The 72089-nt window shown below is 41.6% G+C and overlaps 2 protein-coding genes across 4 annotated transcripts in view; both read right to left on the bottom strand.

Annotated features, from left to right (window-relative positions):
- Positions 1–15154, bottom strand: part of LOC138946238 (uncharacterized) — a 27099-nt gene extending 11945 nt beyond the window's left edge. For all 3 annotated transcript variants that reach the window (XM_070317768.1, XM_070317769.1, XM_070317770.1), the window contains exons 1-7: positions 15040–15154; positions 13358–13566; positions 9838–9990; positions 8841–8932; positions 7944–7994; positions 6357–6497; positions 99–247 (exon numbers count right to left, since the gene is read on the bottom strand). In XM_070317768.1, coding sequence (XP_070173869.1) covers positions 99–247; positions 6357–6497; positions 7944–7994; positions 8841–8932; positions 9838–9990; positions 13358–13566; positions 15040–15145 — 901 coding nt within the window. In that variant the 5' untranslated portion in view covers positions 15146–15154. The remainder of the gene's footprint in view (positions 1–98; positions 248–6356; positions 6498–7943; positions 7995–8840; positions 8933–9837; positions 9991–13357; positions 13567–15039) is intronic.
- Positions 15155–17872: 2718 nt separating this feature from the next.
- On the bottom strand, positions 17873–64660 carry LOC138946234 (transcriptional coactivator YAP1-like). Its single transcript, XM_070317761.1, has 7 exons — positions 64052–64660; positions 36324–36562; positions 33095–33357; positions 28874–29027; positions 28333–28413; positions 26193–26302; positions 17873–24995 (listed from the first exon to the last, which is right to left on the bottom strand). Exons 1-7 carry the CDS (start codon positions 64459–64461, stop codon positions 24912–24914), a joined length of 1341 nt encoding a protein of 446 aa, XP_070173862.1. The 5' UTR covers positions 64462–64660; the 3' UTR covers positions 17873–24911.
- Positions 64661–72089: the final 7429 nt, after the last annotated feature.

Below are 72089 nucleotides of genomic sequence, written 5' to 3'. Positions count from 1 at the left end.
TTTAAGACTCCCTCACTTTTAAGACATGATTTTCTCAGATTTGTTGCGGTTTCACTGTATGCCCCGATATTCTCAGTGGTCCTTCCAACACAACCCACCTTCCTGGGCCTTGAGAGCCTTTTCCTCAGCCTTGAGTCTGACATCCTCTGCTCGCTGGAACGCTTCGTACTCCGCTTGGTCCACGAGCAGCTTGATCAGCTCCATCGCCCCTTCACTCTCCAGGTTGTTGCCATCCAGAAACACCTCTCTGCAAATTGTGTTCAAGGTGTGATACTATTTATTTGCATGTGTGATACAGGGACAATGTGATATCTGTAGGCCTAGGCCTATACTAGTGATTACTGTGTGTGATACATGAAATGTGATATGAATGCTGTTTTTATATGTTATACTCTTACTTTCTGCCTATGTCTTAATCCCAAGCGCAAGACAAATTCTTCTATGTGAAAATTGAAGCCAATAAAATTTGAGTTGAGTTGAGTTGAGTTGAGTTGAGTTGAGTTGAGTTGAGTTGAGTTGAGTCTAAATTGAGCCATATGTTGACTTTGCAAAGTGTTTTTACCAATAACTCAGTGCTAAAGCTTTGAGCAGCCAGCTTTGCAAAGTGTTTTTACCAATAACTCAGTGCTAAAGCTTTGAGCAGCCAGCTTTGCAAAGTGTTTTTACCAATAACTCAGTGCTAAAGCTTTGAGCAGCCAGCTTTGCAAAGTGTTTTTACCAATAACTCAGTGCTAAAGCTTTGAGCAGCCAGCTTTGCAAAGTGTTTTTACCAATAACTCAGTGCTAAAGCTTTGAGCAGCCAGCTTTGCAAAGTGTTTTTACCAATAACTCAGTGCTAAAGCTTTGTGCAGCCAGCTTCACGTAGTTCGACTTTGCCCTGTTAAAGACAGGCTTCACTCTTGATTCAAACATTATTGTATCGTAGACCCCCCCCCTCCCATCCACTTGTATTTGGAGGTGTGGAGGGAAGGAAAGGGTGGTGTCCTGTGGTGTTCTGTACAGTGGAACCCCCCTTAAGACCTTGCATTCACTCATTTCCTGCGTATTAACTCACTGTCTCCCAGGTACGGATATATCCCACTCATATGGCTCTATTTGACTTAGTACGGATATATCCGTACACACAGTCACTTCAGTTGCCTCCTGTAATGTCGATCTAATGCCTGCATTCCAGCGTGTTGATACACAGTTACTACACAGTTACTACAATTCTGAGTGACCTGCTGCAGCACAGCTGGTCTCGGCACAAAAAAACTTGGTCAACATAGGTGGGGTAGAAAGTGTTAACTTGGTCAATTTAGCACCATTGTAAGACCTCATTTTCACAGATTTGTTTCAAGTCTTCAAAGAAAGGTACCACTGCATTTATATTCAAATTGATCACAAAACAGCATATATGGTCATGGCTCAGAAAAGGTGTCCAATTTGTGGGACACTTGAGTCACAAATACAAACTCTTGGATTACTTTCCATTTTGGGGTCCAGCAAAACTGTTTATGTGTTTAGTTGTGTCTGGGCAGTAACAATGTATTTTCATCAATTACTGCGGAATGAATTGCATTTTAAATTTTAACTGGAGTGTGTTACATAACACCGTGTCACACATTGTTTTCTAATATACAGTTAACAGTAAACCTATTACACAATAAAAGTTAACTGCATTAGTTAGTATCTACCTTGATCTTCATTTGTGAAAAGTGGCATTCCCCGACAGCAATAATCTGCATATCTAGGTACCCTAGGAATGTGTGTATGTTACATGAACACCAATAAACAAAACAACGATCAAACAAGTACTCAAAGAACTGAAAAGATTACTGTTTCAGCAGTCAATCAATTCTTAGTTCCACACACTTCATACGGACAGTCTGCAAAAAAAATCAAATCAGAACAAGATGTGAAAATGTATTCAAACAAAAATCAACTTTCTGTGTCTCACAACACAGACATTCAAAACTGCTAAATTCCTATTTATTTTACACACACAACCTTAGAAATACATGTAATGGGAAGAGAAACAAGTACATAATAGTAAAGAGTTGAAATGCATCAATGATACCGGACCCGTTATTCCCATTATCAGTTATCTGTCAAGTCATTCCTAAAAGTTTCCAATGAGTGTGTTACATTTCACCAAAAAAATCAAACTTTAGGACACTGTCAAGATATTCACATGAAAAATGCATGCAAAAGAATGAAAAATGAAAGAGCAAAACCATAACAACCTAACAATGATGTCTTATGACTTCTACCATGCTCCAATTCACAATACAGAGAAGATTTTCTCACTTTTAACACTGAGTGTGTTACATTTCACCAAAAAAGTCTTACTTCACATTATTTTGTAAGGTATAAAGCATATATCCATCCACTTGGTAATGAAAACAATACACTGTGCAAAAAAACTTGATAAACCCAACAAAAAAATCTTAGGTTGAAGGCGGATTTTGAAGTTATCAAGGAAAATGCTGTTTATTCGCCAATGAGTGTGTTACAAAACACTGTCATAACATGAACAAAACGTTGTTCATATTCAGTGCATTCAGTTAATTGTGAAATTAATTATAAGAATGACACCATGGTTGCTACACAACTATTGAAACTATTGTTGACACATTCCGACAGCAATAATCTGCATATCTCGGTACCCTAGGCAAGTGTGTGTGTGTTACATGAACACCAATAAACAAAACAACGATCAAACAAGTACTCAAAGAACTGAAAATTACCAATCCTTCAAAGTAAATTGTAGCAAGAAGGGCAAAGCCCATACGACTCACATGCTTGACCTTGACCTTTACATGACCTTGACCTTCATGGTCAAGGTCAAATAACTAAACCTAGCAATGACATCATACACTAAGAACTGCTTTACACATTTTTCCTACCAAAATACATGTGACCTTGACTCAAGGTCAAGGTCATCCAAGGTCATGCAACACAAAGCTGTTAATTCAAGACATAGGAAGTACAATGGTGCTTATTGGCTCTTTCTACCATGAGATATGGTCACTTTTAGTGGTTCACTGCCTTATTTTGGTCACATTTCATAAGGGTCAAAGTGACCTTGACCTTGATCATATGTGACCAAATGTGTCTCATGAGGAAAGCATAACATGTGCTTTTAAGTTTGAAACAGTTATCTTCCATAGTTCAGGGTCAAGGTCACTTCAAAATATGTATACAATCCAACTTTGAAGAGCTCCTGTGACCTTGACCTTGAAGCAAGGTAAACCAAACTGGTATCAAAAGATGGGGTTTACTTTGCCCTATATATCATATATAGGTGAGGTATTCAATCTCAAAAACTTCAGAGAAAATGGGAAAAATGTGAAAAATAGCTGTTTTTTAGACAACATTTATGGCCCCTGCGACCTTGACCTTGACGCAAGGTCAAGATGCTATGTATGTTTTTTGGGGCCTTGTCATCATACACCATCTTGCCAAATTTGGTACTGATAGACTGAATAGTGTCCAAGAAATATCCAACGTTAAAGTTTTCCGGACGGACGGACGACTCGGGTGAGTACATACTCACTTTTGCTTCGCATGTGAGTCAAAAAAACACTCTAATTCAAAACAATAAACGCAGACATCCTTTTCTGTTTACTTGATTCATTCCTTACTTTGTTCCAGCAAGATTTAAATAATTTTCAAGATAACTGTACAAACTATTGGAGTGTGTTACCTCTCACGATGTGCGAGTGGTGTGAGTAACACACTCAACACTGTTCCTAAAAAAACCCACTCTAATTCAAAACAATAAACGCAGACATCATTTTCTGTTTACTTGATTCATTCCTTACTTTGTTCCAGCAAGATTTAATTAATTTTCAAGATAACTCTACAAACGATTGGAGTGTGTTACCTCTCACGATGTGCGAGTGGTGTGAGTAACACACACAACACTGTTCCAAAAAAAACCCCTCTAATTCAAAACAATAAACGCAGACATCATTTTCTGTTTACTTGATTCATTCCTTACTTTGTTCCAGCAAGATTTAAATAATTTTCAAGATAACTCTACAAACGATTGGAGTGTGTTACCTCTCACGATGTGCGAGTGGTGTGAGTAACACACTCAACACTGTTCCAAAAAAAAACCCTCTAATTCAAAACAATAAACGCAGACATCATTTTCTGTTTACTTGATTCATTCCTTACTTTGTTCCAGCAAGATTTAAATAATTTTCAAGATAACTGTACAAACTATTGGAGTGTGTTACCTCTCACGAAGTGCGAGTGGTGTGAGTAACACACTCAACACTGTTCCTAAAAAAACCCCTCTAATTCAAACAATAAACGCAGACATCATTTTCTGTTTACTTGATTCATTCCTTACTTTGTTCCAGCAAGATTTAAATAATTTTCAAGATAACTCTACAAACGATTGGAGTGTGTTACCTCTCACGATGTGCGAGTGGTGTGAGTAACACACTCAACACTGTTCCTAAAAAAACCCACTCTAATTCAAAACAATAAACGCAGACATCATTTTCTGTTTACTTGATTCATTCCTTACTTTGTTCCAGCAAGATTTAAATAATTTTCAAGATAACTCTACAAACGATTGGAGTGTGTTACCTCTCACGATGTGCGAGTGGTGTGAGTAACGCACTCAATGTAAAAAAACATATATTTCTTTTTCCTGTAATTTATTTCATTAAATTGGCATGAAAACAAAGCACAAGGTGAACTGTATGGAAAGACTATAGAAAAGGCCAGAAAAAACACATGCAATGACATGAACGCTGAATAACTTGGGAAATTGGTTGAATCGTCTCAAACATATGTCTTTAAAAATCAAAATAAAGAAAAATCTTTGTCCTAAAAAATGCAAATTTTATCAAAACAAATCACAATAACACTTCTAACTTTCAGATGAAAAAAAAAGGAAGTAAGTTGTTATTTAGTGAAAATAACAGTGTTTCAAACTGCAGGTGAGTACGTTACATACAACGAAAAACCAGTGGTTTTTATCTTGGCCGTTTACGTCCATCTCCTCCATGCCACACTGAGTTCTGAGTTCGAGACAGTCAATGCAACTTTGTAGCAGACGATAGAACAGTTGTTTCCATCGTTGGAAGTCAGGAACATGTCGATAAACAACTTTGATTTACGTTGTTACTTTTCGCGGTAACACGAAAGTACACAACAACGAACTTAAGACTTATTTTCATTGCTTTGTCTTCTGTGTTTGTGCATATTTTTTGTTTTAAGTAGTAGATTGTTCTTTCTTGTCCAAGTTTATCGCTTAGTTCAACGTCTGTCATCATTATTAAAAGCGCGGCAAAAGCTAAAACTGCCTACGTGACTCCAAACACGAAAAGTAACATACTCACCGTTGGATCTAAACTTGATCTCAGCCGACTGTTGGGGTGAGGTACAGGTTATCGTGCAGTATGTAAACAATAACTAACACCTTCTCTTTCCCTCTCCATCAAGTTCTTATCCAAGCAGTGTGTGTAGTACGCACAAATACGACGTTTCAATACCAAGTAAAAAAGTGTCCCAACTTCCGGCCCAAAAATCGACGTAAATTCACTCTACTATTGCGCCTTGCTCGAAAACAAAGTCATCAAACCTTTCGGTTTCTACCAGAATAGTAACTGTATTCATATCTGCACCCCGTGTCAGTACTTTCAAAGGTAGAATAAACCACAACTGAGCGTGTGGGGCGTTTAAATGGGGTAAGGGTGGAGTTCGACGCCATTTCTGAGCCGTGACCATATACCCAAGACAAACACGTTAAAATCTGTAAAAAAAATAATAAGTGCTCAAATAGTCTTCCATAAATCTGCTGCCTCTGTAACCCTTTTTACCCTGCTTCCTATTCATTTACAAGATGTTTACAGCCTTACAAATTCTACCATTTCCCCTGGAAAGGAACGGCAACAGCAACGGCAACTCATTTCACATAATCCCAGAACAAATTTCTCCTTGGTGCACCACATTTTGCGTAATCCGACATGAATTTGCACCCAAAAAAACCACAAAGCACAAAATGGTGCCAGAGATCCAGACTGGAACCCAGTTTTGAAGAAACAATGTCAGACTTGCGATATCATCATTAGGTTAAAGCGTGTCATTTCAATGCGTCATTGCCGGCCAACCAATCAGAGTCTCCTGTGTGGGACACACCCTTCTACAGCTACAAGCAAAACCTGCACAGTAAAATTCACTGCATACAGCTGCGCACAGCAGTTTTTGACACAGCAGCATATATTAAGAAGAGACTTTACCATTTGTACCAGGGTCAAGACCCCTGACCCCTGTGTCTTTAGACTTACTCCCCCTCCCCCCACAAAAACAACAACCAAACAACAACAACATGACATGGAGAAAATGGTTGTCACCTGACGGCGGTGGTGGACACAACGCGGCCCACGTGCTGACCGCTGGCCACGCCCAGGTCACAGTAACACAGGCTGAGGGACAGCAGCGTCACGTTGTCCGTCAGGCCGGCACTCAGGTGCTTGGCGCCCTCGTCACCAAACCTGCACAGTCACACAGAAAGAAAAGCTCAACATGTTAACAATAATACAGTGGAACCCCCTCTCTTTAGACCTCCACAAATCTGAGAAAATCAGTTCTTAAAACGGAGTGAGTCTTAAAATAGGGGTAAATCTACAGAGGTCATGAACAGAAAATCTGAAAAAACAAGGTCTTAAGAGGATTTCCACTATATCTCAGAATGGGGAGAAATCTACATGACTTGTGAATACAGTGTTTGTGATCGACAAGAAGAAGTCATATGGACTGGGTGGCCGAGTGGTAACGACTGGGTGGCCGAGTGGTAACGACTGGGTGGCCGAGTGGTAACGACTGGGTGGCCGAGTGGTAACGACTGGGTGGCCGAGTGGTAACGACTGGGTGGCCGAGTGGTAACGACTGGGTGGCCGAGTGGTAACGACTGGGTGGCCGAGTGGTAACGACTGGGTGGCCGAGTGGTAACGACTGGGTGGCCGAGTGGTAACGACTGGGTGGCCGAGTGGTAACGACTGGGTGGCCGAGTGGTAACGACTGGGTGGCCGAGTGGTAACGACTGGGTGGCCGAGTGGTAACGACTGGGTGGCCGAGTGGTAACGACTGGGTGGCCGAGTGGTAACGACTGGGTGGCCGAGTGGTAACGCACTGGGTGGCCGAGTGGTAACGACTGGGTGGCCGAGTGGTAACGACTGGGTGGCCGAGTGGTAACGCACTGGGTGGCCGAGTGGTAACGACTGGGTGGCCGAGTGGTAACGACTGGGTGGCCGAGTGGTAACGCACTTGCGCTCGGAAGCGAGAGGTTGCAAGTTCGACCCTGGGTCAGGGCGTCAGCAATTTTCTTCCCCCTTTCCTAACCTAGGTGGTGGGTTCAAGTGCTAGTCTTTCGGATGAGACGAAAAACTGAGGTCCCTTCGTGTACACTACATTGGGGTATGCACGTTAAAGATCCCACGATTGACAAAAGGGTCTTTCCTGGCAAAATTGTATAGGCATAGATAAAAAAATGTCCACCAAAATACCCGTGTGACTTGGAATAATAGGCCGTGAAAAGTATGATATGCGCCGAAATGGCTGCGATCTGCTGGTCGATGTGAATGCGTGATGTATTGTGTAAAAAATTCCATCTCACACGGCATAAATAGATCCCTGCGCCTTGAGTCCGAGTCTGGAGATACGCGCGCGATATAAGACTTCATATAATAATAATAAGAAGAAGAAGAAGAAGAAGAAGAAGAAGAAGAAGAAGAAGAAGAAGAAGAAGAAGAAGAAGAAGAAGAAGAAGAAGAAGAAGAATACAGTATTTAGTCTAAGAGAGCAGGGTTTAAAAAAAAGAAGAGTCTTAATTCGGGTGTCTTGAAATGTTACTACAGGAATACTCTTGAGTTCTAGGATAGCTTTTGAAGAAAGAAAAAACCCACTAAAAATCATTTAATGTTTATTTTGTTTTCACTTACTCATTGTAGTCCAAGTTGAGTATGGTCATGTGGTCACAGCAGACGAGGGCCCTGCAAAAATAAACAAAAAGACTGTGATCAGTATCTGTTGTTAGTGTGTGTTTTTTTGGTATATGCTGCTACATCTGTGAATCAGCAGTGAAGCTTGCTCCTTTATACTTTCAACTAACCAGTTCTGTCAAAATATAAAACTCATGGGTGTTGTTTTTTTTTACCCTTGTGGAGGTTGGAACATTAATTTTGTTTTAAGAATTATCATTTTCATTGGACCATGTGAGGTGTGAAAACACTGCAAGACAATGTTTGAAAGTACCAACACCATGGAATGATTTGTATTCTTCATCCTTTGTTTTTCATTCAGCAGAGATTGTCAGAATTAGGGCTCCAGTCTTTAGCTGCATGAACACATACATTTCATCACATTCACATTTCATGAAATCATCTCTCTTTCCTCTCCATTCTCCCATCCCCAATGCCACACATGTGTAAATACAATGTACACATGCACACACACACACACACAAACATGCACACACACAATCACACGCATGCACAATCATCACACACACACACTCACACAATCACAGACACATGCACACACACACACACACACACACAAACATGCACACACACAATCACATGCATGCACAATCATCACACACACACTCACACACAATCACAGACACATGCACACACACACAAGCACAAACACATGAACACATACAATCACAAACACACAACCACACACACACACACACACACACACACACACACACACACAGACAGACAGACAGACAGACAGACAAACAGACAGACAGACACACACACACACACACACACATATACAATCACAGACAGACAGACAGACAGAGACACACACACACACAATCAACTGACTTTGAGAGTCGCCTGATGGACAGAGGTTCCAGCAAACAATCCATGAACTCTATCGTTCTCAGCTTATAGAAATCTTTCTCCAAAAACAGGCCCTGCAAAACATGATTTCAACAGAGCTTCAACTTACATCATCAACCCACAAATATATGTAAAACCTTTACCCACAAAAAGCTTATTGCAAAACATTCAAAGAATCAGGCAGTGAACTGGACCAACCAGACCAGGTTCAATGTTTGGACATACATGTCGGCAGCACTGTTACTCTGTCAAATATTCAACAGACACTTTTTTTTGTTTGTTTGTTTGTTTGCTTAACGCCCAGCCGACCACGAAGGGCCATATCAGGGCGGTGCTGCTTTGACATATAACGTGCGCCACACACAAGACAGAAGTCGCAGCACAGGCTTCATGTCTCACCCAGTCACATTATTCTGACACCGGACCAACCAGTCCTAGCACTAACCCCATAATGCCAGACGCCAGGCGGAGCAGCCACTAGATTGCCAATTTTAACGTCTTAGGTATGACCCGGCCGGGGTTCGAACCCACGACCTCCCGATCACGGGGCGGACGCCTTACCACTAGGCCAACCGTGCCGGTCTCAACAGACACTACTTTTCAGCTTATACAAGCAAAAACTACTGACATGAAAGAAATACTTGGCTTTAACTTGACACTCCTTTTATTTATCTTTGATTTCAGCTGACACATGGATATGTCTTGAAAGGGAAGGGGTCATTAAATGGAATATGGTATTAAAACGGGAGGTCTTAAAGGGCGTTTCCACTTAAAAAAGCAGGGGTTAAAAAGGAGGGAGTCTTAAAAGGGAGGTAACTTTACAGACAGTGTAAACTGAAAAGCTGAAAAACCAAGGTCTTAAAGAGGAGCAAGTCTTAAATTGGGGGGGCGTGTCTTAAATTGGGGGCATGTCTTAAATTGGGGGGCGTGTCTTAAATTGGGGGGGGGTGTCTTAAAAAGGGCGTTCCATTGTACTGACAAAGCTGGCCATGTTCTCATAGTTGACAGGATAGTCCCACACGTGGAGGTCTCTAATGTAGTGGTAGCGTTCCTGGCGGAGACTCGCGATGAACGGTTCAAACAGCACTGGCAGGTCGCCTTCCTTTTCTGTCACCAGCGGCTCCAAGATAAACTGAAATCATAAGTTTGATAGATTAGATAAAAATACTTTAACCCTTTCGCTGCCAATCAAAACTTGCGTATGTGCATTCCTGACTGCCAGGGAATATTGGAGTTCGGGGTGTAATAGTTCACAAAAAATTCTAGCTCCAAACTGGCAGTAGGTAGGTAAGTAAAACCTATGTTATTTTTAAAGGAAATTGAACCAAGAATCTGTTTTTAGTGTCTAATCATGGAAATAATAATTAGTTTGGCTTATAATGATGTTTAAATATGAACTTTTGAAAAATCAGTCCGGCGCATCTTCCGGTGCCTGTGGATCAAACACAGGTGGCTGTTTTGCTTGCTCCAAGAAAGGATTATAATCACTGTCATCTACCTGTTTCCAACGAATCGTCCAAAAGAAGATCTCCCCCTTCCCCTGTCAGTATCCATAATCATTTGCATCGCATGTAGCGTCAGTCCGGCTTTGTTTTTCCCTACTAGGGCCCGGTCGACTGTCACCGTTAGCCATTTTGACGAGTCGAGATTTCTCTCCCCTACCCTGTCGCCAAGGCCGAAAATAGCCTTCAGACGCAAAACCGCGTCACCATTTATGTTTATTCATGAGAATGAGGTATCCTTCCAAGCCATTGGCTGCTATTTGTGTGTCAGCAGTGACGTAGCATTTCTGGAAAATCCCGGAACGGAGAAGACGGGTAAACCCGTCCTAAGGCGCTGCGGCTGCACAAGCGCATGACGGGTATACCCGTCCTAAGGCAGTCAAGGGGTTAAGGCCATGCTCAACAACATCACACACCTTAAGGCAGTCAAGGGGTTAATGTCCATTTTCATTGTATATGAACATGGAAATTTGTCTTTTGGCTCCACATACATATTTTGTTCAAGCCTGTCCTTAACTCCGCAAAGTGGACTGCTCCAAAATAAACTGAAATCATCAATTTTATACATGTACATATTTTGTTCAAGCCTGTCCTTAACTCCGCAAAGTCGACTGCTCCAAAATAAACTGAAATCATCAATTTTATACATGTACATATTTTGTTCAAGCCTGTCCTTAACTCCGCAAAGTGGACTGCTCCAAAATAAACTGAAATCATCAATTTTATACATGTACATATTTTGTTCAAGCCTGTCCTTAACTCCGCAAAGTCGACTGCTCCAAAATAAACTGAAATCATCAATTTTATACATGTACATATTTTGTTCAAGCCTGTCCTTAACTTCGCAAAGTGGACTGCTCCAAAATAAACTGAAATCATCAATTTTATACATGTACATATTTTGTTCAAGCCTGTCCTTAACTCCGCAAAGTGGACTGCTCCAAAATAAACTGAAATCATCAATTTTATACATGTACATATTTTGTTCAAGCCTGTCCTTAACTTCCGCAAAGTCGACTGCTCCAAAATAAACTGAAATCATCAATTTTATACATGTACATATTTTGTTCAAGCCTGTCCTTAACTCCGCAAAGTGGACTGCTCCAAAATAAACTGAAATCATCAATTTTATACATGTACATATTTTGTTCAAGCCTGTCCTTAACTCCGCAAAGTGGACTGCTCCAAAATAAACTGAAATCATCAATTTTATACATGTACATATTTTGTTCAAGCCTGTCCTTAACTCCGCAAAGTCGACTGCTCCAAAATAAACTGAAATCATCAATTTTATACATGTACATATTTTGTTCAAGCCTGTCCTTAACTCCGCAAAGTCGACTGCTCCAAAATAAACTGAAATCATCAATTTTATACATGTACATATTTTGTTCAAGCCTGTCCTTAACTCCGCAAAGTCGACTGCTCCAAAATAAACTGAAATCATCAATTTTATACATGTACATATTTTGTTCAAGCCTGTCCTTAACTCCGCAAAGTCGACTGCTCCAAAATAAACTGAAATCATCAATTTTATACATGTACATATTTTGTTCAAGCCTGTCCTTAACTCCGCAAAGTGGACTGCTCCAAAATAAACTGAAATCATCAATTTTATACATGTACATATTTTGTTCTAGCCTGTCCTTAACTCCGCAAAGTGGACTGCTCCAAAATAAACTGAAATCATCAATTTTATACATGTACATATTTTGTTCAAGCCTGTCCTTAACTCCGCAAAGTGGACTGCTCCAAAATAAACTGAAATCATCAATTTTATACATGTACATATTTTGTTCAAGCCTGTCCTTAACTCCGCAAAGTCGACTGCTCCAAAATAAACTGAAATCATCAATTTTATACATGTACATATTTTGTTCAAGCCTGTCCTTAACTCCGCAAAGTCGACTGCTCCAAAATAAACTGAAATCATCAATTTTATACATGTACATATTTTGTTCAAGCCTGTCCTTAACTCCGCAAAGTCGACTGCTCCAAAATAAACTGAAATCATCAATTTTATACATGTACATATTTTGTTCTAGCCTGTCCTTAACTCCGCAAAGTGGACTGCTCCAAAATAAACTGAAATCATCAATTTTATACATGTACATATTTTGTTCTAGCCTGTCCTTAACTCCGCAAAGTCGACTGCTCCAAAATAAACTGAAATCATCAATTTTATACATGTACATATTTTGTTCTAGCCTGTCCTTAACTCCGCAAAGTCGACTGCTCCAAAATAAACTGAAATCATCAATTTTATACATGTACATATTTTGTTCAAGCCTGTCCTTAACTCCGCAAAGTCGACTGCTCCAAAATAAACTGAAATCATCAATTTTATACATGTACATATTTTGTTCAAGCCTGTCCTTAACTCCGCAAAGTCGACTGCTCCAAAATAAACTGAAATCATCAATTTTATACATGTACATATTTTGTTTCAAGCCTGTCCTTAACTGGGCAAAGTCGACTGCGTGAAGTATACTTTGCAAAACTGGCTGGCTGGAGATTAAGCACTGAGTTTTCGGTAAATAGACTTTTGTGAAGTCTTCAAGCAGTCGACTAAGGGCTCAATTATATAAGGACCCCCGGCAAAGTGGTTACATTTCTGTCTTAGTGTTTGATACAATGAGATCTGTATCTTGTCTATCGTAAACAAATCAGAATGACATAAAATTATTGAACTGTATATTTGAAAGTAATTGATGTTGGCAAAGTCACAAACACACACACACACACACACACACACACACACACACACACACACACACACACACACACACACACACTGATTGAGGCATACAAAGGGAAGGATGAGCACTACTGCAAGAGTATATAAACCTTTAAGTAGGGAAGACTGGAAATAATAAAATATACATGTATCTTTAGCTCCTTGTTCATGAGCTGGAGTCAGAAAATGTATTGAAAAACGCAACAGTCAAAAGTTTCAGCAGTCAGTAGTTTCAGCAGTCAATATAGTTTCAGCCTTACCTTTGTGAGAACTTTTTCATCCTCAATGGCAGTCTGCATGGCTTTGCGAATGTTTGGAGCCATCGCCGAGTTGTTGAGATTGCAGTTTTTGTCATAAGTCTTCAACAGTTTCTTCACAACACCTTGCAGTGCTGCTGGGTCGGGTTTCCCCTTCCCTTTTCCCTTCCCTTTCCCCTTCCCCTTGTCTTTCCCCTTTGGGGGCATTTTGCCTGAAAAAGGAGGTAAAAAGTCAATGTTATTTTCATTTAACACTTTCGTGACGGGAGGCGACTATATTAGTAATAACGCTGCAACGCCCACGGACGGGAAGCGACTATTTTAGTATTAGACATACAAGGTACACGACTCGTGATTGCTTCCCGGTTTTTGAAGCTTGCAGTAAATTGAGTTGTTTCCCTTGATACACGTGGTTTTCTCTTCCGGCTTGATCAAATTAATGCAGATTTGCGTGGTGTTTTCGAACAAAAAAAATGAATCGAAGGCGAGCCTTGTCACGGGAGGAGATTCTCCGGATGTTGGATCTTGAGGATCCTGTAGATCATGATACATCGTGTCGTTTTAGCCTCAAGAAAGCGATAATAGCAGTGATATTGAGGAAGAAACAGTCCCGTTGTTGCTAGTACGAGTCGGCAACTACACGTGGTAGGGGGTGATACTGCTAGACGAACATGTATCTCGGAATCGTGCAGGAGCTATGGGGGCGTGGCAGCACTGATAACAATGGATGGCTGGAGCCTTCAAATCCTTTTGGAATTGTTCATAGGTGGACAGTTGGTACTTTGTTGTGAAAATGTGACTTATATTCAATATGGATTACCTAGACATCATTTGGTGAGTGTTACAGTTTTGTTTCATTTGAGTCAGGATGCTGTGAGTGAATGCGTGATTTGCTTGTTTTTTTCTTTGTACTGTCTCCTTATTTCTGTGTACAATGTTAACAATATTTCAGCTAATTCATAGGTTTTACACCTTGTTTGGTTATAACATTATTAATAATACTTTCTGTTAAAAAATAACTTTTAAAAAAAGCAGTGGAAAATAAAACACACACAAAAAAAACGTTAAAAAACACAAATTATCCCCCTTTCACCCCCCTTTCACCCCCCTTTGCTAAAACAAATCGCTTGACAAACTTATAAATAGCACGACTGAACGGGGCATCCATTTTTGAATTAGTACACAAAATTTGGTGGTGATTGGACTTAATTCAAGCTTGCTAGACAGATTTCTTTACAGTTACTGATTTTTGGGAAGTTTCTTGGTGGCAAGCTTGGGCAGGCAGGACGTTAACGCCGTGGCAGTGCTAGTCACAATAGTGTTAACTTTTTCAGCCTCTGTCATGTACTGTAGAAGAAAAAAAACACCCTGCGTACTTATCAATACAATTTGTGGCAGGTGCACTTTTGTTTCCAAACACAATATCTTAACTGTATCGACATTATTAAAGGACGAACCAGCAAAAAAGTAAAACACACAATAATCAAACACACGAGAGTTGTTATTTCACATCATGTTCAAGTGTTTTCGACACATGCTCGGGTTCTGTCTTTCGGATTAAAATCTCATTACAGTGCTTTAATGAGTTTAATTTTCTCTGCCAGCAAAAATTAAATCGAAGTCACCATACAAGTAAACTAAAACAGAAAGTCTGAGACTCATCAGTGCTTATATTTGCCTCTTACCTTCAGTTGTACCACTTCCCAGGTTTACCTGTGTACAAACTTTCGAATGGTCGCCATTTTGATGCTGTTGCCATAAGCCGAGGACCAATTTAACCTCCATACACATGAGAGTTTATTGTAGGTTTAGCTCCCCTCGTATTCTCTTTCCCGTTTCGTGTGAAAACGTGACCTTTGACTTGAGGTAATGACCATAAAAGTAAACAAACAATCAAACAAAAAAAACAATGCCAAAGGATGACTGTTACTGACTCAGAGCTATCAAAATAAAATAAGTCGCAAGCATTTCTAAGTACCAGGGTGCAAAAGCCGAGAAAAAAAAAGTGTCCCAAACCCCCCACCGACCTTTTTTTTGTTCCTTCAGACCCTTGGATATTTTGTTACCTTAAAAAAAAAAAGACAAAACTCGATTTGGTAGACTTTAGAAGGAAAGTTACTCTTCGTCCACATCCGGGGCAGGGGCGGACCTAGGGGGGGGTTCCTGGGTGCCCGGGCGGAACCCCCCCCCCCCCCCCCCATCCGTTTTTTTTTTTTAGTAAAAAAATTAAGCGCTTTTGCTTTCCTTCCTTCCAAATGCAACATGCTTGAAACTGACGAGAAGGTGCACATATTTGTACACGCATATTTACTGAATAGATACCTTGTTATCTTCCAGGAGAGGCCTCCGATTGACCTAAAAAAAATAAAATTCCTTGAGCATCAGGGGGGCTTCGCCCCCCAGACCCCCCACCAGGGCTTTGCCCCTGGACCCCACCGGGGCCTGAGCGGCCCCTGGACCCCTGCTCCAATTTGGAACCCCCCCTTATCCACAACTAGGTCCGCCCCTGCGGGGGACACATCTAGCATAATTTCCCGTCAATAGAGAGCCACATGCGCCTGTGTAACTGTAAATAAAACATTAATACATTTAGTCAATCTGTCAAACTCACAGAATGAAACTGAACACACTGCGGCATTTTCCGACAACACCCGAAGCCGGAAACAAGCATATTTGTTCGTCGTTGCCTAATGTACCTGTCTTGATGATAATGGCCTCATGTGTGCCAAATATGTTTTTAGTGTGCAAGTGTGTTGTAGACTACATAACAATAGTCACGCTCATGACCTTGCTATAACAATGTCACGAATGCGTATGAAATCATGCACTTACTTGAATGTATGCAGTGAGATGAGAAACAGCCAAGTCTGTATAATGTGTGTGTGTACAGTATAATGTGTGTGTGTACAGTACACACATCTCTAGTATTTCAAGAAAGATGCTGCTTCCAGTGCAGATGTTGAATGCATTGCAGGCTCTTCAACATGCAGGGGCGGACGAGGGGGGGTGCACAGCAAAAAATAAAATAAAAAATCAAGTCTTTATTGATTTTAAATGGAAATTGTGAATTTGGAAAGCTGATTCTATGACCATTTCTAAGTTCAAATGGCACCAGATGGCACCATTTTGCTTCTTTGGGCCAACATTTTTTCCGGGGGGGGCATGCCCCCGGACCCCCCTAGCAAATTCGGGCGCTTCGCGCCCATCACATTCACTTTCGATTCAAAGTGCACCCCCCCTTACAAAGCAACTGATCCGCCCCTGACATGGCAGCTTCTCCGTTTTGGGGTTCATTTGAGCATTACCTGTGATGAGAGAGCACATTCAGGGAATGTTTGAAATATCTTGGTGCAGTTCTACTTGCAAATGACATCTGTGGGAACAGACCAAAGTGTTCCTACATTGCACTTACGGAGAATGTACAGTGAAACCCCCCTTTTAAGACCCCCCAATTTAAAACTTCCTCCTTTTAAGACCTTCATTTTCTCAGATTTTCTGTTCATAGCCTTTGAAAATTTACCTCCGTTTATTTAAGACTCCCTCCTTTTTAAGATCAAATTTTCTCAGATTTTCTGTTCATAGCCTTTGAAAATTTACCTCCGTTTTAAGACTCCCTCCTTTTTAAGATCTGATTTTCTCAGATTTTCTGTTCATAGCCTTTGAAAATTTACCTCCGTTTTAAGACTCCCTCCTTTTTAAGGTCTGATTTTCTCAGATTTTTGGAGGTCTTAAAAGGGGGGTTCCACTGTATCATAATTCTAGTCCCGTGAGGTTACCCTCATGGAAATTGAGGTTAAAAGGGGGGTTCCACTGTATGGGGGGGTGTGTGGTCTAAACACAGAGGTAAGTCGGCACAAAGTGTTGACTCTTGAAAATAAATCCCTCGTCAAACATGGGGGTTGAACCCATGCCGATAGTGGCAAACTGGTTTTAATCCAGCGCCGCGATCAACTGAGCTGTATGTTTTGTTCAGATTAATAGAGAAAGGGACTGCAGGTGTCCTTTATTGGGGGTGTCCTCTCTTCACAGGCACCCCTTATTTGGTGTTTAACGTCGTTTTCAACCACGAAGGTTATATCGCGACAGGGAAAGGGGGGAGATGGGATAGAGCCACTTGTCAATTGTTTCTTGTTCACAAAAGCACTAATCAAAAATTTGCTCCAGGGGCTTGCAACGTAGTACACTGTATTACCTTACTGGGAGAATGCAAGTTTCCAGTACAAAGGACTTAACATTTCTTACATACTGCTTGACTAAAATCTTTACAAAATTGACTATATTCTATACAAGAAACACTTAACAAGGGTAAAAAGAGAAACAGAATCCGTTAGTCGCCTCTTACGACATGCTGGGGAGCATCGGGTAAATTCTTCCCCCTAACCCGCGGGGGGTCAGCTACCACTGTACATCACAGGTACCACTGTACATGACAGAGACCAAGCATCCCATTCCTCCACTTTCTTCCTTTCACTCTCTTTTCATATGCCAGTCACACAAGCACAAGATGAAGAGAATGAATGCTTTTTACATAAAATTTATTTCCATTTTTTTATCACTTTAAACCCTTTCTTGGGGGCACAGCTGATTAATGGTTAAAAAAATCTAAAAATTATTGTATAATGTGCTATGATTTTTATGATTTTTTTGTCTTTCGAAACGAAATTATTGAGATCTATGTACAATAACAATGGGTATGTACATTTTCTCACTAAAAAAGTCAGGTGGCATCTTGCGCCTTTCTAAGTACAAAAAATAGCACAGTAGTAACAAAATGTAATGCAAAGATAGTTCATCAAACACAAATTCAAGGTAGGTAAAAATATAAATGGTGAGCGGTAGGTATACTTTACAGAGAGTCGAGTAATTCATGATGTAAATATATATAATGTAAATTATATAATTCAAAGCTCACGTGTCAGTTTGATGAATAAACCCTACAAGTGTTGACATGCTAACCCTTCAATTCAATGAACAACCAAGTAAATGTGAAGAGTAACCGTAGTATGAAAGTGACGTTATGGATAATCTTCATCAAGATACGCTGCCCTATAATTGACACAGACAATTTTCCACCAAACTTCAAACTGTCATATGAAGCATTCATGCCATCATTAATTCTTTGTCACTGCCAACTTCACAACATCTGACAAAGCGAAACATAAAGCCTGGGTAGTATATGCAAATACTACTTTACAAGGTGGTCGAAACAAAATTGTTTGACAGCAGAAAAAAGGGGGGTGTTTAATGGTACCATTTCTTTCTGGCCTCAGTATCTTAACAATCAAGACTGCGTATCTTTTGTCTTGGTTTAATCTTGGCTGGTTTTCAATCATCATCCAAACCTAGATAAACTATCTTCAATCATACCTTTTCTTTCCAGGATTAGAAAGCCAAGGCTGTAGATTTGTCTTGTCTTGCTTCATTCTTGACTGGTTATCAAACAACATACAAAGCTAAACTATCACACATACAAACATATGCCAATGAAAATGGTTCTTGTTCTTTGTATCATACCTATGATAAAACTAAACATCGTGTTTGAAATAATTGCACCAAAGATGCACTGGCCTTTTGCATAAAAGGAGTTGCATTACCATATTCCTTCTCTCTCAGGCGCACACTTACATTAGACATTTTTTAAGTAGGTTCACATCCAAATGGAAAATAATCACCAGTAAAAAAAAAAAAAAAAAGCACTTCTTTAATCATTCATTAAACAAAATTGGGGAGGGGGATAAAATCACAACACAACAGGGCAGGAAGGAAACCTGGACACAAGCACAAGTGAAGAGTAACAATCTTTTCCTTAAAATCAAAATAACCCTATCACAGCAGGTTGACATAGCGCAGAATTTTCACTGAAAGAGTCATGTGAAAGAGAGAGAGAGTCATGTGCAAGTAAATAATCTCTATGTTTTAACTTCAGTCAGCAGTATCACTGTGCAAAAAAAAAAAAAAAAAACAAGAAGGGCAAAGCCCATACGACTCACATGCTTTACACATTTTTCCTACCAAAATACATGTGACCTTGACCCAAGGTCAAGGTCATCCAAGGTCATGCAACACAAAGCTGTTAATTCAAGACATAGGAAGTACAATGGTGCTTATTGGCTCTTTCTACCATGAGATATGGTCACTTTTAGTGGTTCACTACCTTATTTTGGTCACATTTCATAAGGGTCAAAGTGACCTTGACCTTGATCATATGTGACCAAATGTGTCTCATGATGAAAGCATAACATGTGCCCCACATAATTTTTAAGTTTGAAACAGTTATCTTCCATAGTTCAGGGTCAAGGTCACTTCAAAATATGTATACAATCCAACTTTGAAGAGCTCCTGTGACCTTGACCTTGAAGCAAGGTAAACCAAACTGGTATCAAAAGATGGGGCTTACTTTGCCCTATATATCATATATAGGTGAGGTATTGAATCTCAAAAACTTCAGAGAAAATGTGAAAAATGTGAAAAATAGCTGTTTTTTAGGCAACATTTATGGCCCCTGCGACCTTGACCTTGAAGCAAGGTCAAGATGCTATGTATGTTTTTTGGGGCCTTGTCATCATACACCATCTTGCCAAATTTGGTACTGATAGACTGAATAGTGTCCAAGAAATATCCAACGTTAAAGTTTTCCGGACGGACGTCCGGACGGACGGACGTCCGGACGGACGGACGGACGGACGGACGGACGACTCGGGTGAGTACATAGACTCACTTTTGCTTCGCATGTGAGTCAAAAAAGGACTGGGAAAATAAAAAGTAAGATAAGATCTACATGCGCTTGGGTAAGGCCTCCCAGTGTAACATTGTCATACACACCTACAGTACATACCACACCTCAAAACACAACAGCCACCAAAGATGTCGCAACAAACTTAGCACATCCCACACTGTCACTACAACAAAAGCCGACTGCTAAGAGTAACGAACGCTCAGAAAACATGAACAACACTCTAACAATTGTGAGGATCACTTGATTCAGATTTACAAAAGGCTGACAAGACCAGTTAGGGACTGGAAGACATTTTCCGTAGATATTTTTTTGTAATCTTTAAACAGCAACAGCCCGTGCACACACACAAACTGGTGGGGAATGATCTCTTTGATAACTCTAGTCTAAAATTATCAACATCAACTTAGCTCACTGAACAACATAAATTTTCAAGCAAGACAGAGTTGCAGTGAAATAACCAAAAGGGAACACATTATTTCATAAAGGATCACTTTGCGGTTTCACAGAGACGGGGATCACTTTGTGTTTCACAAGTACATGTAGCAGGGATCGCTGACGTTTCACAGAGAAAGCATGATTTTAGCATAGAGGCACCTGTTTAGGCAAAATTTCACAATATCCCAAAAGGCAGGAAAGGCAGAGTGACAGAACTTTAGCAAACAGCATGAGAAAATGTTAGATCAGAATCGTAGGACGGAGGCAAATGGGAAATTGAAGTTGCTGCATAGTAACAGTTTGTGGCTGCTAGCATTAACGCCACTGGAATGTGTTGGTGTACATTTTATTTTTAAATTTGTTATCATTGACTTGCAGAGCGTTTCAAATTCATTCAGCTTTATTGACTTGTGTTGAAGTTTGTAGTCAGCCAGGGAACATGACTCCATTCTGGAGAGAGAGTAACCTGTGATTGTTGCAGTGTTCACAGACTATTATTTTGCCATCAAGCAGAAAAAGCAGTGGCTGCTGAGGAGGGTCTTCATTTCACTACCTATTCCTCACCCTCATTTCATCCTGCTTGCAACATTTACACAGTATGCATAGAAACATGACAGCCTTTAAATTCTTGCATATAAAAAAAACATATACACACAATGTAGAAAGTGCACTGAAGTTTTCATCTCCCTACAAACATGGAAAAGGATGACAGTGTGTTCGGCAAAAGCGAGCTCCAGTCTCGCTCACGTTCAGTGAAAATTCCAACAGATATGCTGGCCTCTAACTCTGCATCATATTGTTAAACCAATCCTTTTTCCCTTCACATGAGTGTCTGACAGACAAGAACAGATACAAATATGCAAAGAAACAGAATTCAATTTGAGTGGTGTGAAATACACAATCGAAAGACATCACTCACTATAAATCAAACATACAACACATCATCAATACAATTAACATAACCATTTCATTGAAAGGGTGACGGCCCAGTGTTCACTGTGCCGAGGCAGCCTTCATCTTAGTGTGAAGAATTGGCTTGAAGTTCTTTCAGAACTTTCACTGAAAAGGAAACAGGTCCTTTTCTTTAAGGCTCAGCCTACAAATAAAGCAGTTAGGACCTGTTCAGTTTTTCAGGTCCGTAACCGAGGTTTGGAGTAAATCTTCGTTACAAGGTCACAGAGTGATTCACTAATGCCGTATCACTGGCATTCTTGCTTAGTTACCGTTTGCTGCAGCTTACACAACAGTGGCCAGCGTCTTGCATTCGCAATTTGTCGCCATCGAAAAGGGGAAAAAAATGTAGGTGCATTCATTTCTGTACAAGATACTCATAATTCACACTCGCACACAAACCTGCAGTTCCAACATCCTTTCTTTCTTTCTTTATTTGGTGTTTAACGTCGTTTTCAACCACGAAGGTTATATCGCGACGGGGAAAGGGGGGGAGATGGGATATCCAACATCCTTCTCTAACAAAAACAACAAACATACGAAAGTAATATGGTAATTACATTTGCATACAAAAACAGGGCAGGAGAAAACCCACGGATCTTTTCCCTTTAACAATCATACATTTATCACTATCACACAGTCTAACAATCATACATTTATCACTATCACACAGTACAATCATACATTTATCACTATCACACAGTCTTGTTTTCAACAACAACAACAACTTCATTCCGACCCTCCCACCCTGATTGGATACAATGAAGTATAAAAATAACGTGATTCCATCTGATGCATTGGGTATGAGCGATGATGATGAACGTGAGGACGCTGACCTGCAAATCTGCAGAGGGAAAAAGTATGTCATCCTGACAATAAAATAAAGTACACTAAAACATGCCAACAGAATTCCTGATTTTCAGTGAATTCTGATCGAGTGCACGCTGAAACCTAATTCTGAGTTGCACTAGGCTGGGAATAAAGTCAAAAACTAAAAGAATAAAAGGCATCAACTTCAAACACTGCAAGTACAGTACGGGGAAAAACAGAGCAGAAGAATTAAATATATCCATTTCTTCCAAAAGAAACAAACCATCATAACTATTTATAAAAGTAGAGAAACATTCATACAAGAAATCTGAAATTAATTATAGAATTACATGATTTTAAACCAGAGTTTAAATTTACTCTGCAGAAAGGATATAGCATAGTGCTACAAAAATTCAACATGCATACCTTGTGAGTATGAAAAGATAAAAATGGCCTACAATGTACAATTAGGATAGCTTGCTTCAGCTACAGGAAATTACATGTTCTGTACAAACTACTTTCTACTCGTTTCACCAATCAGTAAATTGACAGGCAAGTCGTGCAAGAAAGGTTGCCAAAAATACTGCTGTAACAAAGATGGCAGTGACAGTAGCAGAAAAGTCCAGACGGCAAAAAGTAATGTATTCCTTTAAAAAACGTATTGTTCAACAAAAAACCCATGAAAAACCCAAGTTCAAAACTTACACTCGTTCCCATCCCCCCCCCCCCCCCCTTTATTTTCCAACAGATGCAAATAGAAGCAATGCATCTAATGGAGCGTAACCGTTAGGAAGTCCCCAACAGGAGAAAAGAAATCATTCTTTCAGCTGGCTTGGATTGGCAGAGAAACCAAGAAGAACTTTATCATAATGCCTGCATCATTTCAACATCAGACTGAAAGATTAGATCAAATATAGTTTACTAAAAACCTAGGAGAAAAACCTTGCAAGGGCATTTTTGGCAACCTTTCCTGTAAGAAAAAAAATAAAACATTAAAAACACAAAAACAGAATGAAGACAGAAATGTTGAAGTGTGTAAAGTGGGAAGAGAAAATGTATTAAAACAGCCAACTCGTCATCCTTTTCACCAAAGTAAACGGCTCCTACAGTCAGCCATGAACCACCTGTCCAATAACAAGGTGTGCGTACAAATGTATGGTAGATATGGTATAATGCAATGGTTAAACATCAACATGATCTCCATAAAAATATATGTCATATATAAAAAGATATATCTCATCATTAAATACTTCAACCTCTACACTTGCTTTGCTGTGAGGAATTCAGGAACAAAAATATTAAATCAATCTTGTTGATATGAGTGCCACTGGGAAAAGATTCGCTCAACCACTAGATTTTTGCGTTAGCTGTCCAAGCACGAAACAAAGAAAATGATGAACAGCTGCACTTTGAAAGAACTCCAGATCGTAAAAAAAATATCTCCTGTTACAAATTGGTCACAGTTTACCGACATTGGAAACTTATTTAAGCTACTACGTTCTCAAAAGCACTCGAAGTTTGATTTTGAAATTAAAATTTTGCATCCACAAATCTGACGTTCCTCTTCCTTTTGCAAAACACAATTTTCAAGAGCGAGAAAAATACCATGCTCTGCATACAGCGCAAAGATAGGTTCTGAACACACTTTGACCAATTAGACTAATTAATACTTGATACATAGATATAGACTGTAATAAGTTAACGCGCAAACCTAATCAAAATGTACACATACAGTAGTATCGAAATAAAGGGAGAAAAAGACAACCAAACGGGAACGAGGTTCATCATTCTTTAAAAATTATAGGAGCTTAAAATGTCTACGTAAATTTAAATGTTGGATACACTTGCCCCTTTATGCAACACTTATATGCATGCATATACAAGTACTTACATTGCCATGGTCACCTGTTTTTGTTCCCTCACTCTTCTAATAACCTTTGATAAAAACTAGCTCTGTACCAACAAATCCAGTAAACCAACAATTGTTTTTTGTACAGCCTCAGTATTAATTTACAGGTAATGCTCCATTGGCAAAGTCCAATGCAACAAAAAATCTCTTAAAACAGTTTTTGTTTGAAAAAGAAGAGCTGGTAGTATTTAACGCAAGAACAGATTTCGGTGCCCGACACAAGAACAGAAATGAATATAAATACTCTTGACATCCGACAGCAATTACCATGGCTACTAGCACTCACTTGAGAAAAAGTGTAATATGACAACAAAAACTAGTGATATGAGCTTTTTTTCCCTGATATATCTTTGTTTTTCATCTTTTTTTTCCATCAGGTTTTTCATCACATTATTTATACAAAATACAATTCCTTTTGATGCAAAAAAAAAAATCAAACCAACAAACAAACAAACAAAAAACCAAAACAAACAGTATCATACAAATCCTACATGACAAACAATGGAATCCCTGGAGGTCAGATGCTGAAGGGCGTGAACTTTAACCCTTGACCCTACAAGCTGCATGACATGCAAACGAGTTCATTTCTCCATTTTGAGTGTAGCGTCCATGCATCTATTCTCTCTTGGTTGCTATAGCGACAGCAACAAAATCCAGAAAACAGCTGCATCATCAGCAGTATTTGAAGAAAACGCCGACCTTGCTGACTGACACTCTCACAACCACGTCAGGAGGTTATCCACCTTGTTCGAGTTGAGAACGTTCTCCACATCTTTCAAGAGTTCACTGCTTATATCCTCCTGCACACAAAGGACATAGTGTACACAGATGTGGAAAGGTTGTACTTGTACATTGATCACCCCCCCCCCCCCCCATCTTTTTTTAATTTTAGGCCTTAGCTATCACATTTTCTGTTCCTAACCTCTGTGAGATACACGTGTACACAAATGTGGAAAGGTTGTACATTGACCCCCCCCCCCCCCCATCTTTTTTATTTTAGGCCTTAACTATCACCCCCTCCCCCCCCCCATCTTTTTATTTTAGGACTTAGCTATCACATTTTCTGTTCCTAACCTCTGTGAGATACAGGTGTACACAAATGTGGAAAGGTTGTACATCCCCCACCCCCTCTTTTTTGTTAAGCCTTTGCTTTTACAATTTCTGTTGATAACCTCTGTAAATGTATCTTCTATTTAAGACCATTCCTTCAAACAACCTTATTTTCTGGAGCTCTCAAAACAGGCTTTTCATTGAAGTCTTTTGAACATTTTACATTATTCTCTTTCCGACGAGATCTGACTTATAAAAACGCAACAACCCACAAATTATTTCCCCCACGATAATGGCACACAAATGAAAATGATCATGTCTATTTAATTTTTGTTTTTTAATCAGAGTACTTCAAACTCTGAATTCAAGATAACAAATACAGAATTACTTTGGCAATGCAAATAACTCTCACCAGGCAAACTCTAACAGAAAGAAGTCTACCAAGTCAAAGCAGGGAGGGACTAATTAAAAACAACAACAAGAGTTTTAGCTTATTGGAACATTTAATTACAAAACGTTACAAATGTAATAAAAATGTAACATTTTGTTTTGTCAATAATTAAAAGTTCAAATAACCTACAACTGTTTGTTTTTTTATTCTGAAGTTTGGAACGTCAGCAGTCCATCTGGTTTTTAAGTTATAACGAAGAACAGTTCTCAGTGTACAATATAACGAAGAACAGTTCTCAGTGTACAATATAACGAAGAACAGTTCTCAGTGTACAATATAACGAAGAACAGTTCTCAGTGTACAATATAACGAAGAACAGTTCTCAGTGTACAATATAACGAAGAACAGTTCTCAGTGTACAATATAACGAAGAACAGTTCTCAGTGTACAATATAACGAAGAACAGTTCTCAGTGTACAATATAACGAAGAACAGTTCTCAGTGTACAATAAAAAGTGTTAAGTTTTCAGATTCCTAGGACTAAAAGGGAACTAACCTGTAAGCTAGGTACTAGGTCTTCGCTGTCCATGTTGTGCGAATCGGATGCATCGCCCACACTTGCGATGTCCATGCTGCCGAAATCACCCTGTCCAGGTACTTTGGGTCCTGCACAGCCATACACGACAACTTTAACACTCTACATTTCAACAAGATATTATACATTATTTGTGTTTGTGACCAAAATATGACATTTTACACAGATCGAGACAGTCAGTGTTTTTCCAAGACTGTGCCAGCGGTCGAGGTGAACAATGACTGTCAAGATCTGTGTAAAATGTCAGATTTTGATCAAAATACAAATAACATTTATGTATCGATCAATTTTAGTTAGAATTCTTTTATTTTTTTAAGATTGAATGCTCACAAACAAGCACTCTTTTGTCTTTGCTATCCGCCTAAATATGAGTTTTTGTCAGACTCTGACGTCACATGGCTCGAAGAAGAAAAATCCCATGTTCAATGGATGCATTGTATGATATTACTTCTAAATTGACCTTGTTCTGATGCTGATGCTATAAGAACATACCAACAGATGTAACTTTAACATTTACTTTGATCTGATGTTGTTATAGGTACATATAAAATTATGCCACTTTGACATTTACCTTGTTTGATGCTGTTGCTATAAGAACATTTTCCATTTCCATTACATTATTATCCCATTGCTGGGAAATTCGGGTCACTTCTCGCAGTGGAAAGCTAGCAGCAACAAGAGTGGCGCTACCCAGGTGTGTGTGCTATGGTGTAACCAGCCACCTGCACTTAAGGCATCCTTTCTCAAATACCTTGCAGACCTTATCTCATTTTATTTTTTTTCATTTTCATTTTTATCACATTATTATTCCATTGCTGGGAAATTCGGGTCGCTTCCTCCCAGTGTAAAGCTAGCAACAATAATGTCGCGCTACCCAGGTGCATGCGTGTTTAGCTGTATTCAGCCACCTGCACTTATGGCACAATGACCAAGGTCTTTTACGTGCCATTGTGGTGAAACGGGGGTGGGACATGGCTTCCATCTCTGGGTCTGCACATAAAGTTGACCCGTGTCCGTCCCGGCCCGAATTCAAACCTGCGACCTTCCGATGACAAGTCCAGTGCTCTACCAAATGAGCTACCTGGGCCCCCCGGTATCATGAAAGTTATCAGGCAAGTAGACATATCATGACATAATATCCATCCTGACAATACACTGTATAGCACGTGCCGTCATTCCTTACATTTTACCATCCTGAAGAAGGCAGCGGCAAGCTGTCAAAATGCTTATTCAGAATGAAGCAAACCTGGTTACTGTTGAGTTCTCTTTTTGTTTAAGTATCTGTAGGTTCTCTACCACAGGACACACCTACAATGATTCCTTACCATCTGAGTAAAGAACCTGTTGCCCCTACAAGTTTTGAGTTGAGAAAAGCCTCACTATGCACGCTTAATACTGAGCCATGCCCAATACTGAGCCATGCCCAATACTGAGCCATGCCCAATACTGAGCCATGCCCAATGGCCATTCACAGCTCCCTTTTACAGACCTGCTTACCTCATTGGAACAGTTGGTGTTATTTTCCACAGAGACTTAGTGTATTTTCCACAGAGACTTAGTGTATTTTCAAAATATTGAGTGTATTTTCTTACCAGGATGAGGTAAGGCTTCTTAGTCATGTGACCGACGTAAAACAGTGAAATTCCAATACAACGTCCGTCGCACTGATGATAAAACTGTAAGAATATGACACTGGAAATCGTCGTATTTTCTTATCAACCAGCGTACTTATCCTATTCTTGGAAGCATGGCGTACAAAATACAGCGAAATCGTATGAGTAAACTGGTCTGCTTTTAACCAGCTCTACTCAAACTGCATTCACGGAATTTGAAAGTCCAAATATTATTCTATTTTAATTGTCTTGTTTGCTTCATTTTGGTGCGTGCGTGCGAGTGTGCACCCCACAAACTTGACAAAGTTTACCAAAGTTACACACATTAAGGAATCCTGTAAAACTTTACTCAGAAAGAAAAGCTCACCTTCACCCTGTATCATGTCTAACCCACTGGAAACCCCTCCTTGGCCCCTGACCTTTCTTTTCCCATCAGGCACTCTGGTCGCTCAGGCCGTCCGTGAACGACTAAACAAAATCAAACTCACCCCCATCGTGAATATCCATCTCTTCCATGTTGCTTAGAAAATCTTCAGGAGTTCGTATCGCGTAGTTTGTTCCCATGCCCCCTGAAATTGGAGAGAAAAACTGCATGAGAGACAATGGCTTTACCTGCTGGTCAAAGAATAGTAGTTATCTTTGAAGCTTCATTGGTTAAAAGTAAAAGCAAACTGGCTTCCTCAATGTCAAAAACACACACACACACTCACCACGTTAAACCAACAACCACACTATCACCCCCACCCACCTGAGTGATGCAAGCTATTCAACTCAACGTAAAACCAACAACAACCGACAGTATCATCATCACCCACCGGACTCACTGCGGCGGTGCAAGCTACTCAACTCAACGTGGAACTCGCCACGTAAAACCAACAACAACCGACAGTATCATCATCACCCACCGGACTCACCGCGGCGGTGCAAGCTACTCAACTCAACCACCCACCGGACTCACCGCGGCGGTGCAAGCTACTCAACTCAACCACCCACCGGACTCACTGCGGCGGTGCAAGCTCGTCAACTCACCATGGGACTCACCGAGCCCACTGTCAGCACTTTCTTGACGCGAGTGGTCCGTGCTACTGCCCGTCTGCCCCAGGAAGGGGTCGGCCACCGTCGTCATTTCTGTCGCCTGGTCTGCTGCCTCGCCGCTTGCTCCCCCCTTGCGAATCATCATTTCCTGTTAAGTAAGATGTTATAAGCATGCTCCATTACCATACAACAAAAGCCGGAACTACATTTCATGCACGAAGCAGAAATACTGTATACACAAGAACCCCCTTTATTGACACTCCTTCTCTTTTGAGACCCTTTTCTATTTTTTCAGGTATATTCTGATCGTAATTTTTTCCGCATTTTAAGAAGGTCTGAATTTCTCCCGCATTTTAAGAAGGTCTGAATTTCTCCCGCATTTTAAGAAGGTCTGAATTTCTCCCGCATTTTAAGAAGGTCTAAATTTCTCCCGCATTTTAAGGTCTGAATTTCTCCCGCATTTTAGGAAGGTCTGAATTTCTCCCGCATTTTAAGAAGGTCTGAATTTCTCAGATTTGTGAAGGTCTATAAAGGGAGGTTCCACTGTTTTGAACACTGCTACTACAATCATATATTCTAACTTGCAGATCATCCCATTCTGCTGGGAGAGAAACAGAGAGAGAGAGAGATGTATCCAACACTCACTGCAACTACAATCATACTATATTCTAACTTGCAGATCATCCCATTCTGCTGGGAGAGAAACAGAGAGAGAGATGTATCCAACACTGCTACTACAATCATATTATATTCTAACTTTCAGATCATCCCATTCTGCTGGGAGAGAAACAGAGAGAGAGAGATGTATCCAACACTGCTACTACAATCATATTATATTCTAACTTTCAGATCATCCCATTCTGCTGGGAGAGAAACAGAGAGAGAGAGAGATGTATCCCACACTGCTACTACAATCATATTATATTCTAACTTGCAGATCATCCCATTCTGCTGGGAGAGAAACAGAGAGAGAGATGTATCCAACACTGCTACTACAATCATATTATATTCTAACTTGCAGATCATTCCATTCTGCTGGGAGAGAAACAGAGAGAGAAACAGAGAGAGAGAGATGTATCCAACACTGCTACTACAATCATATTATATTCTAACTTGCAGATCATCCCATTCTGCTGGGAGAGAAACAGAGAGAGAGAGAGATGTATCCAACACTGCTACTACAATCATATTATATTCTAACTTGCAGATCATCCCATTCTGCTGGGAGAGAAACAGAGAGAGAGAGAGAGAGAGAGAGAGAGAGAGAGAGAGAGAGAGAGAGAGAGAGAGAGAGAGAGAGAGATGTATCCAACACTGCTACTACAATCATATTATATTCTAACTTGCAGATCATCCCATTCTGCTGGGAGAGAAACAGAGAGACAGAGAGAGAGAGAGAGAGATGTATCCAACACTGCTACTACAATCATATTATATTCTAACTTGCAGATCATTCCATTCTGCTGGGAGAGAAACAGAGAGAGAAACAGAGAGAGAGAGAGATGTTATCCAACACTGCTACTACAATCATATTATATTCTAACTTTCAGATCATCCCATTCTGCTGGGAGAGAAACAGAGAGAGAGACAGAGAGAGATGTATCCAACACTGCTACTACAATCATATTATATTCTAACTTGCAGATCATCCCATTCTACTGTGAGAGAGAAAGAGAGAGAGAGAGAGGGAGAGAGAGAGAGAGAGAGAGAGAGAGAGAGAGAGAGAGAGAGAGAGAGAGAGAGAGAGAGAGGATGTATAGGAGAGGAATTATCATGAGTGGATATGAGTTTAGATAACTAAACTTAGCCAAAACCTTATTGCGATAAATTTTGCACCCGTTTTCGTCCGGTCGATTTTGAGTGGTGGTCACGTGATCCCTGTAAAAGACATCTTTAATCCAAAAGGTGATCCAGTTAGTCAAGTGAACGGCCTTAACTGGCATAGAAAGTTAGAATGAAATTAAATGGGAATTAATGCTTTAATTTGGGTGCGAAATTTTTCGTAAATAATTTTTCGGCCAAGTTTATGTGTAGATTGCAAGCTTGCAAGATAAAAGCTGCAACTTAGTAATATAGAAGTTAAAGGTTGTGTGCAACAGCATCAGGATGTGACAGAAAATAGTTGTGAGCATCGCCATCTCATCTACAGCTGGCTACATCATGCAGTTTTAGTTGACTAAAAGAGAAATTATACACAAGTCTTCCTTTAGTCCTGAATCATCTAACGCAAATAACAACAACATGGGTGAAACTGATCAGAATTGAAAATAAGGAAAATGAGGCTGGGGTCCAGGGTCCACCTAGGCCCTGGTGGGGTGCAGGGGCAACGCCCTGCTAGGGGGCCCAGGGGAGCGAAGCCCTCCGGGAGAAAACAAAAAATCAGGCTTTTTAAGGGTAAAAGTAGGCCTATCCTGGTATCTCAAACCCACAAATTTGCACATTAAACAATGGTAACAAATGCCAAGCTGTAGTCTGAAAATTCGCGCACCCAGTGAAACAAAGACTCAGCGATGTCCGGTCAGTGTGTTAGGGGAAATACGAATCGGATCGCCAGCGAAAAGAAAAAAAAAAAAAAAAAAAAAATTTTAATTATTTTTTTTTGTAAAGATTTTCAAAATAAGGAATTTCTTATTTGACCAATTTTATTTGGCGGATTTCCGCCTTCACCCATGCAACAAAAGTTTGAATCATCTAATGCAAATACAGTGGAACCCCCCTTTTAGGACATCCAATTTAAGACCCCCTCCATTTTAAGACCTTAGTTTTCCCGATTGTCTGTTGATATCCTGTGTAAATTTACCCCATTTTAAGACTCCCTCCTTTTTAAGACCTGACTTTCTTTGATTTTTGGAGGTCATAAAAGGGAGATTCCACTGTAACAACAAACCTCTGAATCATCTTATATATACATATAACAACAAACCTCTGAATCATATTTAAAATATATGTAACATCAACAAAATAATGTCTGATGCAGTTTGCAACTTGATATGAATAGACTATAATGTGAGAAATAAGTGTTGGGTTTGTATGGGTTGTGAAGGAGTGAACACTCTTGCTTTTAGTGAGGCAAACTTTCCACACATGCTCCTTGTCCAACTGTTTCAGACGCACCCCTCACTAGTGGCTGGCCTATGTCACGTGTTTCAGATACACCCCTTGCTAGTGGCTGGCCTATGTCACATGTTTCAGACACACCCCTCACTAGTGACTGGCCTATGTCACGTGTTTCAGACACACCCCTCACTAGTGGCTGGCCTGTGTCACGTGTTTCAGACACACCCCTCACTAGTGGCTGGCCTGTGTCACGTGTTTCAGACACACCCCTCACTAGTGGCTGGCCTGTGTCACGTGTTTCAGACACACCCCTCACTAGTGGCTGGCCTGTGTCACGTGTTTCAGACACACCCCTCACTAGTGGCTGGCCTATGTCACGTGTTTCAGACACACCCCTCACTAGTGGCTGGCCTATGTCACGTGTTTCAGATACACCCCTTGCTAGTGGCTGGCCTGTGTCACGTGTTTCAGACACACCCCTCACTAGTGGCTGGCCTATGTCACGTGGAAAAGTTTGCCTCAATAAAAGCAAGAGGATTCACTCTTTCACTACCCATACAAACTCGACTATTTTGTAAAAGTTTGGACAGATCAACAACTTCTGCTAGGTCAAAAGAGTTCAACATTTTGAATAGATGATATGCAGAAATAAGTCTGTCGGGTTCATATGGGTTGTTATTTCCAAACATGGTCTATTTTGAGTACCTCCGTGAATAAAACAAACAAACACACAGCTGCAAATATACACTCCATAAAACATATAAAAAGAACAGAGGTGTTACTTAACGGAGCGTTTAATAAATTAGAAAAAATGTACCCTCATTTATTAAACACTCCATAAACAACTACTAATAAAATAATACATTTATATACCAATTCCCTTGCAGTATAAAACACATAACAAGACTTAACCCCTCTTGTCTTCTCTTCTGGAATTTTTGGAACGTTAGCAGTCTATGTTTTACAAAAACAAAAACGAAAAACGCAACCGCTCTTCTTCTTCCTTCATGGCCTGAAACTCCCACGTTCACTCATGTTTTTTTGTTTTATTGCATGGGTGGATTTGTACGTGTATGACCGTTTTTACCCCGCCATTCTGGCAGCATACGCCGATTCTGAGGAAAGGAACCGCTCTAATGGTGTGACCCTGACCCTCACCTGCCGATTAAGTTCCTCCTGGCGCTTCATCAGCATTTCTTTTTCCATTTGAAGTTGCTTGAGTTTCATCTGACGTTGCTGATCGGCGGAGTTCAGCCCCCTCGGCACCCCTCCGGCCACCACCGGCGGAGAGCTGGCTCCACTGACGGGACTTCGCATCTGTTGCTGCTGTTGCTGTGGGGAGGGCAGAGAGGGGAAGGAGGGGGCTGGGCAGTTGGGCTGCTGCTGGTGTAGTCGCATGCCCGGCCGCTGTGCTTGCGTTGCTGTGCAGGGTGAGAAGAATGTAATGGTTATTATGACATTTTCATGGGGGTCCAATATTGCAATCGTTACGACATTTTCATGGGGGTCCAATATTGCAATCGTTATCATGACATTTTCATGGGGGTCCAATATTGCAATCGTTATCATAACATTTTCATGGGGGTCCAATATTGCAATCGTTATCATAACATTTTCATGGGGGTCCAATATTGCAATTGTTATCATAACATTTTCATGGGGGTCCAATATTGCAATTGTTATCATAACATTTTCATGGGGGTCCAATATTGCAATTGTTATCATAACATTTTCATGGGGGTCCAATATTGCAATCGTTATCATGACATTTTCATGGGGGTCCAATATTGCAATCGTTATCATAACATTTTCATGGGGGTCCAATATTGCAATCGTTATCATGACATTTTCATGGGGGTCCAATATTGCAATCGTTATTATGACATTTTCATGGGGGTCCAATATTGCAATCGTTATTAGAACATTGTGACTTTCATAGGCATCAAACTTTTTACAGCAAAGCCCCCAATATGAGGATCTGTAATTTCTTTTAATTTTTATTATATTTGTATTTTTTTTATAGTAAGGCAATTAGAAACATGTTCAGATTTGCACCATATAAATACCCTTATTATTTAAGTTATTGAGACATCCCAGTGCACTAAGGGATTTATAGAGCAAATCGAGAAAATTCATTATTGAACGAAGCGCATAGCGCTGAGTTCAATAATTATTTTCGAGATTTGCTCTATAAATCCCTTAGTGCACTGGGATTGTTTCAATAACGATATTGTCAGTACCGCCATAGAAAAAAGAAGATTCCAAATGCACATTTTGCAACGCGCATTTGAATAGGCATAACTGTGTGGTCAGGTCGTGTACAGTAAAGATCTACTTTTGTGTGGGGTGTCTCAAGTGTGTCGTGCTTTCGTCACACGCATTTTAATTTCTGTTGGTAAATTCCAGTGTAGCGTTAATCTGAACAGTGATGATCTTTCAGAGAGACCTCATCTGAACTCGGAGAAAGGCTCTTCATTATTTGCGATTCGAAACCTCCAGTCGAGCTTCGACGGATTGACTGTGCGGAGTGACTCCCCTTGAATTGACTCAAAGCGGGACTCGACGGTTCGCACATTTTCAAAACAAATGTGGCATATTTCTCGTGTTGTATCTTCACTCATCGGGGAGTCTGATACTAAATATGAACGGTAAGAATGCTCTGAACCCTACACGTATTATATCCCCATCGTTTTTTCGTTCACATTTGCCCAACATGTTAATTTGCTGAGCGGGGTTAATGTCGTCTGCTAGGCTACCTGCCAACCTGGGCAATGGAACGACTGCAGTCTGCACTGAGTCTGTACGCATGAGGCAGGCTGCTAATAAATCTTATATATGGTAAGAACGTTCTGAACCTTACACGTTTTCGATTACGATTGTTCTTGCTTTGAAATAATAATTCTGAAACCATTCATTTACTGAACTGATGTAGTCGTATTTCTGTGTTGTCTGCTACAGAGTCGATCGAGTCAGTCTTCCAAACTGGTCTAGCTGGTACGTTATCGGAATAACACTTGTGTTTTCTGTTAGCCGCTGGGAATTGTCTACTAACTCATCATTTGGTAATGTGGATGATAAGCTACATGCCACTAACACGGCATATGAGAAGAATCTATGTAAGTCGGCGAAAATTAGATGAAACACAGCGGCTTCTATTTTTTAGATCACTGGCACTGGCACAGGCACATGCAATCTGTCAGAAAAAAACCCACTTCTGCTTTAATTGAGAAGCAGGGAATTTATGGTCATTTGGTATTGTGGAGAATATAAGCTACATGTCATTAATTAATTCTGAGGATGAGAGCACAGTCTTGCTTAGGCAAAGGGCGCAAGAATACTCTCTGTGGAAAAGTTAGCGCACTCCAAGAGTGCGCTAACAGTTTTAGCGCATCGCCATTAGCCAATCAACTGGTTCACATCAGTCATGTGACACCAGTACTTACTGACAATTATTATTATCATTATTATTATTATCAATATAAACTGTCCCGAAGAAGCCTCCATTAGCAAAAATTTGACATCCTTGTGCTCTACTTGTGTTGGTGATTAAATTTTTTTTTAAATTTTTAACAGACATTTTTACATTTTGGTATGTTGGCAAAGCACAACGCTTTAGAGACAAATCATCATCTCTACGGTCTTAGAGGCAAAACCCACGTCTTAACGCGGTCCCTAATTGACCCCGAAGTTGACTTCGTGAAGATGTTGCAACATTTTTTACACAAAAAACTCAGTGCTATAAAACTCAGTGCGGCCAGCTTCGCGCAGTATTCTTCGCATAGTCAACTTTGCCCAGTTGATTTGAGGCTTCAGAGAATCAGAGGCCAAAGATGTACGTATCGAGGGGTGAAACCAGCTGGTCACCACTATCACCGAGTACATTTGGGTTTGACGTCAAAGCACCACGTCTTAAGACAAAAGACGTACGTATTGAGGGGTGAAATCAGCTGGTCACCACTATCACCGAGTACATTTGGGTTTGACGTCAAAGCACCACGTCTTAGAGACAAAAGACGTACGTATTGAGGGGTGAAACCAGCTGGTCACCACTACCACCGAGTACATTTGGGTTTGACGTCAAAGCACCACGTGTTAGAGGCAAAAGACGTACGTATTGAGGGGTGAAACCAGCTGGTCACCACTACCACCGAGTACATTTGGGTTTGACGTCAAAGCACCACGTGTTAGAGACAAAAGACGTACGTATTGAGGGGTGAAACGAGCTGGTCACCACTACCATCGAGTACATTTGGGTTTGACGTGAAAGCACCACGTGTTAGAGGCAAAAGACGTACGTATTGAGGGGTGAAACGAGCTGGTCACCACTACCACCGAGTACATTTGGGTTTGACGTGAAAGCACCAAGTCTTAGAGACAACAGACGTACGTATTGAGGGGTGAAACCAGCTGGTGGTCCGCTCCACGTGGTTGATGAAGTACATCTCTCCCTCAGGGGTGTAGGCTTTCTCCCACCCATGAGGGACGGCCATCTTCGTCACATCCACGGGACCACCAGGGGGCGTCTGTGTGCCGGAGGCGGGGCTGCCAGGTTGCTGGGGCGATCCCAGGCTGTTGGGGCTGTGAGATTTGCGGGGGTCTACCCAGGTAGTTGTTTGTAGCACGTGACTGTAAGAAGAAAAAAAAGTGAAATACTTTGTTAGACAGAGCAAAAGTCTGCTGAAGACAAACAAGCATTCAAGAAATGTAACGATTCCAGCATGCCTATTCCCCATACCCTTTACTACTTTGGTTTGTAGCTTGTGACTGCAATATCAAGAAAGGATACTGATAAAGCAATATTCAAGAAACTACTGATTCCAGCTCACCCATCCTCTCTCCCTTCCATCCACCCTCAACTCTGTTTCAGGGGTTGGGGGCAATTTTGACAACAATTACAAGACAATATTAACAGAGTTCTGCAATGAACAATCTTTAAGTTTGAACTGTTAGAGTTACTCCCCCATATCTCATAACCCTAAACTAATGATACAATACTTTAATACATGAATTAGTCTTTCAAGGATATGTTTCAGCCGTAAATCAAAAAATGTTTTTTATTATGCCTACCCCTAACAGTAACATTCGGCAGACAATATTGCTTTAACTCCCCCCCCCCCCCCCCCCCACACTCCCAATATCACCCACTTGACCTCCCATATGCAGATCCTTGAAACACCAGCTGGACACAATGCTACCTATGGCGTATATGATATATATATATATCTGTTTCCATTTCTGCCGCCTTCTTGCCAGGTTAAAATTTCGGAAAACTGTCAGTAAATGTAATTACTTTGGCTACGAATTTTTAATGTTTGAAATAGATGGATACTTTCCATGCTACGGGTAAAACGGATTACAGTAACTGGGGCAGAGATCAGTACAAAGCAGAGCAGTACCAGTAAAAGTGGTATTCATCCAGCATTACTGTAACAGTGATCAGTACAAAGCAGAGCAGTACCAGTAAAAGTGGTATTTATTCAGAGGCATAAAACAAGATCAGGTCATAGCCTAAAGCCACACAACACCTGCAAAAGTTGTGACAGTGCTTTGACCCCCTGCCAATCTAGGTGTGTGCTTTCCCCCCACACATAAACTATACAACCTGCCCGCTCCCCCTCCCCCCACCCCCCTGACCTCAGCCTACACAGGAAAACCTACAGTTGAGAGTCTTAACAAAGTAACAACCCTAGTGTGCTACAAGCTCTTAGTTTCTGCATTTGACCACAAATCACTTTTTTCCCTAAACATACTTCTACATGTTGACATGTCTCAAATCTGTCTTATGCTCTAGATGCATACAAGCAGAATCCAATAAATACAATGAAATTCCCATTTTAAAGACATCCGCCCCCCCCCCCCCCCCCCTATCAAGAGAAGAGAAAAAAAGAAAAAAAAAGAATAACCAAGCAACCAACCACCCAATTTACGACTTCCTCCCGGAGTCCCTTTAAAGACTGTTTTTCTCTGGAGGTTTTTCTTGGTGTGTGATTACCTCTGTAAATTTACCTCCATTTAAAGACCTGATTTTTCAGATTTAAAAGCTCTAAAAAGGAGGTTCCACTGTAGCTAATGTTCTAGACGCATATAATATGCAGAAATGTAGGTAACACGTGCAACCTTAAAACACAGAGCACATCTTCCATTTGTGATTTTCAGGCCGTAGCATCAGTAGGGTGATGGGGCGGGGACGTAGCTCAGTTGGTAGCGCGCTGGCTTTGTAGCCAGTTGGTCGCTATTAGCATGGGTTCGATCCCCACCTTCGGCGAGAGATTTATTTCTCTGAGTCAACTTTGTGCACTCTCTTTGGTGTCTGAACACCCCCTGTGTGCACACATGCGCACAAAAAAGATCCCAAGTTCACAGCGAAAGTCTCAGGGCTTGGAAAACATGAAGACACGCATGCATCATCTCTCGTCTCTGATTATCATGATCGTATTTTGATACTTTGACGAGACAAACCAAATGCTGGTGTGTCGAAGAAGACAGCCACAGCAGGCTTGTTCAAGTCAAATCTTCAGCATATTACCAATACCTGTCCCAATATAGGCCAACTGGCCCAAGAGGACTTAAGCCCTAAGAGTCAGTCAGTTGGGTGTTGATATGACAGCTTGCCATGTAAGACTAAGAGTGACCTATTTCCCAGGGAGACAATTCAAACTCCTGTGGAAATATTGTTTTGTAAACAGCTAACGTGGTTATTACAACATGCATTTTTGTTTAGTTTTTAAGTTGTTTTTTGCACATAAATTCACACATCTGCATACCTGATAGGACAATAACACGTAAATCATAAATGATATTACATAGTGACATGTATTCCTTTCTTTCTCTCTCTCTCACGCGCGCACTCTCACATGCGTGAATGCATGCACACACACACACACACACACACACACACACACACACACACACACACACACACACACACACAAAACACACAAACACACACTCTCAAACACACACACACACTCACACCACACACACACAAACACACACTCTCAAACACATCACACACACACACTACTGCAAACCCAGGTTGGCATTCACGTTCAGGTCAAAAGGCCCCAACCCTGTCCCCTCAGGGGCGGAACTGGGTCCAGAGGGGTCCAGAGGGGTCCAGAGGGGTCCAGAGGGGTCAGGAGAGAGGATGGGGTGGGGCCAAGCAGAGATGGAACCACCTGTTTGCCGTCACTACACAAACCCCAGGGATGAGAGAAGACAGTGGATGCAGCGAGAAAGAACACAGGCAGGTCAAGATTCAAGAAGACCGAGACACAGGGGAGAGAACCAGACACAGGGGAGAGAACCAGACACAGGGGAGAGAACCAGACACAGGGGAGAGAGCCCCTAAGGTAAAAGGAACTGGGGGAGAAGAGAGGAGAGAGAGAGAACGAGAGTAGTGTTGGAGAAAAGCAAGGGATGGTACAAGGGAAGAATCGAGGGGGGGGGGGGGGGGGGGGGGGGTAGGGGGGGGGGGGGGGGGGGGGAGCGGCCGGCCAGGGAAAGGTGAGCACCTGTTTGTTCACTAACAGAAGGCAGGAGGGAATGGAATGATGTGTGTGAGTGTGTGTGTGTGTGAGCAAGAGACAGAAAAAAAGAAAGAGAGAGAGAGAGAGAGAGAGAAAGAGAGAAAGAGAGAGAGACTATGTGTGTAAGTATGCCTGTGTGTGAGAGAAAGAGAGAGACTGTGTGTGTGTGTGTGTGTGTGTGTGTGCGTCTGCGTGCGTGTGTGTGCGTGCGTGCGTTCGCCTGTGTGCGTGAGAGAGAAAGATTGTGTGTGATTGTGAATGCATGCATACATGTACAAGAGATATAAAGAAAAGGAGTCAGCATATATATCTGTGTATGAGAGAGAGAGAGAGAGAGAGAGAGAGAGAGAGAGAGAGAGAGAGAGAGAGAGAGAGAGAGAGAGAGAGAGAGAGAGAGAGAGAAAATATATATGTGTGCATCTATCAAATCACCACAGCAGTCACAAACAGACAATATATGTGCGTGAGAACCAAGGCCTGCCGTCATGCATACAGGGTGAGAGAGAACGCTGACCTATCAATTAAGTTGTCAATTACCATACACAGTGTACACATTTTCCACCAACTATATGAGTCACCCAAGGTTAGCTTGTGAGAGAGGCATGTATAACTGTTCACAGGTTTCATTTTTTCCCAACAAAGGGAAACAGGGAGGGATAAAGGTGAATTATGGACTTACAGACCACGCCAAGTCAAACCATAATTTTCCGTACAAAAACAACAAGTCGCGTAAGGCGAAAATACAATATTTAGTCAAGTAGCTGTCGAACTCACAGAATGAAACTGAACGCAGCAAGACCGCATACTCGTAGCATCGTCACTCCACCGCCCGTGGCAAAGGCAGTGCCCGTGGAATTGACAAGAAGAGCGGGGTATTCGTTGCGCTAAGAAGGATAGCACGCTTTTCTGTACCTCTCTTCGTTTTAACTTTCTGAGCGTGTTTTTAATCCAAACATATCATATCTATATATTTTTGGAATCAGGAACCGACAAGGAATACGATGAAAGTGTTTTTAAATTGATTTCGAAAAAAAAAAATTTGATAATAATTTTTATATATTTAATTTTCAGAGCTTGTTTTTAATCCAAATATAACATATTGATATGTTTTTGGAATCAGCAAATGATGGAGAATAAGATAAACGTAAATTTGGATCGTTTTATAAATTTTTAATTTTTTTTACAATTTTCAGATTTTTAATGACCAAAGTCATTAATTAATTTTTAAGCCACCAAGCTGAAATGCAATACCGAACCCCGGGCTTCGTCGAAGAGTACTTGACCAAAATTTCAACCAATTTGGTTGAAAAATGAGGGCGTGACAGTGCCGCCTCAACTTTCACGAAAAGCCGGATATGACGTCATCAAAGACATTTATCAAAAAAATGAAAAAAACGTTCGGGGATTTCATACCCAGGAACTCTCATGTCAAATTTCATAAAGATCGGTCCAGTAGTTTAGTCTGAATCGCTCTACACACACACACACACAGACACACACACAGACACACACACGCACATACACCACGACCCTCGTTTCGATTCCCCCTCGATGTTAAAATATTTAGTCAAAACTTGACTAAATATAAAAAGAAGTAGAAATAAAGAACAAAAGAAAGGAAACTGAATGGACAGGGCTAGGACTGAGAGAACAATACTATAAAGTGAATGGACAGGGCTTGGACTGAGAGAACAATACTATAAAGTGAATGGACAGGGCTAGGACTGAGAGAACAATTGATACTATAAAGTGAATGGACAGGGCTAGACTGGGAGAACAATACTATAAAGTGAATGAACAGGGCTAGGACTGGGAGAACAATACTATAAAGTGAGTGGACAGGGCTAGGACTGGGAGAACAATACTATAAAGTGAATGGACAGGGCTAGGACGACTGAGAGAACAATACTATAAAGTGAATGGACAGGGCTAGACTGGGAGAATACTATAAAGTGAATGGACAGGGCTAGACTGAGAGAACAATACTATAAAGTGAATGGACAGGGCTAGACTGGGAGAACAATACTATAAAGTGAATGGACAGGGCTAGGACTGAGAGAACAATACTATAAAGTGAATGGACAGGGCTAGACTGGGAGAACAATACTATAAAGTGAATGGACAGGGCTAGGACTGGGAGAACAATACTATAAAGTGAATGGACAGGGCTAGGACTGGGAGAACAATACTATAAAGTGAATGGACAGGGCTAGGACTGGGAGAACAATACTATAAAGTGAATGGACAGGGCTAGGACGACTGGGAGAACAATACTATAAAGTGAATGGACAGGGCTTGGAATGGGAGAGCAATACTATAAAGTGAATGGACAGGGCTAGGACTGAGAGAACAATACTATAAAGTGAATGGACAGGGCTAGACTGGGAGAACAATACTATAAAATGAATGGACAGGGCTAGGACTGGGAGAACAATACTATAAAGTGAATGGACAGGGCTAGGACTGGGAGAACAATACTATAAAGTGAATGGACAGGGCTAGGACTGGGAGAACAATATTATAAAGTGAATGGACAGGGCTTGGACTTGGAGAACAATACTATAAAGTGAATGGACAGGGCCAGGACTGGGAGAACAATACTATAAAGTGAATGGACAGGGCTAGACTGGGAGAACAATACTATAAACTGAATGGACAGGGCTAGGACTGGGAGAACAATACTATAAACTGAATGGACAGGGCTAGACTGGGAGAACAATACTATAAAGTGAATGGAAAGGGCTGAGACTGGTGTCTCTCTCTCACTCTCCCTCTCTCCATCTCTCCCTCTCTCTGTCTCTCTCCCTCTCTCTCTCTCTGTCTCTCTCCCTCACCCTGTCTCTGTCTCTCTCTCTCCCTCTCTGTCTCTATCTGTCTCTGTCTCTCCCTCTCTCTCTCCCTCCCTCTCTCTCTCTCTCTCTCTCCCTCTCTCTCCCTCCCTCCCTCTCTCTCTCTCTCTCTCTCCCTCTCTCTCTCACACACACACACATGCACACCGGTAGGAAATAACGGAATGGAATGTAAATGTTGCTAAGCTCTCAAAGGAACATCTTGACTTTGGTCAAACAAAACCAATTTTTTTTTCTTTTAACTCGAGCGGTCGATCCAAAATTGGCCATGAAAAAAACCCACCTAAATATTACTGACAACAAAAACACACTAAATATTACGACAATAATGTTTTAAACCTTTAAAGATGACAATGTAAAAATAATGTTTTTAACCTTTAAAAATGACAATGTGCAAACTATTATGGAGAATTCCCACCTTTAACCCCTTGACTGCCTTAGGACGGGTATACCCGTCATGCGCTTGTGCAGTCCCAGCGTCTTAGGACGGGTATACCCGTCGTGCGCTTGTGCAGCCGCAGCGTCTTAGGACGGGTATACCCGTCGTGCGCTTGTGCAGCCGCAGCGTCTTAGGACGGGTATACCCGTCATGCGCTTGTGCAGTCGCAGCGTCTTAGGACGGGTATACCCGTCATGCGCTTGTGCAGTCGCAGCGTCTTAGGACGGGTATACCCGTCATGCGCTTGTGCAGTCGCAGCGTCTTAGGACGGGTATACCCGTCATGCGCTTGTGCAGTCGCAGCGTCTTAGGACGGGTATACCCGTCATGCGCTTGTGCAGTCGCAGCGTCTTAGGACGGGTATACCCGTCGTGCGCTTGTGCAGCCGCAGCGTCTTAGGACGGGTATACCCGTCATGCGCTTGTGCAGTCGCAGCGTCTTAGGACGGGTATACCCGTCGTGCGCTTGTGCAGCCGCAGCGTCTTAGGACGGGTATACCCGTCATGCGCTTGTGCAGCCGCAGCGTCTTAGGACGGGTATACCCGTCATGCGCTTGTGCAGCCACAGCGTCTTAGGACGGGTATACCCGTCTTCTCCGTTCAGGAATTTTCCAGAAATGCTACGTCACTGCTGACACACAAATAGCAGCCAATGGCTCATTCTCATGAATAAGCATAAATGGTGACGCGGTTTTGCGTCTGAAGGCTATTTTCGGCCTTGGCGACAGGGTAGGGGAGAGAAATCTCGACTCGTCAAAATGGCTAACGGTGACAGTCGACCGGGCCCTAGTAGGGAAAAACAAAGCCGGACTGACGCTACATGCGATGCAAATGATTATGGATACTGACAGGGGAAGGGGGAGATCTTCTTTTGGACGATTCGTTGGAAACAGGTAGATGACAGTGATTATAATCCTTTCTTGGAGCAAGCAAAACAGCCACCTGTGTTTGATCCACAGGCACCGGAAGATGCGCCGGACTGATTTTTCAAAAGTTCATATTTAAACATCATTATAAGCCAAACTAATTATTATTTCCATGATTAGACACTAAAAACAGATTCTTGGTTCAATTTCCTTTAAAAATAACATAGGTTTTACTTACCTACCTACTGCCAGTTTGGAGCTAGAATTTTTTGTGAATTATTACACCCCGAACTCCAATATTCCCTGGCAGTCAGCTAGAATGCACATACGCAAGTTTTGATTGGCAGCGAAAGGGTTAAAGATGAAAATATACAAATAATGTTTTAAACCTTTAAAAAACACAATGTGCAAATAAATATGGAGAATGCACACCAAAACACAGCAAGCGAAGAAAAGCAAAGAACAGAGGCCCTGAGGGTAAGTTTGGGAGATCACACTCAGACATGAGACAAACCAAGAGAAGGAATGTCTCTGTTGAAACGGCCTTCTCAATTCAAACAGGGTCTTCCTGTCCAGTGCTCAATGAAAGAGATGGACAGGAAAAGAAGCTGAAATGGACCAGGGGTTGGTTGGGGTGCAATGTCCAGTATCAATGAATGAATGAATGAATGGACGGGCGCAGTGGTGTGGTGGTAAGACGTCGGCCTCCTAATCGGGAGGTCGTGAGTTTGAATCCCGGTCGCTGCCGCCTGGTGGGTTAAGAGTGGAGATTTTTCCGATCTCCCAGGTCAACTTATGTGCAGACCTGCTGGTGACTTAACCCCCTGCGTGTGTACACGCAAGCATAAGACCAAGTGTGCATGGGAAAGATCCTGTATTCCATGTCGGAGTTCGGTGGGATATGGAAACACGAAAATACCCAGAATGCCTACTCAACGAAAGCGGAGTGAAGCTGACTATGCTCTCAGAGTATAGTTTGGGGAACCCAAATGAGAAAACGAGCTCACACGTAACCAGAAAATTCTGGAACGCTAAAGAAGAAGAATGAATGAATCACTGAATGGAGCGTCCGGTTATCCGAGTCCTTTTGTCTGTACGCTCGGTTTTTTTCCTGAACTCTCAAGTTAACATTGTATTTTGATTTTGACAACCACAACAGAGAACAGTAACTGTAAGCGTAACACTCTAATTTCCTATACATGTAACAGCATCAAAAGCATGCTTGAGTTGTTAATGCGAAAGATTGTGTATGAGTGCGCCTTGAGTCGCCTTGTGGTGAGATATGTGCGCGTTATAAATTCCCGTATTATTATTATTATTATTATTATAAAAGCAATGCATTTTGTCACTACATGTAATACAGTCTTCTTCTTCTGCGTTCGTGGGCTGAAACTCCCACGTACACTCGTGTTTTTTGCACGAGTGGAATTTTACCTGTATGACCGTTTTTTTACCCCGCCATTTAGGCAGCCATACGCCGTTTTCGGAGGAAGCATGCTGGGTATTTTCATGTTTCTATAACCCACCGAACTCTGACATGGATTACAGGATTTTTTCGTGCACACTTGGTCTTGTGCTTGCATGTACACACGGGGGTGTTCGGACACCGAGGAGAGTCTGCACACAAAGTTGATTCTGAGAAATAAATCTCTCGCCGAACGTGGCGACGAACTCACGCTGACAGCGGCCAACTGGATACAAATCCAGCGCGCTACCGACTGAGCTACATCCCCGCCCCATGTAATACAGTGGAACCTGCCTTTTTAGACCTGACCCCCAATTTATTAAGACTCCCTCGCTTTCAGGACCCTGCTTTCTCAGACATTGTCCTTCATAACCGCTGTAATTTTACCATTTTAAGACTCGCTCCATTTTAAGACTCGCTCCATTTTAAGACTCGCTCCATTTTAAGACCTGGTTTTCTCAGATTTCTGAAGGTCTTAAACTTAAAAGGGGGTTTCCACGGTATACAGCTTACTCCTCACAATTTCTTCACAGCAAGTAAAGATAGAGCTTAAAAGAACTGTTGAAGCATAAAAACATTGTACTTAAGTAAAACTAAAAGGAACAGATTATACAGTAGCACAAGCAGCGCATTTCACACTAGACTGCATCCTCACCCCCGAAATAGACCAATCTGCACTGAGCCTCCCCACCACAGCAAGAAAACAGGTGACACAAATAGGCCAAGAATAAGACTCAGAATTCTCCCCACCACAGCAAGAAGACAGGTGACACAAATAGGCCAAGAGTAAGACTCAAAGAGTTCTCCCCACCACAGCGGAGGAAAAACAGCTTGTTGACAAAATGGACAAGGCAATCATCAATTGCAGTGAACCGTGGAGTCCACTCTGGCCCAATCATTGAACTGCCCACACTGGACTACACTGGACTGTATACACTGCAGTGGAACCTCGCTTTTAAGACCCCCAATTTAAGACTCCCTCTCTTTTTAAGACCCTGTTTTCTCAGACTTTTTGTTCACCTCTGTAATTTTACCCCCTTTTAAAGACTCCCTCAAAAATATTAAGACATGATTTTTTCAGATTTGTGGAGGTCTTGAAAGGGGGGACTGTAAAGGGGGGTTCCACTGTACTACACTGTAAAGGGAGGTTCCACTGTACTACACTGTAAAGGGGGGTTCCACTGTACTACACTGTAAAGGGAGGTTCCACTGTACTACACTGTAAAGGGAGGTTCCACTGTACTACACTGTAAAGGGGGGTTAAGAGTAGAAATAATTAGTATTTAGTGTAGGAGGAGGGTTGGGGGTGGGTAGGGAGGGGGTGGGTATGGTTTACTTTGAGCAGGTCGATTTCAGTTTTAATAAACAATTCTAGAGAATTGTGTATCTTATATTTGAGTTTTTCGTGTTTTAGACATTGATGCATTTAATAGTTTTAACGAGTTGCCTTTTGTTTTATCATTCTGGTGTTTATCTAGATGTGCTGTGTATCTTATAAGAAGTTCTTAAAAGTTCGAAGTTATTTTAGCATATAGGTTTTTTTATGGTCTTAACAGTTAAACATGTATTACGTTATCATTAAGATTCATGCTTTGTTAGCACTAAGCAGTTGTTTTAATCAGTCTGGTTTTCTCTTGTTTTCATCTTATGAACATTCTACATGTTAGACTAACTTATTGTCTTGTACAGAAGAACAACTGTGTGAATGGTGCTATACTGAATGAAAGAGTGTGACATGAAGTTCTTGTACATCATTGTAAAGAGTGTGAATGACGTTTTAGTTTAGATCTCAAGCGCTTAGAGCAAGCCTTTTTAACGAAAGTTTTTGATTTAGCGCTATATAAATGTTCTTATTATTATTATTTAAGTTATTGAGACATCCCAGTGCATTAAGGGATTTATAGAGCAAATCGAGAAAATTCATTATTGAACGAAGCGCATAGCGCTGAGTTCAATAATTATTTTCGAGATTCGCTCTATAAATCCCTTAGTGCACTGGGATTGTTTCAATAACGATATTGTCAGTACCGCCATAGAAAAAAGAAGATTCCAAGCGCACATTTTGCAACGCGCATTTGAATAGGCATAACTGTGTGGTCAGGTCGTGTACAGTAAAGATCTACTTTTGTGTGGGGTGTCTCAAGTGTGTCGTGCTTTCGTCACACGCATTTTAATTTCTGTTGGTAAATTCCAGTGTAGCGTTAATCTGAACAGTGATGATCTTTCAGAGAGACCTCATTTGAACTCGGAGAAAGGGCTGTGCTCTTCATTATTTGCGATTCGAAACCTCCAGTCGAGCTTCGACGGATTGACTGTGCGGAGTGACTCCCCTTGAATTGACTCGAAGCCGCGGGACTCGACGGTTCGCACATTTTCAAAACAAATGTGGCATATTTCTCGTGTTGTATCTTCAGTCATCGGGGAGTCTGATACTAAATATGAACGGTAAGAATGCTCTGAACCCTACACGTATTATATCCCCATCGTTTTTTCGTTCACATTTGCCCAACATGTTAATTTGCTGAGCGGGGTTTATGTCGTCTGCTAGGGCAATCAAACCACTGCACTGACTGAGTCTGCACGCACGAGGCACGCTGGTAATAAGTCTTATAATGGTAAGAACGTTCTGAACCCTACACGTTTTCGATTACGATTGTTCTTGCCTTGAAATAATAATTCGGAAACCATTCATTTACTGAACTGATGCAGTCGTATTTCAGTGTAGTCAGTGCGGCAAAGTATTCATGACAGAGTCGATCGAGTCAGTCTTCCAAACTGGTCTAGCTGGTACGTTATCGGAATAACACTTGTGTTTTCTGCTAGCGGGTGGGAATTTTATATTAACTCATCATTTGGTAATGTGGATGATAAGCTACATGCCACTAACACGATGAGAAGAATCTATGCAAGTCGGCGAGAATTAGATGAAACTGACACAGCGGCTTCTATTTTTAGATCAGTGGCAGCCGCACTGTGGCACAGGCACATGCAATCTGTCAGAAAAAAAACACTACTGCTTTAATTGAGAACCAGGGAATTTATGGTCATTTGGTATTGTGGAGAATATAAGCTACATGTCAGTAATTAATTCTGAGGATGAGAGCACAGTCTTGCTTAGGTAAAGGGCGTAAGAATACGCTCTGTGGAAAAGTTTTAGCGCATCGCCATTAGCCAATCAACTGGTTCACATCAGTCATGTGACACCAGTACTTACTGACAATTATTATTATAAAGGGGGGTTCCACTGTACTACATTGTAAAGGGGGGTTCCACTGTAATGTTACCCCTTTCACATGTTCAGCCTGCTTGCAAAGGACAAGGCAATCATCAAATTCAGTGAACCGTGGAGTTCACACTGGTCCAAGTCTTGCACTGGTCACACTGGACTACACTGTAAAGGGGGGTTCCACTGTAATGTTACCCCTTTCACATGTTCAGCCTGCTTGCAAAGGACAAGGCAATCATCAAATTCAGTGAACCGTGGAGTTCACACTGGTCCAAGTCTTGCACTGGTCACACTGGACTACACTGTAAAGGGGGGTTCCACTGTAATGTTACCCCTTTCACATGTTCAGCCTGCTTGCAAAGGACAAGGCAATCATCAAATTCAGTGAAGCGTGGAGTTCACTCTGGTCCAAGTCTTGCACAAGACTTTCCTTAGTCTCATGGTCTTGAATGACCTTTGTAGGACCTTCTTCAACTCACTTGGCCTTGTGATAGAAACTTGTAGGACCTTCTTCAACTCACTTGGCCTTGTGATAGAAACTTGTAGGACCTTCTTCAACTCACTTGGCCTTGTGATAGAACCTTTGTAGGACCTTCTTCAACTCACTTGGCCTTGTGATAGAACCTTTGTAGGACCTTTGGTTAAAAACAACTACTGTAATCTAGATTCAATGACCATGGAAGTCCTTCCTGGGGGTGGGATGTTCTTATTCTGAATAACCTGTAAATTCACCACAGAAGTTATCATCGATCACCTCTCATTATTAGTACATGTACTTGACGGGCGCAGTGGCATGGTGGTAAGACGTCGGCCTCCTAATCGGGAGGTCGTGAGTTCGAATCCCGGCCGCGGCCGCCTGGTGGGTTAAGTGTGGAGATTTGTCCGATCTCATAGGTTAACTTATGTGCAGACCTGCTAGTGGCTTATCCCCCTTCGTGTGTACACGCAAGCACAAAACCAAGTGCGCACGAAAAAGATCCTGTAACCCATGTCAGAGTTCGATGGGTTATAGAAACACGAAAATACCCAGCATGCTTCCTCCGAAAGCGGCGTATGGCTGCCTAAATGGCGGGGTAAAAACATTCATACACGTACAATTCCACTCATGCAAAAACACGAGTGTACGTGGGAGTTTCAGCCCACGAACGCAGAAGAAGAAGAAGAGGTACATGTACTTCTCTGTTGTTTTTCTCCACTTTTAAGACTGATAAGTGAAAGTTTTAGTGAACGTTTTCCTTTTGTCTATAAATATAATGAAACATTCCAATTTCCATTTGCCTTTCTTTTTATTGATTCAACACATGATAAATGTTGTTCAACGCCCTCACGGTTTAAACCATTAGGGGCATCATTGATTCAACACGGACAGCTGGGTGCTTATATTAAAAAATATACAAACATCACCAGTTTGTGTCATCAAGATGTACCTTTTTCGATGCCCAGGTGAAAAAGTATCACATAGTATACTAATGGTGTTGAACAACCTTGCTAGACTCAGTCTTGACAGAAGAAAGCTTGCATTTTACAGCAACACTTAAAACGGCTAACATTCAATTGTAAAATTGATACCTTTTCATATCACTGAACCAAGCAGTCCTTTTCTTTCATTCTCAACATCAAGTATCCTTTGACTTGGACCCAAACCAGAAATCAATCGTGTGGCATCATTCTGTACAGAATGGGACTGGGAATGTTTTGCTTAAAGCCATATGTACTCGATGACTATACACGCTAATTGCTTTTCCAACAGCTGGAGACAGACTAAATTAAGTTCCCTGCAAAATATTGTGGTCTAGGACCCCTTAAATGTTGAGATATTTGAATTTTCATTTTGATCTGGATCGTCCTATTTATAGATTTGGCAACACATGTAACGTTGATGCAAGGGAGAGAACACCGCGGCTTTGTTGACGTCCTCACTTTTTCAGAGGCTAGAACAAGCTGTAATGCATGTATTATGGTCCGCGCATGGTGACGTATCGTCATTATATGGTCTTATGGTGCGTTTGACATCGATTGTGGGCAAACTACACTTTGTAAACACGGGAGTGCGTTGGTATGCCTTTAAATAATTCAGCAGACTTACAAGAAATAAATAATTATAATAATGGTGTTCAATATTATACATTATTTGTATTTTTGATCAACATTTGACATTTCACACAGATCGAGACAGCCAATGTTCCTACAAGACTGCGCCAGCACATGGCTTTACATTTTGAGAGAGAGAGAGAGAGAGAGAGAGAGAGAGAGAGAGAGAGAGAGAGAGAGAGAGAGAGAGAGAGAGAGAGAGAGAGAAAGAGAGAGAAAGAGAGAGCGGGAGAGAGCGGGAGAGAGGGGAGAGAGAGAGGGGGAGAGAGGGGAGAGAGAGAGGGGGAGAAAGACCTAAGACATTTTATTGATTAAACACACAAGGTTCATTTCAACCGGGTGAGGGGGGGGGGGTGTGTGTGCCGTGTGTTTGTAGCCTATTTATGGACAATCACCCGGTTTTATCTCTTTCTCTCTAACATATACTCACACGAACACACACGCTCTCACTCTCTCTCTCTCACTCTCTTTCTCTTAAACCTGAAGACATATCCAGCGCATGAGTTAACAATATGGATAGGTGCAACGACAAACACGTTTACAGTGCTTACATACATTATCGGCTTTCAATCATGCTCTATCGTTCCACGGCACAAACTCTCTCTCCCTCTCTCTGTCTCTCTCTTTCTGCCTGTCTCTGTCTCTCTCTCTCCATGAAAAGGGCCCAAGGCCTACTCATTAAAACATTCAGACTTCAGACTTCTCTCTCTCTCTCTCTCTCTCTCTCTCTCTCTCTCTCTCTCTCTCTCTCTCTTTTTAACATACAAACATTTCCAGCGCAAAAATCAACAATTTGAATAGGTACAACAACAACACAAGTGTACTACACCAGAGGGGGAGAGAGAGAGAGAGAGAGGGGGGAGAGAGAGGGGGGGAGAGAGAAAGAGAGAGAGAGGGGGAGAGAGAGAGAGGAGGGGAGAGAGAGAGGGGGAGAGAGAGGTGGGGGGGGGAGAGAGAGGGGGGAGAGAGAGAAAGAGAGAGGGGGAGAGAGAGAGGGGGGAGAGGGAGAAAGAGAGAGAGAGGGGGAGAGAGAGGGGGGGAGAGAGAGAGGGGGGAGAGAGAGAGAGGGGGGGGAGAGAGAGAGAGAGAGAGAGAGGGGAGAGAGAGAGAGGGGGGGGGAGAGAGAGAGCAACAGAGACAGGAAGACAAACAGAGACAACAAGAGATTCAAACAGAGATGATAACGCCACAAAAGCACAGACACTCAAACAACCAGCTCAGAGTGAAGGGGCCACCCTGAGGCCCCAAGGCAACAGTTGAAACACACACACCCACCCACCCACTCATTCTCCATCTCACACAGGGTGAAACACAGGGGGTTAATCCACCCCAGAATCAGACACGGTAGTGTTCTCTCCACCCCTCACAACTTGGGTGTTCTCAACCCATCCACCCGTCCCTTTTCCTGTCCCACCCCTCTCCCACTTGACAACAACCCGGCCACCCAAAATAGCAAACCACAGGCATAGGAATTGAAAATTGGCACAAGTCTTTGTGTGAGATGGACAGTGACTGCAAGTGTTCACATCCTCCTCCAAAGCAACAAACCACAGGCACTAGAAATAGAATGTAAGTCTAGAAGTCTTCCCTCAAAGCGAACCCAAGAGTGTTGGAGGTAGACAATCCTCGCCAGGGGCTGTTGTTGAAGGGGTGGAAATAGCACTGAGGGAAGGGAGGTAGACAATCCTGGCCAGGGGCTGTTGTTGAAGGGGTGGAAATAGCACTGAGGGAAGGGGGGAGAGTGCGCTTCACTTGCTCCCCTCAAAGAACCGCAAGTCTGTTTTTCTCCTGCCCTGCCCCTCCTTCCACCTCCAGTCCCTCTAACACCACCCCCCCCCCCTCTTCCCTTTTTAGTTTACCTGTCTACCTGTCCAGGTAGTACTGAGTAGTAGTAGTCTGGTGTTTTTTCCTCTGCACCACCTATCTCCTTCCAGTCTCTCTACCCCACAGGTAGTTTGCTATTGTTTTTCCTTCCCACTCTTCCCTCCAGTCTCTCTGCCCCACAGCCCCCACCCTTCCCTACCTGTCTAGATAGCAGTGCAGTTTTCCCTGCTCCTACCCCTCCATCCAGTCTCCCTACCCCCCCCCCCCTCCACCATCCAGCTTGTGGTCTATCTTTTCCTCCCCAAAACCCCTCCTTCTAGTTTCTGTGCCCCACCCCCTGTGTTTGTTGTTGTTACCTCTACTTGTCTAGTACCAGTCCATTGTTTGTTGTTGTTACCTCTCCTTGTCTAGTACCAGTCCACATAGCAATCTGAGGTGTTTGTTGTTGTTACCTCTACTTGTCTAGTACCAGTCCACATAGTAATCTGAGGTCTTTGTTGTTACCTCTACTTGTCTAGTACCAGTCCACATAGTAATCTGAGGTGTTTGTTGTTGTTACCTCTACTTGTCTAGTACCAGTCCACATAGCAATCTGAGGTGTTTGTTGTTACCTCTACTTGTCTAGTACCAGTCCACATAGCAATCTGAGGTGTTTGTTGTTGTTACCTCTACTTGTCTAGTACCAGTCCATTGTTTGTTGTTGTTACCTCTCCTTGTCTAGTACCAGTCCACATAGCAATCTGAGGTGTTTGTTGTTGTTACCTCTACTTGTCTAGTACCAGTCCACATAGCAATCTGAGGTGTTTGTTGTTGTTACCTCTACTTGTCTAGTACCAGTCCACATAGCAATCTGAGGTGTTTGTTGTTGTTACCTCTACTTGTCTAGTACCAGTCCACATAGTAATCTGAGGTCTTTGTTGTTACCTCTACTTGTCTAGTACCAGTCCACATAGTAATCTGAGGTGTTTGTTGTTGTTACCTCTACTTGTCTTGTACCAGTCCACATAGTAATCTGAGGTGTTTGTTGTTGTTACCTCTACTTGTCTAGTACCACTTCCACATAGTAATCTGAGGTGTTTGTTGTTGTTACCTCTACTTGTCTAGTACCAGTCCACATAGTAATCTGAGGTTTTTTTCCCCCATGCCAACCCCTCCATCCACTCTCTTTACCCCAACCCATCTTACCTGTACCGGTCTACCATCCAACTAGTGGTCCCTGTTTTCGTCTGCACTCCCCCCCTTCCCTTCCATTTTCTGTGCCCTACCGGCTACCCCTTTTTTTGTAGTTTTGTTTGTTACCTGTACTTATCTACATGTCCAGGTAGTAGTTGGAAATAGGCAGTCTGGGTCTGCTCCTTGCCCTCAGGGCTAGGGAAGAGTTCATCTGATTTCACCTCTACCTCTGACATTACCCTTTGGTCAAAAGATCACCAGTAGTCCCTTGAGTGACCGACAACAGATGGAGTACAGACTGAGAGGGTCAATCTTTCAGGCTACCTTCACCCTAGTCTTTTTTTCTTTTGTTTAATGTATTTTATTTCATTACTGTCCTGGATTTGTAGTACAATGGAACCCCCATTTTAACACTTTCAAACATTGAGAAAATCAGGTCTCAAAAAGGAGGAAGTCTTAAAATTCCTAGTATCAATAAACGTATCATGGATGTTTGGGCTGCTCCTTTAAAGCAAGTAGCCATGTAAACCTAATTTAGATTGATTAAACTGGTGTTAAAACTAACCACAGTTATAAACAGAGAAAGACTTCAAGGTTCAGATGATGCTAAAAACTAACCCCAATGTTAGTGTCAAGAACAGAAAGACTTAAAAAACATCCAGTGATGTTAAAACTAACCACCATTTTTAACCAAAGACATGTAAGGTACAGCCTGAACAGAACAGTTTGTGTGTTTTCTGCACTGGCTGCTCAACAGACCCCAACCCCTCCCCCCTCCTTTTCACAAGCTTATCATTAGGCTGTGTGAGGAGTGTGGGATCACCTGACAGGGCTATAATCAGTCACAGGTTTATGAGACAGGGAGCTGAGACTAGGAGGCAAGCTTTCCCATACATTGTGCTTCTCTAAGTGTGGGGGCCGGACTTGCCTCTGTGGCAGCAATATCTATGGGTACCTTACTTTTAGCGGTCCTGGTTCCAAGTAATAAAAGTCTGCCTAGGGTCATAAGTAACTGGAACGCACACTGTGTTTTGAAACGTTCAAGTCTTGAAACACTCCCAACACTAACGTTGAACTTAAAGCTGGTCTACTGATACTGGAATTTTTGTACTGTGGTAACTAGGAACTGGTCAATGCTATGAAATTCACATTTATAAAGTCACAACTTTTTTCTAACAGTAGTATGTTATGGTGAACTTGGCGTGTATTGAAACGGGTTTCAGTGATTTCAAACCCCTCATTAAAGCCTCCAAATCTCAAAACCCTCATCTAGCCTCCAAATCTCAAACCCCTCATCAAGCCTCCAAATCTCAAACCCCTCATCAAAGCAAATCTCAAAACCCTCATCAAAGCCTCCAAATCTCAAAACCCTCATCAAAGCCTCCAAATCTCAAAACCCTCAAAATCCTCATCAAAGCCTCCAAATCTCAAAACCCTCATCAAAGCCTCCAAATCTCAAAACCCTCAACAAAGCCTCCAAATCTCAAAACCCTCAACAAAGCCTCCAAATCTCAAAACCCTCATCAAAGCCTCCAAATCTCAAAACCCTCAACAAGGCCTCCAAATCTCAAAACCCTCATCAAAGCCTCTAAATCTCAAAACCCTCAACAAAGCCTCCAAATCTCAAAACCCTCAACAAAGCCTCCAAATCTCATGATAGCCAAGCTTTCGAACCCTTTCGCTCTGGAAGAAACCTGGCTGCATGTACATACAATCTTATGAACTATACTGTTCAAAAAAAGAAACGCATAGCTTGTAATATTTGGTTAATTTAGTTATATGGCTACAAGGATATCCACCAAACTGCAGAAAATGTTTATCTGGTCGTCGACCTTTCGTCCATTGCCACAAGTGAGCTCTGCACGTGACGCATGCGTTATCAGTGGCTACAATGTCAAAATTGCTCATTTGGCATGACCACTCGTCATGCTTCAGTGTAATCTTGTGAAACTCGGGGAATATTGAGCTCTCACCATGTCTTCCAAAACCCATAAAAGCGGATTGTTCGCCACAAAGAAATCAGACGACAATTCAGCGACGAAAGATGGCCCGATTGAGCAGAGAAGACCGCCAAATTGCATTGGGTCGTTTACAAGCAGGCCAAAGTCAAAGTGCAATCGCCAGGCACTTCCACGTGTCCCAGAGCACCATCAGTAGACTGTGGGTCAGGTTTCAAGCCACTGGCTCCGTTGCTGACTTGCCACGAGCGGGAAGACCAAGGGCGACAACTGCTGCTCACGACCGCTTCATACGGCTCCGCCACCTCCGGAATCGTTTCCTGTCGGCCTCATCTTCTGTCCAGGCTCTCCCCGGGCCACACCGATTATCGGACCAGACCGTGCGGAACCGCCTGCATGAAGCTGGTTTGAGAGCTCGCAGACCTCACAGAGGAGCTGTCCTCACCCGCCGCCATCGCCAGAACCGAGTGCAGTGGGGCAACCAGCACCTTCGCTGGACCGTTCGGAATCACTGGAGACACGTGTGGTTCAGCGACGAGTCCTACTTCCTGCTCCAGCGACATGATGGTCGGAGGAGGGTCTACCGGAGAGTAAACGAACGTTACGCGCCCAACTGTGTGGATGAGGCACCCGTTCATGGTGGTGGAGGCGTCATGGTGTGGGGGGCGATCAATACCGCTGGAAGGAGCACCCTGGTGCACGTCCAAGGGCGCATAACTGCCCAGCGATACGTGGAGGAAATTCTGCGCCCACACGCCCTTCCTCTTCTGGCTGACCAGGATGCCATATTCCAGCAGGACAACGCCCGCCCGCACACAGCACGACTCACCACCCAGTTCCTCACCGACCACCATGTCCAGGTGCTTCCCTGGCCATCCATGTCGCCAGACATGAACCCGATAGAACACCTCTGGGATGAATTGGACAGACGTGTGCGCAGGCGAGAAGAAGCGCCGGCAAATCACCGCGATCTATTGCAGGCACTTCAGGAGGAGTGGGACACCATCCCACAGCAAGATATCCGGCATCTGATCCAGTCCATGCCCAGAAGGTGCCGGGCAGTTGTTGCTGCTCAAGGCAGTAAGGCAGGGGTACTGACTTGACAGCCTCGGCACCCAATCGTATTGATTGACTGATTGATTTGAAGATGCAAATGAACTGTGTGTGCATTCAACTGTGTCCATACCAAATTTCAAACAAATAATCTAAATATTGGATTTTCTGTTAATTTTTTCGAAAAATAAAACAAATTTGGCAAGTAGCAACTATGCGTTTCTTTTTTTGAACAGTATATAGGTGCATCTCAAAACTATAAAAGGATGTCAACAAACAAAGGAAAGATTAACCTACTTCAGTTCAAGTATTGCTTCTTTCCTTAACTCAAGTAGTTCTTATAGGTCCCACCAGGACATGTTCAGCCCACATCATATGTTATTCTATAGATATATATCCTACTAGCACTACAGTCAAACCTGTCCATTACAGGGATGGCCAAATCATCCGCCCGATCACCAGGGGCAAGTAAAACATCTGCCGGGCTAGTAAGGCTAGTAGAAAGCGGCCAGCAACTCGCCCGGCTGGCCAGTGAACATTCTGCATGTATGCAATCATGCTTTACAGACATCTGGGCAGATTCCAGCATTAACCCCCAACCAGCCTCCCATTAAACCAAAACCAAGGGATACCAAATCAGTGCACTGTTTTGATTTATATGAATAATGCTGTTTCCTCCAACTTGTGTGGCAAAGATAACTGATTATGAACTCAAAGCAAGGATTGAATATATAATATTATATATATAAGTATCAATAAACCAAAAACAGATCGACTGCTTATGTTCCAGAATTAAGGGGGAAACAATATTAAAAAATAAAAACTGGGTTGACGTACTGTAAATGGAACGTTTTGTATCAAATGCCAATAATTAAGCGTTCCAATAACCTACAATTCTTGTTTTCTTAATTCTGAATATTAATATCAACAATAATAATAAGTCTGTTTTCATGTATCCCTACTTCACAAGGACCAGCCGGCTAACTCCCTCAGTGTTACTGTCAGAACCAAAAGCTGAAGCTTAGCAGGGGCAGGGATAGAGTGCATCGGTCAAGACATCAATCATACTACAGTCCACTTTGGACATCATTGCACCATCCCCCTCTTGGTCAAGTCCTGATCTTGGCCACAGGCACAGCACATCAGCCTATTTTTTCATTTCATTTACTTAGCTGGTGCTTAGTTTGCAGTGATACCCTCCGCCCCTTTATCAATACAAGACCCTCTAAAGTCTGAGAACATTTGGTCTTAAAAGGGAGGGAATTTTAAAGTGGAGGTAGATTTAAAGGGGTGATGAAAAGAACACAAGAGAAAGAATGTTCAAGGGAAGAACTGGCAAGTCTTGAAATGTGGGTCTTTACCGGTTAAAGGGAGGTGGGATGGGTGGGGGGAGGGGGGGGTGGTGGAGTCCCACTTTTCTATCAAGTATCATACTAAATGGTGGAGTAAACTAACTGCACCAAAAAACAAAAAAAAAAGTGTGTCATGTTGTGCCTGTGGCGTTTATAAGCTCCTGCCACTGACCTGTCATAGTTGGACTGGCTGGTAATACGGTGTGTACTGTTATCACAAACTACCAAACACAGCACCAGAGTCTAACCAGGACTAGTACAATTCATCATGAAAATGAGTATCCTTCTTTCACCTCCCTTTCATGGACACTGCTTTGGCCACACAAAAAAAATTGTCTGTTTCTGGTCACCCGACCGACCCTAAATTTCGGCGCCGACCCTAAACTTTTTTTTTCCAAACTCAAAATTTTTTTTTTTTTTTTTTTTGGGTAAAGGACAGGGTGAGAAAATGAACAACAAAAACGTGTGAAAACGAAAGTCCGCTGACGATTTGTAAATGTGTTGTGTGTCTTGTCTCTATATCTAGTGAATCCAGTCTCTTTGCGCGATTTTTAAAGTTAGTTTTATTGGTCTACATTTGGGGTAAAAAATAAATTAAAAAAATATTAAAACAAGAAGAGCAAACGCTCGATCGAGTCACTTTCGCAGTTCTGAATATTATATGAGGCATCAGATGGACAGGAAGAAATTGCTATTCACAACACAATGAGTCACGTTCACATAAAATTTGAGCCCGGTCACTTTTATAGTTTCCGAGAAAAGCCCAACGTTAAGTTGTGTGTTGCCGAACAGAAAAGGCTAGTTATCTCCCTTGTTTTTCTGATAACGTTCGTAAAAGGCTACAGATGTAAATACTTTGATGTAAAGAATAATCCTACAAAGTTTCAATCACATCCGATGAACTTTGTCAAAGATATAAAATGTCTAATTTTTCCTTTGACGCTGACCTGTGACCTTGAAAAAGGTCAAAGGTCAACGAAACCATCGTTAAAGTGTAGAGGTCATTGGAGGTCACGACTAAACAAAATATGAGCCCGATCGCTTTGATAGTTTCCGAGAAAAGTCCAACGTTAAGGTGGTGTCTACGGCCGGCCGGACGGCCGGCCGGACAGACTAACACTGACCGATTACATAGAGTCACTTTTTCTCAAGTGACTCAAAAATCCCTACCTACGTACCTACCCTATTTTTTGTAGCCATGTTACCAGAAACATACAACTTTTTTTATTGGCCTTAGTATCACAAACTACAAAACACAGCACCAGAGTCTAACCTGACCAGGACCAGTGTAATTCTACATGAAAATGAGTATCCTTCTTTCACAATGACCGAATGTGGAGCACAACCAATAGTGTACTGTAAGGAACCCCTCATAAAAATCACCTCCCTTTCATGGACACTGCATATTATCCTCTGTTCTTAACCTTTTAACAAAACTTCTTTTCTCTCCATGGATGTCAACCAAAGAACATTCTTGGCTGGAGCCTTGAAAACTTGTTTATGGCAGATACCTCTGTGCATTACCCACAGAAGCACCTTTTAGTTTTACATTACAATGACAGTGACACTGACACCATGAAAAAAACAGAAGATTATTTTGTCCATTCAACTGTGCAGAATGCACGCACCCACCCACCCACAAACAGAAGATGAATATTGTATGACAGATGAAAATGCTGAAAATGAAATCAGCAAAGAATGGAAATGAGACGAAATGCAGTAACTGAGTGATAGTGATACATGATATATTTCAGTCACAACTGGTGCATTTGATTGTTAAAGGTACGTATATCCCATTTACATTTAAAAAGGTCATAAATGCATGATAAAAGAAATTCTTCTTTCACCTGAGCTCAAAATCATGAATAAAATGTATGCAATTGCAAATGATATAATGCATGCGTCTTTTCAATCATGCACACATCTAAATATCAACAGAAAAAATAAGATCCCCTGGCCAAATGGGATGTGAGTGAAAGATGAAGGCATAACTGTGATTATGGGGGTGAAAGTTCATGACACAATGAGAACGTGCAGGGGTTGCATAGTTTTATACCGACATGTTATGATGTTCAACGAAATCATCTATTAGCTTTGTGTTACAAAATCAAACAAATGTAAATCATAAATCATGTTGTCACTTGTGAATGGCTATCATTTCTCGCGTTATCCGGATGTGTCTGGAACTCTACTGTTGTGTGTGTGTGTGTGAACTGTGATCAAAGTTTTAAACTGAAAATACTAAAAAGGAAATTGTCAAGCGGTCAAGAAAACCCGTTTGGGATTTCCTTCGACAGATTTTCATGATATCAAAATAAAGCCCTTGCTTTGTCATTACAATTTACATCACAATACAACTTGGTTTGATGGACTACCAACCAAGCAACCAGTTTTTGCTGGACATATTATATTCCTCTTGCCTTTTGTTTTAATATACACTGCACCGATTAAAAAAACACCTAGAGACTATGGAGAGATGAATGTGTATGAGTATGACTATGACTAAAAACACCTAGAGACTATGGAGAGATGAATGTGTATGAGTATGACTATGACTAAAAACACCTAGAGACTATGGAGAGATGAATGTGTATGAGTATGACTATGACTAAAAACACCTAGAGACTATGGAGAGATCAATGTGTATGAGTATGACTATGACTAAAAACACCTAGAGACTATGGAGAGATGAATGTGTATGAGTATGACTATGACTAAAACCACCTAGAGACTATGGAGAGATGAATGTGTATGAGTATGACTATGACTAAAAACACCTAGAGACTATGGAGAGATCAATGTGTATGAGTATGACTATGACTAAAAACACCTAGAGACTATGGAGAGATCAATGTGTATGAGTATGACTATGACTAAAAACAATGAGCAACAAATGGATGCAAATGACACAAGATGCAGTGAGAATGAAGCTAAGCAAGTAAACCCCAATCACTAATTTTATTCCGATCCCTGGCAGTGGCAGTCAGCTTAATCACAGGCATGGGAATTGAAAATTATTAAAAAAAAGGCTGAACATTTGTAAGTAATAACAAAGTTGACGGCGCTCTTATTAGGGGGGTCCGGGGGCGTGCCCCCTCCCCCGAAAAAAAAAGGATCCCAAAAGGTGCAATTTGGTGTCATCTTAGCTCCATTAAATTAAGTTTTTAGAACCATTTTTGCCTCCCCCATTTTGTTTTTTTGGCGGACACTTGTGCTTTTTCGGCGGAAAAAAAAAAATCGGCGGAAATTTGCCTTTCGACGGACAATTCCCATGCCTGTAATCAGTTAATGTTAATACAGTGGAACCTCCCTTTTAAAGCCCCCTGGTTTAACACTTTCTACCCCACCTATGTTGACCAAGTTTTGTTTAGCCGAGACCAGCTGCGCTGCAGCAGGTCACTCAGAATTGTAGTAACTGTGTAGTAACTGTGTAGTGACTGTGTAGTAAAGTTCTGTATATTAACATGATGGAATGCAAGCGTTAAATGGACGTTACAACTTACAGGAAGCGACTGAAGCTAACAGTCTGAGCTGATAGATATATATACACCTGGTCAGATAGAGCCATATAAGTGGGTACAGATATATCCGTACCTGGGAGACAATGAGTTAAGACTTCTTTTTTAAGACTGTGCCTTCTCACTCTGATTTTCTCTTTATAAATAAAACCTCTGTAAGTTTACCTCTATTTACTTACCGGGTCTTCTCTTGTTGTTGGTTATCTTAGTTAAAGGGGGGTTCACTGTACGTTGTTGAAACTGTTGTCACTGTCACTAGCCATGGCTACTTTTTTTCTGGGTTTGGGGAGGGGTGTGGATGGGTCAGGTTTTCCTTTTTATTACAATAATACAATTTACAATAAATCTATCAAAACTGGCTTGGTGGTTTCCCTTGGAACCAGCCAAAGTTGCCCCTTTGTTGCACCCCGTGTTGTAGTTCTACCTGTCCTGACCCCAACCCTTGAGTTCGTATTTCAGACCAACACATGACAACCCAGACCCAATGAAGCCACCTGTTCTATAATCAGGTACCAAGTTACAAACCTGTGTTTATATATCGATTATTTTATGACACTTTAACAGTTCACACTGACTGATGAAGCCTCAGAGGCATGTCCAATATATCCCACAAACTGTAAAACAATGAAACAAAACTTTTTAAAGAGAACAAAAATTGAAGTATACACTGTGTGGGACAAAACAAATGTCACCATGTGGCAATGACAAACACAGAACACATAATACTGTACAGACAAAACAAATGTCACCATGTGGCAATGACAAACACAGAACACATAATACTGTACAGAGAGAGAGTTCTTCTCCTTCTTTGTTCATGGGCTGAAACTTCCACATTCACACGTTTTTACACGAGTGGACTTTTACGTGTATGACCGTTTTTACCCCGCCATTCAGGCAGCCATAAGCCAATTCCGGGGAAGGCATGCTGGGTATTTTCATGTATGACCGTTTTTACCTCGCCATTCAGGCAGCCATACGCCAATTCCGGGGAAGGCATGCTGGGTATTTTCGTGTTTCTTTTACCCACTGAACTCTGACACGGATTACAGGATCTTTTCCGTGCGCACTTGGTCTTGTGCTTGCATGTACACATGAAGGGGGAGAAGGCACTAGCAGGTCTGCACATAAGTTGACCTGGGAGATCGGAAAAATCTCCACCCTTAACCCACCAGGCGGCTGCGATTTGAACTCACAACCTTCCAATCAGGAGGCCAATGTCTTATCCATTAGGCCACTGCGCATATCGTAGAGAGCGCTAATAAGTATATACATACACTATCAAATGCAAGATGTATCAGACTTTTAAAATGACTGTGTATGACGAGTGTACATGATGAGGGTTAGGACTCACGAGAAGAAGCAGTCCTTTCTTCACATTTCTGAATCAGCATTACACAAGATATTGAACTTCAGCATTGTACAGTGGTACCTGTGATGAAAGGACACCCTGGGGACCAGCGAAAAGTGTCCCTACATTGCAGTTGGCCTGTCATGACAGGTATATTTTGGTAGAGATAATTGACACAGGGACGCCAGAAAGTGTCCTCTAAAGGGAGGTATCCTCTCATCGGAGGGGCCACAAATCGCAGGTACCACAGTGCATTCATAGTTCACAATCCAGTGGCATTTAAGCCTCCAAATTTGCAGAACCTGCTCTGGTAAGCATAACAAGTCATTTTAGATAACTTTGAAGACACGGAATGAACTGCAAAGATGCTTTTCGTTTACATCCATTTCCAAAGGAAAATATCGGCACAGCCGCCATTTGGAAGGAGGAAAGACAAATCTGTCGATATTACGTATTAATTTTGTCGTCATTTTTGTCGATTAAATGACCAAGTTGATTAATCATGCTTGAGTTTGGAGCTCAATCCGTCAATTAAGTTTACAATAAATATTCTTTGGTTTGATTTAAGGGACTTGTATCAAAAATAAGTAAAGAATGCCACTGGATTGTGAGCTATGAATTTACATGCTGAGGTTCAACATTACCCACAAGGACTTTGAATAACAACTTTCTTATTCGACAAGCAAAAATGTAAAATAACAAATTCATCCAGTCACTGACACTTATAACTCAGCACCTGCATCTAGAAAGAATCTTTTTAAAGTTACCTCTGAGATTGAGAAGTCAAGACACTAAAGTTACAAAAGAGAAAGAAAACAAAAAACCACTCCACTAAGTTGAAACAACAATCAGCGGATCCAATCCATAAAAGCACAAGCCCCTCATCTTGTTGACCCGAGGCTAGAGCGGTGGGAAAACCCAAAGCTCTCCCACGCCGACAAACTTCTGATAACATTTTCTGCGTTACCTTGCATTTACTCATGCAAGCCTCTAAGTGTATTGGAGTCAGTTACAGATGACAAACGTGTTAAAACATTGTAATTACAGTCAGTAAGACAGACAAGAAAGAGTTGGTTGTGCTAGCGGCACGGAGGGGGTAGGAGAGGAGAGCGGTACGGAAGGGGCGGGGTACTGTCAGGGATAAGGTAGAAGAAAAAAGTGCAACACCTGATCTGAGCAATTAGCGCTTGCGGTAAAGGGCATGCCAAGTCAGAGCTAGATCGGCAGTCACATACGCTTTCATTCACACGTTCTACTTTTGGCAACACTGTCCACACAACTGTGCAACGGCACAAATACCCAACAGCGATCACACACATCGAGACAAGCAACACAAAACACTACATTTCGCTTGTCAGTGGCATTTCCAATATGGCGACAAAAACAGAGCAGTAGAATGGGAAGAAATGGCCAGGTGACTTACTTTAGAAAATACCTTTGTCCCTGCGGTGTTCGTGCCATACCCCATCCTTGGGGAAGAGGTTCATCGAGAAGTTCACAACTGTGTTGTCGGAGGTGCTGGTGGGCTCCGAGCGGGGGTGGGGCAGCAGACAACGTCTGCTGCAGACTGGCCGGAGAGGAATGGGCCCTCAGATGGCTGACTGGGCCCACCTCCCCGAAACCCTGGCCCTCGGGCCCACCCTTGGGTAGACCCATTTGATTTAGTCCTGGTTGCTGAAAAAAAGAGGCTGGTAAGTTCCTGTCCCGGAATGGTATCGATTTATTTGCCTCTTGAGCGTTTGGGTCTGCCACCACCTTGAAAAGCGCCTCCATTTCGGAGGCACTGTTCTCACGCACATGAACAACATGCGAACTCGACCGTTCTTGCGACATTTTCGCAGGTGAATTGACCTCTTCCCCGAATGACACAAATCTTCACAACCTACAACAACACTGTATTCACTTTTCGTCGAAAATTATTCATTAAAATCCTGAAGTTTTCCTGGGTAATCTTCAGATGGGAGGACAGCGAGAAAGTTTGCACGAAATTGAGTTCACCCAGACTACTTGCAACAGGTGAGGGCGTCCGAGACAAAACTTAGTCCCACCCTCCGATACTTGTTTCTAGGCGTGTACCACATATAATAAAGTCAAAGTTGTCGTCTGTGCTAGGCTTACACCGTAAGAGCCTAAAACAATGACATTCATTGACAAGGATTGCAAATTGTTATCACTTGAACCCAGCGGGACAGGCGGATGTGCGCAAAGTTAGTGTTGTGACGTCAATTTTCCGCATTTGGGACATTTGGCTGCAGACGGCACAGACTACAGTCAGCTGTCTGTCCAAGTTTCTCGCACAGCATTCCACCGCACACATTAACACAAATATTACTCACTTGATTAACTTTACAGTCCGTTTTGACGTTATACGTCCAATATCTAGCCACACATTCGCCAGATTGCTTTGCAAATAAGTTTACAGTGGAAAAGTTTTCAGTGAAGTCCCTGCCCCCGAACCATATTTGGAAATTTGCGTGATTGAATACGGAAAGAGGAGCTGTCAATCAAACTTCGGCCCTGGCGAGAGATTGGCTCGGAAAACCCTCAGACTGAACTAGTTTCGGTTCCTTTTTTCACCTAGGAGGCTTTAAGTCTGACAGAACACTAGACTTTGAAACAACTAATTAAAAAAGGCATGGCAAGTAAGCAAAAAACAAACTAAACTGGGCTAGTTGAGAGAAGTTGTATCCACACAAAAAAGAGCTATGATACAAGGATTTTGTGTTTTCTTCTTCTTTTCCCACTTCGTTTTAACAATTAAAAGATTTTACATTTTGTTAATTCAAATAATTATCATTGTTAACAAATATTGTAAAGCTGACCAAAAGCTGAACCGCTATACCGGGTTACCACGCACGCGAGTGTAAGGCTTGTCAACACTGCGGAGAGAAAAACACGTACGTGTGCGTTGAAACTAATGACATTGTTGTAGTCAAGTGTCGGAAATTCATGTTAAAATTTCAGGTTTTTAAGATGTTGTTTTGTTGTTTTTCTGTTGTTGTACTTATTTTTGTTGTTGTTATAAATGTTGTTGTTGTTGTTGTTGTTGGTGTTGTTGTTTTTTGTTGTTATAAATGTTGTTGTTGTTGTTGTTGTTGTTGTTGTTGCGTACTTTCTTTTGTCGAAATCGGAACGCAGAAGAAATCAGACTACCCCCTTTAAAAAAAAATACATGGACAAGTGTTGATTTCCTTTAGTCAGATGATATATGATGAGAAAGTGACAGACGCCGCGAGTTGTGAGTCATGGTAGAAATCACTGAGTATAGTAGCAGGGAGTAGTCCAAGTTCCTTCATTTCCTCGGCAGCCCACAAAAGAACACAACACAAAATGCGCACATCATTTTACACAATTAAACTGCAGGATGTTCGGCAAAAAGAGCGGACTAGCTCTCTGAAAGCAAGTTGCTCCGTACATGAAATGTGATTCGGCTTTGAAACCGCAGCTCGCTCGTTCAGGAAAACTAGAATTTCGTAGAACATGGCCAGGTGTTGTGAAAAATAGTATCGTGGAGTTAAACGTCAGGATGAATCGTTGTGTGGATACTGGCCCAGAGCGGACTTTTCACCTGAAATGGAGTGTGGTGTGTGCGCGCGCGTTTACTTTTTTTTTTAGGGGATGGGGGGAAGGGGTGGAGGGTAAAGCAGTAGTAAAACACCGTGACATAGCGTTGCTTCAGTTTCTTCAAGTTCTTCTTCTTTGTTTTTGTTTTTTTAGTGGTGGGGGGTTGTTCTTTTATTCTTTTTTTTCTGTCTTTCTATCGTTTGTTTAGCCCAGCCGAGTAAACCTTTATGTTGCTGCTTTGTCAAGCGTATTGCAGTACTGAAGACCGGCTAAGATTCAACTAAAAAAAGAAAATAAGCAGGCGAACACTAAAAAAACAAAAAACAAATTGACAAAATAAAAACTATGATAAATCAAAACGAATAAATGGATCAATTAATAACGAATAAGTCCATGAAAAAAATTGAAAAAAACCTTCCATAAATCAATTGACAGAATTTACCTTTCTGCTTTGCAAGATTTTAATATTCTTGTCTCCAGTGCTGACGGATTGTTGCCCTTCAGATGGAAAAGGGTTTCTAAATGTGTGTGTGTGTGTGTGTGTGTGTGTGTGTGTGTGTGTGTGTGCGCGCGTTTGTGTGTGTGTGTGTACTATGTGTGTGTGTGTCAGTGTGTGTGTGTCAGTGTGTCGGAGTGTGTGTTAGTGTGTGTGTGTGTGTGTCAGTGTGTGTGTCAGTGTGTCACAGTGTGTGTGTGTCAGTGTTTGTGTGTGTGTGTGTGTGTGTGTGTGTGTGTGTGTGTCCGAGTGTCCGAGTGTGTGTGTCTATGTGTGTGTGTGTGTGTGTGTGTGTGTGTGTGTTTGTGTGTGTGTGTGTGTGTGTGTGTGTCAGTGTCGGAGTGTGTGTGTCAGTGTTTGTCAGTCAGTGCAGTGTGTGTTTTTAAGCCGCTCGCTGCCGGCGTGGGATTCATGCCGGGTTGATGCAGCCAATCGAAATCATTAATGTTTCACTTATTTGTCAGTAAATATATCAATATTGCCTTGGTTCAAAAGAAACGCAATAGGAGGTAAACTCCATGTAAGCCTACTTTAAAACGATGCACGCTGAATATAATGAGCATTTTTTCCCGGTGAAAATCAGTGTGATTAAGATCCCTTCCTTCCCGTGTAAACTATAACAATAATGTTAAATAAACAAAAGAATTCTGTACTCACTCGGATACAAGGACAGCGCAATATAATATTAAATCGAATTTTCGCTTGTGAAAGCGTCATCATGACTAACAAACAAACAAACAAACAAACACAAAGGGCAACACAAAGCAAAGCAACACGGAACGACTCAAGACTCAAGACTCAAAGATTTTAATGTCCTTATAAAAACAAGTAAAATTGCCTCGCAGTGTCAGGCGGTTTAAAACATAAATAACATCTCAATCACTAACAGTTTAAAATTCCACTAAAAAGATCCATAACATTCTTTGCAATCACTCATATCATAAATACAGACACCCACATTTACACGCACAAGCACGCCGGCAGGCTCGTCCGCACACACAAACCACACAAGGTTATATGAAAAGATTTAAGATAGTAATAATAATAATAATATTTATAAACTGCGTATATTCAAGGGTAAACCGTGCTCAAAGCGCTGTACAATCACTAGTGAAAAAACAATGACATAACAGTATTTACAGTGCAGGCACACACGCATCAATGACTAACACATACAGTGATCACAATGAAGTACGTACGCCACCACTATAATCTGTCCTGGCTTTGACACGTGTTCAAGAGCATCTTTCCCCTTGGCTACTCAGTCGGGGTCCCGGTAGCTCAGTGGGTAGCTCAACTACGGTATTGGTGATCCTCGGGTCACGGCGGTTCGAATCCGGGACTGGACGGGTCGCCGGACAGGGGTCAGGTTTATGTGCAGACTCAGAGACGGTTTCCATGTCCCACCTCCATGTCACCTCTGTGGCACGTTAAAGATCTCAGCCATTCCGCCAGAACTGTAGGTGGCTGATCACACATAAACCCAACAACGCCATAGCATCTCTGCGTTCCATTGTGAGAAAGCAATGAAAAAACAAACGAAAGGGAGACACAAATACATTCCAAAATCAACGCTGGTGCTTCCTGTGCGGACTAGGCGCTGAAGTTACTTCGCAGATGGACAGAGTAGTAAAATAAATTCAGCAAAAAAAAAAAAAAAAAAAAAGAGTTGCCATTCTGCACACCAACAAAAGGCTGTAGATGTGTTCGTGTGTATCCATGACCAAGTGAAACTCTGTTCTTATATATACAGTGTACTCTTGTGGGACAGATAAGACATAAGATTTATTTCAACCACGTGCATTACACGGGAATATATCTTGGTTTGAGTTCATTCAATACATAGTACATTCAAACACAACAACCACGTGCATCATTACACGGGAATATATATCTTGGTTTGAGTTCATTCAATACATAGTACATTCAAACACAACAACCACGTGCATTACACAGGAATATATCTTGGTTTGAGTTCATTCAATACATAGTACATTCAAACACTACAACCACGTGTATTACACAGGAATATATCTTGGTTTGAGTTCATTCAATACATAGTACATTCAAACACAACAACCACGTGTATTACACAGGAATATATCTTGGTTTGAGTTCATTCAATACATAGTACATTCAAACACAACAACCACGTGCATTACACAGGAATATATCTTGGTTTGAGTTCATTCAATACATAGTACATTCAAACACTACAACCACGTGCATTACACAGGAATATATCTTGGTTTGAGTTCATTCAATACATAGTACATTCAAACACAACAACCACGTGCATTACACGGGAATATATCTTGGTTTGAGTTCATTCAATACATAGTACATTCAAACACAACAACCACGTGCATTACACAGGAATATATCTTGGTTTGAGTTCATTCAATACAGAGTACATTCAAACACAACAACCACGTGCATTACACGGGAATATATCTTGGTTTGAGTTCATTCAATACATAGTACATTCAAACACAACAACCACGTGCATTACACAGGAATATATCTTGGTTTGAGTTCATTCAATACATAGTACATTCAAACACAACAACCACGTGCATTACACAGGAATATATCTTGGTTTGAGTTCATTCAATACATAGTACATTCAAACACTACAACCACGTGCATTACACAGGAATATATCTTGGTTTGAGTTCATTCAATACATAGTACATTCAAACACAACAACCACGTGCATTACACAGGAATATATCTTGGTTTGAGTTCATTCAATACATAGTACATTCAAACACAACAACCACGTGCATTACACAGGAATATATCTTGGTTTGAGTTCATTCAATACATAGTACATTCAAACACTACAACCACGTGGATTACACAGGAATATATCTTGGTTTGAGTTCATTCAATACATAGTACATTCAAACACAACAACCACGTGCATTAAACGGGAATATACCTTGGTTTGAGTTCATTCAATACATAGTACATTCAAACACAACAACCACGTGCATTACACAGGAATATATCTTGGTTTGAGTTCATTCAATACATAGTACATTCAAACACAACAACCACGTGCATTACACAGGAATATATCTTGGTTTGAGTTCATTCAATACATAGTACATTCAAACACAACAACCACGTGCATTACACAGGAATATATCTTGGTTTGAGTTCATTCAATACATAGTACATTCAAACACAACAACCACGTGCATTACACAGGGATATATCTTGGTTTGAGTTCATTCATTACATAGTACATTCAAACACAACAACCAAACAGAGTGCTAACAGAACTGCATACACACTGCCACTGGCACTTACAACCACAGGTCACCACACGCACACACTGACACACAAACAAACACACACACACACACACACACACACACACACACACACACACACACACAAACAAACACACACACACACACACACACACACACACACACACACACACAGCGGTAAGGCACCACGATTATAGGTCACAATTGTAAAATACTATATATCTGATTACCGCAAATATCATAGTGACAGTTAAAATGGAATACCCACTTACACACACAGATAGAACAGGAACCAGGGGAAAATGAGATTCAGGAGATGTGTTTTAGGGGAGATGTTCATGAAACTGTACATGCAAACTCTCCCAGATGATACCCCCAGACTTTTTTTAATCTTCATTTTTTTCTCTCGATAATGTCTTTAATGACGTCATATCCGGATTTTTAGTGAAACTGAGTTGAGGCGGCGCTATGACGATCTTATTTTTCAACCAAATTCATTGACATTTTGGTCAAGCAATCTTTGACTAAAATTATCGACTACGGGATTGCATTCAGATTGGAAGCTTAAATATAAATGAATTACGGTTTGCTCATTAAAGTTGTCATTAAAATTGAAATGTCACTAACAGATTAAAAAATGATTACATTGTATTTGTCATTTTCTAATGAATTCAAAAATATATAGATAGTGTGCTCAGAATTAAAGAAATCGGTGTATGCAAATTTGGTACATGTATAAGCGCAATCCGTCTTAGTCTTCAGGTTTGGGCTAGCCAAGCCTTACTACTTGTATTCTTAGTGGTGACAGGTTTTTAGTGTTGATGTTTTCGTTTGAGGCCGACAAAATGACTAAATGTGTTGATATCGCTTCACACGACCTATTACTTTGGTTTGTTCCCTTCAAGTTTGCAGTAACGAAAGAAAGTCAGGAGAAAGACATTGAAATTGCAAGGCACGCTATGTAAATCATATGAGCGATCATGAATTTAATAATGGAGTCATCGCAGAAAATCATGCTTAGTGCGAACTGACAATAATTATTCTCTCAATATCCCTTCTAAGACAATGTATGTTTGTTCACTACCTGTCAAAAAGCCTTTCGAGGCACATCGAGGGATTTGAAAAACGGTTTTTGATTTAATCAGGATTTCTCGCATCGTCACGTCATCATCTTTGAAAGTAAACATTGTCGTTAGATTGTTGGAGGAAAACACACCTGACAAAATAACGATATTTTTTTTTAATGCAGTTTATCAACACATCCGGAGCAGCTTCCTTCAATTTCAAAAATCTTTGTCTGATCCCAACTAAGGGCCGACTATATTGTCGTGATACTGTTTCCATTACTTTTTCAAAACAGCAAAACGATGATCCGTTCTTGTGCGGTGAAGGTGTGCAACGTATTTCAAGTCAAACCCTTTTGGGGGGGGGGGGGGAATTGTTACAGGTTTAGGGGATAGAATAACCGGGGGTAGTACATAACTGACACAGATGCCGAGTCCATCACCCTGCCCCCTCTCTCCTCCCAATCAACCCCCCGGCTCCCCCCCCCTCCCCACCACATTTTAAAAAAACAGAATCAGGAAATTCAGTACTGAGATACTCCAACCCTTTGCTCCAACCCCCATCGACATCTCCATCGCCAGTCAGCAGTTGTTCTGTCGCTGTAAAAAGTAAATTTTAAGGGGCTTATTGTCCGTCAGGTCTTAATTGCCTATATTGGACATGAATTGGTTTATACGATTCGAGTTTTTACGCCCTCACGGCTTTTGATGTTTGCGTGTTTAGGTGGTATCAGCCATCTGCACTTATGGTAGAAGTGACCAAGATCTTTAACGTGCCACTGTGGTGACACGTACGGGGGTGGGAGATGGATACCGTCTCTGGGTCTGCACATAAAGTTGACCCGTGTCCGTCGCTGTATTGTTACTACAGAGAATTTAAATGGACCGCAGCTGAGCAGCTGAGATCCTGACGGAGGCATAGCAAATAATAATTTCGTTTTCAGAGGCATGTTGGTTTTGCACAGTAGAAAAAAAGAAGAAGAATATCTGAGAAAAAATAGAATAATCTGGAAGCGAGGGCTGGGCAGAAACTACAAAGTGAAGGTGCGCACAACA

Source organism: Littorina saxatilis, linkage group LG13 (assembly GCF_037325665.1).
Source record: "Littorina saxatilis isolate snail1 linkage group LG13, US_GU_Lsax_2.0, whole genome shotgun sequence".
NCBI classification, from domain to species: Eukaryota; Metazoa; Mollusca; class Gastropoda; order Littorinimorpha; family Littorinidae; genus Littorina; species Littorina saxatilis.
Note: the sequence above shows the minus strand (reverse complement) of the source record. Positions and strands in the feature narration are given on the sequence as shown.

What these genes read in the sequence shown, in the direction of transcription:
- LOC138946234 (XM_070317761.1), bottom strand. Translation starts at nt 64,461, where the DNA reads ATGTCGCAAGAACGGTCGAGTTCGCATGTTGTTCATGTGCGTGAGAAC. An exon ending in AGGAGGAACTTAATCGGCAG is followed by an intron (nt 29,028 to 33,094) that starts GTGAGGGTCAGG and finishes CTTACTTAACAG; the next exon opens with GAAATGATGATTCGCAAGGG. An exon ending in GATGGATATTCACGATGGGG is followed by an intron (nt 26,303 to 28,332) that starts GTGAGTTTGATT and finishes ATGGCTGTGCAG; the next exon opens with GACCCAAAGTACCTGGACAG.